At 37.6% G+C, this 72089-nt stretch overlaps 3 protein-coding genes across 5 annotated transcripts in view; all 3 read right to left on the reverse strand.

Moving 5' to 3' along the window:
- Positions 1–25315: 25315 nt before the first annotated feature.
- On the reverse strand, positions 25316–50619 carry LOC149011605 (uncharacterized). Of its 3 annotated transcripts, XM_089162194.1 has the most exons (5): positions 47229–50619; positions 46830–47066; positions 43156–43243; positions 26902–27054; positions 25316–25999 (listed from the first exon to the last, which is right to left on the reverse strand). In XM_089162194.1, exon 1 carries the CDS (start codon positions 50207–50209, stop codon positions 47231–47233), a length of 2979 nt encoding a protein of 992 aa, XP_089018320.1. In that variant the 5' UTR covers positions 50210–50619; the 3' UTR covers positions 25316–25999; positions 26902–27054; positions 43156–43243; positions 46830–47066; positions 47229–47230. The 3 variants fall into 3 exon arrangements, with proteins under 3 accessions (XP_089018320.1, XP_089018321.1, XP_089018322.1); XM_089162195.1 differs by lacking the exon at positions 43156–43243; XM_089162196.1 differs by lacking the exon at positions 26902–27054.
- Positions 25445–25989, reverse strand: LOC149011606 (protein FLX-like 3). The gene is made up of 2 exons (XM_089162703.1): positions 25839–25989; positions 25445–25668 (listed from the first exon to the last, which is right to left on the reverse strand). Exons 1-2 carry the CDS (start codon positions 25987–25989, stop codon positions 25445–25447), a joined length of 375 nt encoding a protein of 124 aa, XP_089018829.1.
- Positions 50620–62379: 11760 nt separating the features above from the next.
- Positions 62380–72089, reverse strand: part of LOC149011607 (uncharacterized) — a 17624-nt gene continuing 7914 nt past the window's right edge. The window contains exons 5-7 of the mRNA XM_089161850.1: positions 65697–65799; positions 64350–64456; positions 62380–62896 (exon numbers count right to left, since the gene is read on the reverse strand). Of these exons, the coding sequence (XP_089017976.1) occupies positions 62893–62896; positions 64350–64456; positions 65697–65799 (214 nt within the window). The 3' untranslated portion in view covers positions 62380–62892. The remainder of the gene's footprint in view (positions 62897–64349; positions 64457–65696; positions 65800–72089) is intronic.

Genomic DNA, 72089 nt, shown 5'->3' on the forward strand with positions numbered 1-72089 from the left:
CGGTTGCTAGTGGCAATTGATTTGACCAAGCGACCGCCTAGTCCTGATTGCGAGGTTTTGCCCTATTTTACCCCCAGACTTCTATAAATAGCAACCCTCGTCTATTTTACAAATATTATATTCGGGATTACTGTTTTTGGTGGTTAGGCAGCTGTGGAGACGTGCTGGAAGGTAATACTAAAGTGTTGTTAGTGTTCTAGAAGCTTCTACTTTATTTTATAGCTGATCTAGTTGAGGTAAGTGATTCCCTGTTCACTCATACTCTATCTTTAACTATGATTAAAGTATATTAGTTTTCCTCTTTGGTTGTTCATGATCTTTCTATTACAATACCTACCTTTTTAATGATCCTGATGAGATCAGGTCCGAAAACGAAACCCTGCTTTCGTGAAAGGGACTGATCTAATCAAGGGAAGGATTCTGGGTAACCAATTTGATGTCAATTGTTAGGTTTCGTATTACCCTTGGTTGTGGGAGTGTTAGATTTGAAATTCGAACTATGATCATTTAAAAATCGGATTGAAAACGGATGATTAGAAGCCTGAGTTTCGGATTGAAACTCTCTGTTTTTTGGGCGGTCACTAGTGGCGGTTGCTCAACCTAAGTGACCGGCTAGTTTCAAGTGAGCTTGTAACTTTTGGATTCTTTCCGATTTGATTCATTCGACTTACATATTAATGTAACCCTGTTTATAGGTGTCCTCTGTTTCCAATAAAAGTCTTATAATTGTTTATGATTTGCAATCCAGAGGAATTCTACTTATTTATAGGTAAGGACATACAACCTCATCTTTATGAAATGACTCAAACATGCTAATCCAGTGTCTTTCAATACTGTTCTTTCACTTTATATACTGCTGTAACCATGAATAGCTTGTTGATCTTAGTGTATGCTTGTTGTTTGTACTGTCTTTGCATATACTTTATCAATTATGAATGTGGTATGATGATGATTGATGTATTGTGGTTCTGATGGAAAGGGTATTCCATTGGGATATCTTAGCTTGAGATATCAAAGGGCTGTGGTATGGGACACATGCTCGTTGATGTCTCCAGCACTGCCATAACTATTTGATGACATGCCTAGGTAGAGTCTAGAGTTGCATGGCTAGGTACCCCACATATTATTACCCTTTCAGTAGGGGAATTGAAGCCGGATGACCCGTGACGATGGTGATGTGACTCTATTTCATCCTTTAGCGGTAACCAGTCCGTGCAAAGACTCAGTGGTCTACTGTTGGTCATACAATGGTAGGGTTGCATATGTTAGGGTTGGGCTCATGGACATCCAAGGAGCGGACCGGGTGTCATGAGGAGTCATGAGAGCATTCCACCCCAACAATATGTGGATGACCATAGGGTTATGGAATGGAGTCCAATAGCGATATCCAGTCCGTGAGGGTTCTCATTCCTAGGTAGCAAAGGATACTAAACCAAGTTAGTTGGTGCCATAGGGGATGTATCTGGACTTCATGTAGTATGTTACCATTATGACTTACATTGGATTAGAAATCCCGACATGCGCCAGTACTCATGCCAATGGTCGTGGTGAGAGAGTGTTGACTTAACCCTAGCCATGGTTTGAGAGCCAGATGTGGACTTTCCATTTTACCCAGGATCCCTACAGAGGTAACCAATCATTGCCGAATCAGAGTGACTAGACCTACCCAAAGGAGGGCTGGTGTATATCTTAAAGCATGTCAACTGTTAGAGACTTGCATAGTTAGATCTTAGCGGTATTCATAGTCTGCACTCATACATATCATAAATGCATTTTTGATGGTTTGACATATGGATGAGAATTACTGTTGTTCTTACTGGGTTCGTCAGAACTCATTCCTTTATTTGTCTATGTTATAATAGCCTATACAAATGGAGGATATACGCCGGAAGATGGATTGGTTTCCCTTGAAGGAACCTTCTCGTATGAAGAAGATGTGGCACCGATAATGGGAAATGGAGATAGCCTATGTGGGAGCTCCTGCTAGTGCATGGAATGCGCTTATAGCACCCATTGATGGGCGGAGGAAACAGGTTGCCAGGCAGTTTGCCTATCGTATGGAGAAGAACTGGAGGACCCCTTTTCTTGAAATACATGAGAAACATTATCTAGCTTTAGAGAAAGAAACTGGGAAGAAAATCATTTAATTATTTTTATTGCTTCCACTGAACTCATATTCTTTTTGATCATTTATTCTTTCCTTGATTATTTTATTGGAGTATTTGAACTCCTGTAATCCTTTTATTTAATTATTGAACTTATTCTTGCTCATGATTGTCTTTACTAGCATTTATTATTATTGATGGACAAATACCGTGGATCCTGTGACGAATCACTCCCACGGGTTGTAGGGCGGGTAACCGAGACCGGTGGGTGGGGTGTGACAATCTGCCTTCTCCGATCATCAATGAGTGCTATAAGCGCACTCCAAACATCCACAAGAGGCTTCGTGGACCACATCTCCGTCTCCCATTGATAGTGCCACATCCTCTTCATATGTGAAGTCCAACCCATGTGGTACTTCTTAAGTTTTTTACGACGTGTAACCATCTGTGCAGTTTAATATAACATATAAAGAAAGGAATGAGTTCTGACAAACTCAGTAAAGATAACAGATTTCTCATGCATATGTCAACACAATCAGCAATGCATATATGAAATGAATGATCTGCAATAGTATGAATGCTACTAAGATCTAACTATGCAAGTCTCTAAATAGTTGACATGCTTTAAGATATAATACCAGCCCTCCTTTGGGTAGGTCTAGTCACTCTGATCCCTTACGGACTGGTTACCTCTAATGGGATCTCGGGCAAAGGGGTCTAGTCCTCATCAGGCATCCATGGCTGGGGATTAAGTCAACACTCTCTTACCACAACCATTGGCATGAGTACTGACGCCTGTCGGGATTTCTAATCCAATGTAAGGTCATATTGGTAACATACTATATGAAGTCCAAATATTTTCCCTATGGCACCAACCAACTCAGGTTCCGTATCCTTCGCAACCTAGGAATGAGAACCCTCACGGATTGGCTTTTGTTGTTGGACTCCATTCCCTAACCCTATGTTCATCCACATATTATTGGGACGGAAAGCTCTCATGACTCCTCACGACACCCGAGCCGCTCCTTGGATGTCCATGAGCCCAACCCTAACATATGCAACCCTACCATTGCATGATCAACAGTGGACTACTAAGTCTCCGTACGGACTGGTTACCGTTGTAGGATGAAACAGAGTCACGTCGTCACGGGTCATTCGGCTTAAATTCCCCTACCAAAAGGGTAATAGCATGTAGGGTACCTAGCCATGCAATTCTAGACTCCCTAGGTATGTCATCCAGCAGTCATGATAGTGCTTGAGGCATTAGTGAGCATGTGTCCCATACCACAGTCCTCTGGATATCTCAAGCAAAGATACCCAATTGGATACCCTTTCTATCACAACTACACAACATCATTCACCATCATACCATAATCAGTTGTTCAATATCATAAAGTGATAAAGTATTTAAAAACATCACAAACAGCAAGTATACAACAATATTATAATGAATTATACAACTACAAAAAGGTATATGATCAATACATATTGTAAGAGTAAACTGATTCATCATATAGCATGTTATTGCATATAAACAAGATAGTGTGTCCTTACCTATAAATATGCAAAAATTATTGAAATGCAAGTAAACTTCACCCACTGTAGTTTCAGAGAATCACAGGGATCACAAAAATATAAGGCTACAAAAATATACAAGAGATGTGAGTCAAATCAGAGCAACGAACAACTTCACATATCTACTGTGACCCAGCCAGTCGCTTGGGCCGATCGATTGGATCAAGTGATTGCCTTAAGCGATCGCCCCTGTTACAGACAATCTTCCAGATCCGAAATTAAGACTTTTGATCATCCAATTTTGATCCGGTTTTTGGATGATCTTAATCTGAAATTTAAACACGCATTAAGATGGACACCAGCCTCCTTTGGGAAGGTCTCATCACTATGATCCCTCACAGACTGGCTACCTCTTTTGGGATCCCGGGTAAGGGGTCAAGGCATCCCTCTCAGACTATCACCATGGCTGGGGTTTAGGTCACTATTCTCTCACCACACCATTTGTATGAGTACTGGCGCGTGTCAAAGTTATACCTAGCCCAGTGCAAGTCATCTACTGAGTCACATCAACAAAGGGTATCATTTGATTGTGTCCCATACCACCTCCACTTATGTCCCAAGACAGAAACATCCAAATGGCATTCCCCAATTCACAATCACAACCTAAGCATTCACATTACAATATAATTCCAATCACATCATCATATCACAATTTATTCTCATTCCTAACATTCACATTTCTAACAAATATGCATAACATCATTACTAATTATATTCTAAAATTATAAAGGCATAGTAATCATGTATAGGTCATATAAAAAAAATGCATTCAAGTCCTATTACAAATAAGAACGTAACTAAGGTTACATGTAAGTAATGTCCTCACCTTGTTGTCGATATGAAACCTTTGAAGAGTAGATCTAAAGATGAGTTCAAACTAGTCAACAATTCCTAACAATATGATGATTCAATCTTGGAAACAAACCCTAATGGTTTGGAGATGAAAAGAGGGAAAAAAATCTAGGCATTCAACTGTCATAGCACCTAGCTTGGTCACATGGGGATGCCAAGGCAGGCAACCAAGGCTGCTGTGTACGGATAGTAAATCCCAAAATCGATAGAAAATTCATCGTCTGGGCTCCAAACCACTCCGAAATTAACTAAAATATTCTGAAATTATGGTAGGACATTATTTAGCATGGTTTAAGTATCAATCATGGCAAAATGAATAAAAACCTAACAAGTCATATATTAGGTTTCTTCTGAAATTTGCAGATTCACGAATAGACTAGAGTGAATGGAGGGTAAAGAGAATGTGAATAATGTATGAAATCATCATAGAATATAATCTAACATGACTTGAAGATCAGACTATTCAAAGAGGATAAAAATCCAATAGATTCATGGAAGGTCTTTACCGAAATTATACCGTGAAGTTCACGAAAGAGCTAGAGTGAATGGAGATTCACTCAAGAACTAAGAGAATAGAAGAATAGGTACTTACAACAAGTATATACCTTGAAGAAGGTCTACACAGTAGGTAGAAACAATGGAAAAAGAATAACTAGAAAGAATAGAATGAATGCTCATCTTTCAAAAGAAGAATCAATGGATGGAAAGCTTGATAGATGCTCCCAAAACTTCCTTCACCTTGGAGAGGGTTCTCTAGAGTGTCTCTAACGGCTTTAGAACATAATGACACATTTTAGAATGAAAAACAATTAAATAGGGCTTCAAAAACCTAATCCCAACAAAATACCAATTTTGCCCCGAAACAGGCTTGGTCGCCGGGGGCAACCAAGGCAGGTTGCCGACCTCTAGCTTTTGGTTAAAAAGGGAATTTGGTACTCTGTAAGCCCTAGCTTCTTCTTGGGTCCTTTTCCAAGTTATAGAAGGGTCTTACCTGGTTTTTCGAGACCTTCCACTTGTGTCATTGTTGTACTCTTAATCCATCTACCAAGTCCGTCAATGTTCGAGTTAGTCTTTCTTCTATAATTCGACAAAGTTCACAACTTAGCATCATCTCCATCTACTTCCATTTGTTCAAAGTCAAATCCAATGGTTTCAATTTGGATAGCCCACAATTGCCTTCTTCCCACACTCCGGGTTTTCGGACCTACAACATGGATTTTCAGGTTAGTGTTTTTAGGAATTTCAGATTCTCCTCCCCTTACAAGAAATTTCATCCTCGAAATTGGAAGCGTACCTAGGTTTACAAAGAGGTAGCAATACTTCAATCTTATCTCATCTTGTTTCTCCCAAGAAGCTTCCTCGAGGGTATGATTCTTCCATCGGATCTTCACCAAGGTTATAGTCCGTTCTGCAACTGTTTGTCCTTCTTATCCAAGATCTCAACTGGCTCTTCATTATAGGAAAGATCAGCTCCTAGACCCTCTGGTTCTCCCTAGAGGAGATGTAATGCCCCGCATATTTTTCTAGTATTATTTTATTATTGTCAACATTCATTGTGATCGAGTCGACATCGTTTGTGTCCCACACGGTACTTAACACGGATTCGCTTTCCTTCTCGTTCCTCTGCCTTTCCCCCGCCCTCCCCTTTCCTTTTTTTTTTTGTTTTTTTTTTTTTTTTTTCTCTCTTTTCCCTCTCTTTCCTTCCCCCCCTTTTTTCTCTCTCTTTGTCTTTTCCTGTTTTCTCTCTTTTTTCTCCTCTCTCTTTTTTTTCCTGCCTTCTTCCCTCTCTTTTTTTTCTCTTTTTTTTTTCTTCTTTCTTTTTTTTTTGTTTTCTCTTCCCCCTCTTTTTTCTTCTTCCTTCTTCTGTCTTCCTTTTTTTTGTTTTCCTCTTCCTTCTTCTTTTCTTTTCCGGTTTTTCTTCTCTCTCTTTTGCCCGGTGGCTCTTTCCTTCCCCCCTTTTTTCTCTCTCTTTGTCTTTTCCTTTTTCTCTCTTTTTTCTCCTCTGGTCTTTTTTTTCCTCCTTCTTCCCTCTCTTGTTTTTTCTCTTTGTTTTTTTCTTCTTTCTTTTTTTTTTGTTTTCCTTCTTCCCGCCTCTGTTTTTCTTCTTCCTTCTTCTTGCTTCCTTTTTTTTTTTTCTTCTTCCTTCTTCTTCTTCTTTTCCTTTTTCTTCTTTTCTCTTTGCCTCTTCTCCTTTTCCCTTTTTCGTTCTTTTCTCTTTGCCTCTTCTCCTTTTCCCTTTTTCTTCTTTTCTCTTTTGCCTCTTCTCTTTTCCTTTTTCTGGCTTTTTCTTTTGCCTCTTCTTTTCTTTTCTCTTTCTTTTTTTTTTGTTTTCTTCTTCCGCCTTTTTTCTCCTCTGTTTTTTGTTTTTCCTATCTTCCGGCCTGTTGTTTCTCCTCTGGTTTTTGGTTTCTCCTCTCTTGTCCCTCTTTTTTTTGCCCTCTTGGTTTCTCCTCTGTTTTTGCTTTTCCCCTCTTTGTCCCTTTTTTGTGTCTTCTTTTTCTTTATTTTTCTCTTTGCCTCTCTCCCTTTCCTCTCTTCCTTCCCTTCTTCCCTTTTCCTCTTCTTTCTCTTCCTCTTCTTCCTTTTCCTTTTTCTTCTTTTCCTTTCCTCTCTTCTCCCCTTCTCTCCTCTTCCTCTTTCTTCTCCCCTTTCCTTCTCCCCTTTCTCTTTGATTCCTTTCCCCTCTTCCTTTCTCTTCCCTTGTGCCCCTCTCCTTTTCTTCTCCCTTCTTGGTTGTTCCTTCTCTTTTTGGCCTCTTTTTCCTTCCCATCCTTTTGCCTCTTTCTCTTTCTCTCGTATTGTTTATGTATCCCTCATTCTTCTCCTCCTCTCTCTCTTTATCTTTTGGTTTCTTCATCTTCCCTTGCTTTTGACTTATGGGCTTTTTTCTTCTTCTTTTGTCTTTTCTCTTATTCTGCCCTTTTCTGGTGTTCTTCTCTCTTGTTGTTTTTTTTTCTTGTTTGTGTTCAGGATTCTTTTCGTCTTACCCCTCCCTCCTCTTTTCGCTTAGGATTGCCTCCTAGGAGCTTTCTCTTGTTCTCGGCTCGGTCTCCCCTGGCTCTTTTCTTTCCTCGTGTTCCCTTTTCTCTTTTCCCTTCTTTTCTTTTTGCCTTTTAGAACATACAGTCTTAACTCTGATCATCTCTTGGTTCTTTCTTTTGGAATATTCTTTATAGAGACCCTCTCAGCGGTCATCTTCTCCCCTCATCTTTCTTACTCTCCATCCCTTCCTTCCCTTCTTTTTTTTTTTTTTCTTTTTTATCCTCGTGTCCTGCCTATCTTTTTCCCTGTGTTCTTCTCCCTTGGGTTCTGCCAACTTCTTTTTGTTTTTTGTTGTTTCTCATCTTTTCTCTTTCATTATTTTATTGTTCTTTTTTCTTCTTGGTTTTGGTTTTCTTGTCTCTCCTTTCCTTTTGCTTCTCGTTGGGGAGAGGAGCTCGTTTCTTCTTCTGTTTCTATCCTTTCAGTCTTTTATCTCTTTCTTCTCCTTTTCTCCCTCCTCTTGCTCTTCTTGTCCTTTTCATATCCTTAGTATCTTGAGCCATCTCACACTTTGATTTCTCACTTTTCCCCTCCTTCCTATTTCTCTTGTAGATGTCCGAATCTATTTTTGCTTTGTGTCCACCCTTTCCTTCCCGCCCCCATCTCTCCCCCGTCTCTTGGTATCCCCCTCCCTTCTTGTTTGTGGTTATTTCCTTCATATTCACACTTCCCTTTTTCCCTCTCTTCCCTCCCTCTTCTCTCTCCCATCTCCTTTCCCCTTCTCTTTTTTCCTTTCCTTTTCTCTTCTGGACCTCTGCCTCCTCTCCCTCCCTTTGTTACTTATCCTCATCCTTTTTCCTCTCCCTCCTCCACTTATCCCTCTTTCTCTCTTATCCCTGCCCCCTCTGCCTTTCCTCTTTTTTTTTTTTTTTTTTTTTCTTTTTCCCTGGCCCTTTTTGGCTTTGGTTCCGAGCCTCGTTTTCTTTCCTGTCCCCCCCTTTCCTGGTTTGTTTTTTCTTCCTTTTTTCTATTTTTGTCTTTCCCTCTGGGTGTGTCTTTCCCTTCCTTCTGAGGAAGGGTGCTTACCGAGGGGGCCCCCCTCCCCTCCCCCCCCCCCCCCTCCCCTTGTTTTTCTTTTGTCTCCTGCCGCTTTTTCTGTGCTTTTCCTTTGCCTTTTTGGTTGGTTTTTTCTTCTCTTTTCTTTTTTTTCTTTCTGTTTTCCTTCTTTTCCTCTCTTTTTTTTTTTTTCCCTTCTCTCTGCTTTTTTTTTCCTTTCCTTTGTTTTCTCCCTCTCTTGTCCCTGCTCCCGTATTATCTATCTTGCTCCCTTCGGCCTTGTGCCTGAGCCCCGTGGTGAGGCTGCCCTTCTCCCCCTCGTCCCCCCGGTCCCCTTGCCGCCCTTCTGGTGGCGCCCCTGTGAAGAGATATGTCATCCTCCTTTGCCTGGCACGACTATTGTCGTCTATGCAGTAAAGGAAGAAGGGGCGGTGGTTTTTGTTTTTTTTTTTTGTGTTTGTCTTTTGCCCTCTTCTGTTGCTTTTTGCTTATGGCCGCTCTTTGTTGTTGCGTCCTTCGTCGGTTGCCTCCTCTCCTTTGTTGGTGTTCTCTTCTTTCTTCTTGTGTTTGTTCGCTGTTTTTTCTTTGGCTCGTTGTTTGATCTAGACCCTGGTCTGTTATCCCTTTGCTGTCATATTTGTTTAGGTCCTCCTTGTTTGTTTGTTCTGTGTTTGTCGGTTTTAGTAGTTCTTTTTTGTGCTCCGTCCCTGTTTGTCCATTGGGCCCCCCGCCGTGCCGGTCTGCGAGATGTTCAAGATTTTCCACAAATTGATGTAGCATCGATACGTGGAACATGTCATGCACACCGACTAAGGATGGAGGTAAGGCTAATCGGTATGCAACCAGTCAAACCTTCTAAATGATCTTGTATGGACCAATGTACCGAGGGCTAAGTTTTCCTTTGATGTTGAATCTTATTACAGCTTTCATAGGTGATACTCTTAGAAAAGCTCTTTCCCCTTCTTGGAATTCTTAATCAGTCCTATTATCTGCATATACTTTTGTCTTGATTGCGTTGACTTGATTCTTTCCCTAATCATATCAACCATCGCACTTATAGCTTCTATCATCTCTGGACCTAGAATTCTTCTTTCAACAGTCTCGGTCCAATACAACGGGTTCTACAAGTGTGTCCATAGAATGCTTTGAAATGAGCCATGCCTATTGTTGATTTATAATTGTCGTTGTAGACAAATTCTACCAAAGCTAGGTGCTCATCCTAATTACCTCCCATATCCACTATACAAGATTTGAGCAAATCTTCTAAGATCTGAATTGTCCACTCAAACTGTGAAATCCAGCCCAAACCTAGCCAGGACACCCTATTTGTTTTGGGTGAAGAAGGGTTTGTTTAATGTTTGACCTAGAGTTTGACCTTAAGTATTGTGTTGTTATCCTTGGAAAGTCCTAGGAAGTCAAGTCAGACCTCTCCTTTAATGTAGATCCTAAGACCCAAAATGAAGGAAGAAGTCTTTGTGGGTCATCTCAGTAGAAGACATGGTGTTTTGACCCAAAACCCATGGATATTGATGATGGTGCTTCCTTAAAGAAACCTTACTTGATTTGGAGTTGGACTATTCATTTGTGAAGAAGAACTTGGTTGATGGGCCTAAAGCCTAGTTGGGCCTGATTTAAAGACATCCCTCCATGCTAGGTAAGTAGTTTGATGTGTTGAAAGAAGCCCATCCAAAAATATTGAAGTTAGGCCCATTAAATCCCTATTTTTGAGCAAGCTGTCCAGGCAGGGGCAATTTGGTAAAATTCTATTTTTAAGAGTTTTTAAAAGCTTTATTTCTTGGAATTTCGTGGTGAACAATCCCACTAGGTTTCTAAGTCTCTAGAGAACGTGGGAAGGAACTTAGAACTTCCTCTTTGGCAACCAATCAACCAACAGGGGCAATTTGGTCAGTTTGGTGAAATCCTAGTAATTCTTGGACTTCTTATGCTATTTAAGGGGGGGGGGACTCCATGTTTTTCACTCACAAACAGTTCTAAGCCCTTGGAGAACGTGGGAAGAACCCTAGAACCTCTCCTCCAAAGCCAAGGAAGATCCTCAAGCATCCATTCGAGTTTCTGCATCAGTTCTTCTAAAAGGTTAGTAATCGATTTGTTTCTTTTTTGATTTGTTCTTTCTCCTATACTTTTGATCTTCTGACTATGAGAAAGGTATTACACTACTGTAATGGCCTCTTCTCTAATTCTATTAGCCCTAGAGTGAATCCCCCAATTCACTATATGTTCTTGAAGCCATATGGCGATGATTCTTGAAATTGACTTTACCCATTATCTTGATCACTCCCTCATTATTATTCTATTGATTTTGGTGTAAGGTCTCACATCAGTGCTACAACCTTTCCTTTCTATCCCCATGATTGTTAGGTTGATTCCCTCTTTCCCCCATCCTTGGCGAGCAAAAGTAAGGGTTATTCTATGAGAGCTGATTTTAGGTAACTCTCATGAGAGGTAACCAAATTAGGAAACCCTAATCATTTATTAATTGGTAGACCCTTTCCAAAGCCATTCTTGATTTTGAAATACTAATGAGATGTTTCCCTTATCTATCTTGGGTGATTTGTGAGAGTCTAAATTGAGTACTCTCATGAGAGGTAACCAAATAGGGAAAACCTAATCCTCCTCTAAGTTATTGGATCCTCCCCAAGACTTTCTTTATTATGATTTCTTTATTTTTATTCCCAAGGGTGAATCTTTATTCTCCCTAGTCTTTTTGTGGGATACACAAATTTTTGTTGGTAAAACCCTAAATGTAAGATTAGAATTTCTTTTCTTTGACTTTAATTGAGAACCTTGTTTTCTCTCATTGTTAGACATTTCCAATACCTTTCTTGAATTTGACTCTACCTAAGATCTTGATGACACTTTCCATGATTTTCCTACCTATCTTTATGATTGTGGGGAAGGTCTCATACCATTACCATGACCTTCCCTTGTGTCCTTATGATTGAGGGATTATCCTTAATGCTCTTTGGGCAATTATAAAGCAAAAGTAAGGGTTATTCTGGGAAGGTTGATTTTGATTAACCTTCATGAGAGGGTAACCAATTGAGAACCCTAGTATTTCTGTTAGGTTCATGGATCCTCCACAAATGCCTTTCTTATTATTGAATGGCTAAGCAAATTATTCCCTTTCACCCTGTGAACCTACCTTGGGTTATCTTGAGACTCAATCTAGGTTAACCCTCATGGAAGGTAACCAATTTAGGAAACCCTAACTTTCTTTATTAATTATTGGGTCATCCCCAAAGGTTTTCTGGACATGGTTAGTACTCTTTTATTCCCTAGGGTGAATCTTTATTCACCCTAGCCTTTTTCCATGAGAGCCATGGTTATCTATATAATGAAACCCTAATCCTAAGACTTAATCAAGAACCTATATTTTTACCTTGATTTGATACTTTGACCTTATTGGATAGTCCTAATATGTTCTAGGATGCTCCCTTTTGAATTTCGGACCAATCAGACTTCAAACGAAAAAGTTATGACCAACTTAGTATATTTTGTCCGTACTGAATCTGCTTGGTTGATCTTCTTGGTCGATAAGAGGATCCCATCAACCAAGGCATCGACCAAAGGGCTGCTAACAGCAGAAATTGCCCTGATTTGTCTCCGTTTGACTCCTAATCTTCTAGGGCTTATTCCTAATGATTGTTATATGCTTGTTTAAGGTTTAATTGCTAGTCTTGGACCTTTTCCTCATTATTCTTCAGAATTTCTTTGACGTTTGTTTAAGGTAAGGATGATCAATCTCTAATAACCTAACATGCATGCCTATTTGTATTTGTTTTAGAATTACATGATCATATCACTATTGTAATTAGTTTCTTATATTCATATGGCTGTTGTAGTTCTTCAACTACAATAGCACTTGTTCTTCTTATTCGATTGTTATATCAATTATGAATGATTATATGTTGTATTAACAGTTGTGCTTGTGAATGACTGATTGAGAATGTGATTGCCTAGGTTGTGATTGGGGAATGAGGAATGCCCTTTTGGCGTTTCTACCTTTGGACACCAGGGAGGTGGTATGGGATATTTTCCTATGGTGCCCCTTGGCGCTTTCCCTGATTACTGGTTGACATACCTAGGGCATGTCTAGAAATGTTTGGCTAGGATGTCCCTATTATATCAAACCCGATCGAAAGGGAATTGAGACCGAGCAACCTGTGGTAGTAATGGGGATTTGTGTGGCACTTCAAATACCGGGCTACATCTGTTAAGGACATAAATCACATTGCAGATACTCATGAGAGGCCATTCATTGATACAGTTGCAAAAGTGGAACGTGGGCCCTGGAACACAAGACCGGTGAAATGACCTGTGAGAGCGAACGGAAGTACCTGTTAGCTTGATGTAGCTGGCCAATAGGGTTGATGAGTCCATAGTCCGAGATGGTGGATTCCATAAAGATACGCTGACTCTAGGGAGAAGGATACCGGAAAGGATCCCGAATGGGAGGAATGGAAGTATCTAGATCTAAGTTGATATAACTAAGTAGAAGACTTGCATTTGGCTAAGCTTAACCCTGACACGCGCCAATACTCATACCAATGGCGGAGTGAGAGAGTGTTGACTTAAACCCCAACCATGGAATGTCCGGATGGATGCCTTAACCCAATTACCGCAGAGAACCCAAAAGACATGCATCAGAGCCGTGAGGGAAGAGTGACTGAGACCTACCCAGAGGAGTATGGTGCTATGACTTAAAGCGTGTCTACTAATAGAGACTAGCATACATAGAGTTAGAAGCATATCTGCATTGTCTGTTTCATATCATTTTGCATACTGTATGATTTGCTTTCATCTATTATTATGTTATTATGGATTAAACTGCCTTGCTAAGTTCTTTTGAACTCACTCCTTTTTTCAACATCTTTTGTTAGACTTTTCTGCAGGTAATACTTCTATTGTTGACTATGATGGTCAGTACTCTGAAGACCAAGTTGTTGACTCATACTATATTGTATATAGTGACTACGTCGATGAAGACTATCAGTACGAGACTGATGCTTATCAGGAGTAGTTCGGCTTTAGCACTTGAGTGCTAGCGATGGGATATCATTCCATCCTCTTTCTGACGTTTATTAGATTTGTTGAGACCTTAGTTGTTCATTCCCCCTTTCATCTTGGGAACCGATTGTAATCTTCATTTGCTTTTGATCTACCTTCCACTTGTTTGTGGAGTGATTTTCCGCCTCATTCTACATTTGATTGGTATCATTTTCCACACTCTGATTGTATTCTTGAACCTTATCTGGATATTTTGATTAACAAAGTTAAACATTCAATTTATTCTTGCTTTTGATTATATTATTGTGCTAAGTGGATATGATCGTTCCTAAACTTGATCTTCGGGACTGTGGATCACTCCTCCGGGTATTCTAGATAGGGTACCGGCTGGGTGGATGTGACACAGACTGTCCGTCCATTTGTGGATGATGAGTTGTAATTATGTTTAGTTGAGTTCTCAAAGCTTTCTGCAGACTATTCCAGAATCTAGAGGTAAATTTTGGATCTCTATCCGATAAAATACTTACCGGAACTTCTTGTAGATGCACTACATTGTCCACATACAATCTTATAAGCTTATCCATAGTATATGTAATCTTCATAGGAATGAAATGGGCTGATTTGGTCAATCTATCAATGATCACCCACATAGGTCACCCTTTACTGGTACAAGGTAAGCTAGTGACAAAGTCCATAGTGATGTCTTTTCACTTCCAACTAGGAACAAGAAGGGGCTCCAGAAGTCCTAACGACGGTTGTCAAACAGCTTTAACTCACTAGCAAGTGTCACACTTGGCCACAAAGTCTTCTACATTATTCTTCAGTCCAATCCATCAATAGTGTTCCCTCAGATCTCTATACATCTTGGTACTTCCAGGATGTACAGTGAATATTGACTGATGTGCTTCTTTTTCAAAATTTCCTTCTTAATTTCTTCTATTGATGGCACACACAGTCTTCCTCTATAAGTCAAAGCACCATAGGTAGACATAAAGAAAATAGGTTCTTCCTGTGGACTAGAAGAGATCTTCTCAATCTTTTCTTTCAACTCCGGGTCCAAATATTGTAAAGCAATTATTCTATCTCTCAAGGTAGACCTTGTTGTCATACTTACAAGTATTACTTCCGATCCTTTTGGAACAATTTTAAGTCCAAACTTCAAGATAGAATACAAAAGCATTTACTTAAAGCATTCAAATCCACTTCTTCTCCCTTACTTTTTCTATTGATAGCATCTGCAACTACATTGGCTTTTCCAGAGTGATACTGAATATCACAGTCATAGTTTTTAACCAATTCCAACTACCTATGTTGTCACATGTTCATCTCCTTTTGGGTGAAGAAGTATTTCAAACTCTTATGATCCGTATAGATGGCGATTTGTTCTCCGAACAAATAGTGACACCAAATCTTCAAAGCAAAGACTACTGCCGCTACCACTAGATCGTGAGTAGGGTAGTTTCGCTCCTAATCTTTCACTTGCCTTAAGGCATACATCATTATCTTTCCATGTTGCATCAAAACACAACCTAAGCCAATCTTTGAAGCGTTGATATAAACTGTCAATCTACCAAACTCATTTAGTATAGTCAATACTAGGGCATGTGTTAGTCTATCCTTCAATTCTTGGAAGTTCTTCTCACAAGCATCAATCTAGATGAACTTCTCTCCTTTTCTAATAAGCTTAGTCAATGGAGCAACTAATTTAGAAAAGTTCTCAATAAATCTTCTATAGTAGCCTGTCATTCCTAGAAAACTTCTGATCTCAGTCACAGTGCTAGGTTTGTCCCAATCTGCAATTGTTTTGACCTTATTAGGATCAACTCAGATTCCTTCTGCTGAGACTACATGGTTAAGGAAAACTACCTTAGATAACCAGAAACCACACTTGCTAAACTTGGCAAAATGCTTCTTTTTCCTCAATCTTTGCAAAGTGAAATGAAGAAGTTCAACATGTTCTTCTTCATTCTTCTAGTAAATCAAGATATCATCTTGAATATAATCACAAACTTATCCAGTACATCATGAAATACTCAGTTCATCAAATCCATAAATACCGCAAGAGCATTTGTCAAACCGAAAGGCATTACCTTGAACTCGTAATGTCCGTACCACTCCTAAATGTTGTCTTGCAGATATCACTTGGCTTCACCCTAAGTTGATGATATCCAGATCTCAAATATATTTTTGAGAATATTGTTGTTCCCTTCAACTCATCAAAGAGATTATCTATTATGGGCAGCGAGTATTTATTCTTGATGGTCAACTTATTTAGCTCTTGGTAATCGATGTATAGATGCATGCTACCATCTTTCTTCTTTTACAAACAAAACTGAAGCTCCCCAAGGAGATATGTTTGGTTGAATAAATCCCTTTTCTAAAAGCTCGTTCAATTGGTCCTCTAGTTCTTTCAATTCAGTGGGTGTCATTCTATACGGTGACTTTGACACAGGATCGGCTCTTGGAATCAATTCTAATGTGAATTCTAGTTATCTTTTTGGAGCCAAACCCGATAAATCTTCTGAAAAGACATCCATGAAGTCTCTTACAACCTTGACTTCCTCAATTTTCTTCTCTTTCTTGGTTTCATTTTCTAGATGAAGCATTAAGTGATGCAATTTTCACCAATATTCACTTACATAACTGCAGTCAGGGTCTTCCTACTAAGTCTTCCTTGATCACCTTGAAACTCAAAAGCTGAATTTCCTTCAAGCTAAAACTTTACTCTTCTCAAAGAGCAGATGATAATTGCTTTGTGTGCAATTAGCCAATTCATTCCCAAAATTACATCAAAGCCTTTCATATCTAAGATCACTAAGTCAGTTTCCAAGTTTCTTCCACATATGGTAACAGGACAAACATCTATCACTTGATATAGTTGAACTACTAATCTAGTTGGTGTACTAACCATTAGACACCTAGGCAATTTCTTTGATATTGCAGTTCTTGTTCTTACGAATGTAGATGATATGAAAGAATGACCCATATCAGAAGCTGATGTGGGCCATCATTCTGAGCATCGTGATGACGTTCACTAACGTGGCAGTATTTTCGATAGGCGTGGCGCCCATCACATGGGTGTATAGCTCTGAAATATTTCCACCCAGGTTGAGAGCACAAGGCAGCAGCGTCGCGGTGGCGGTGAACCGTGTCACAAGTGGGATAATAAGCATGACTTTCTTGTCTCTCTCGAAAACCATCACCATTGGTGGAGCTTTCTTCTTATTTGCAGGGATAGCCTTGGTTGCATGGGTTTTCTTCTTCACATTCATGCTAGAGACTAGAGGGAAGAGATTGGAAGACATGGATGCTTTGTTCCGTGAATTCGATTGGACAGAGTCGTTCCACATGAGAACCAGAGAAAACACCTAAGGGGGGAAAATCCATGATGTAGTTAAAAGGGACAAATCAATGTATGCTATCTTTTTTTCTTTTGCTAAAATGTGTATGCTACCTAGCAGAGGGCTTTTCTTCTCTTTTCTTTTTCTTTTCTTCTTTTCTTTTCTTTTCTTTCTCTTTTTTTTTTTTTTTTTTTTTTTTTTTTTGGGTTTTTGTTTTTCTATTTTTGTGATATAAATAAGTAAGTTTGTGGTCTTTATTAATTTCATATATGCCTTTCGTAGCTCATCTTGACGTGCACCATTTAAGACACCAAGAATCTCATAATATTTGGTGTTGTCACTCTTCTTTAGAGCACGGCCAACTATGGTCCACTCCTTCTTTGGATGTGGATTAAATATATGTTGAACCATGGCATAAATTTCAACCGAAATAGTCGAAATTACTCCATTTTCGGAAAAAATGAGACGAAATTTTAAATATTTCGTCGAAGTCATATGTATCGACCAATAGAAAACAAAATTTCAATTGAAACATTACGAAATTTCAGTATCGACCAAAACATTACATTGCCTTTTATAAAACCTACTCATTTCGAGGGGAACTTGCAAAATTCCACAAGTTTTGCTAGTTTCGACAGTTCCGCCCCTCCCTATTTCAACCTTTTCCAACTTGTTCTCTCATTTCAACTGATTTTAACAACTCCTTTGCATTCCAACTCTACTCTTGCTCCTCCATTGTCAAGGCGAGTTAACAAAGTTCTCCATATTTTATTTTTGTTTTGTTTATGCCTCAAATCAACTTAGATTGCTTTCAAATTAAAGTGTGTTTAGTCTAGAGTGTTGATTTATGATTATGTGAAATTTAAATTAATCTTTGGAAATTGCTACTATTTTTTTCAACACTCTCCATAGCAGTATCATCAACATAATATTATCATAGAGAGTGTTGGTTCTATCGACTTATGGACCTTATGGTGTCCCTCCTGACTATCAAACTATAAGTCAACCACCAATGGAACCTTGTGGTTATAAAGCTTATGGTGTCCCTCCCACTCTCAACCAAGGTTCAAAATTTTGCCCTATGTTGTTGTGTTGGTGCACCAACCATCGACACAGCAACATAGGGCAAAATTTCGAACGACTTTTTGAGAAGATGGGAAGGCATGCACCAGAGAGATGATGGATTGGGTTTGAGCCTTTGAGGGCTAGTGAAGGAGAGGCAGAGAGTGGAAGCAGCCTCGGACTCAAGGTTGGGACTCGAGAACAACCTGGTGAGTGAGATGGTGGAAATGATGCGAATTGGGTACCTTGTATAGCCAAGTTGCCTAAGAAGAGACCGACAATGCAACAAATTGTTGGTCTTCACAAGGACATACATTCGCCAGCAACTTATAGCGATTGTCTTATCCCTTTCAGTCTAATTCTCTGCCAAAACTCCCATTCCTCAGCCAAAGTTCCCAAACCCTAATTTTTTTGTACTCTAATGGTAATGGAAGAACGTGTAAGATTTGCAGGGTTAACAATGAAGGGAGAAGAAACTTGCCCTCAACGGATTTTCTATGTTAATCCACATAAAAACTTCCAAGGTAGACGAAGAGACAAAAAAAAACCCATTCCCATCCCAGGATCTATGATGGCTTGATGTCTACTTCAGCGTCAAAGACACCATCAAGAAGGTTGTTGCTTGAGTTGTCGACGATAGCCCTTGCGTAACCTATACATTCGGAGAAAAATCGACCATTGGCGATATATCGCCGATTTCTTGGCAATATATCGTTGACTTATTGCAAATGTCATGTCGCTGGGGGGAGTCATGTCACCCCCTAGCGACAAGGCGATATATCGCCATGTGTCAGCGATATATCGCCAATACATTGTACAATGCTCTCAGCTATTGGAGTTAGCCAATGGGACCTTATTATGAGCATGGACATGGAGCTCATGTTGTCCTTGCCGACAACTAGGGTGCTTTGTCTGTTGAGCAAATCTTCCACACTACATCTATACCACAGCCCACCACCAGCTCTTCCATCAGCATTGAATCAATTGATTATCTAGAGATTCCGAACTTCCCACCATCAAGACATCCTAGGCATGTCGATGAGGCCACATATACAGTTGCAATTGTAGACTACGTCAACAATTATATGGACCATACATCATGGGACATGTATTGTGCTTGGAATGGGGTGCAGAGGGAAGAGGGAGCCATGTATTTAGCAGACTTGTACTTGGTAATATTCTCAATTCTTCTCATATGGTAGTATATATTTGAATAATAACTTTTCAATGGTTTTTTTGATAAACTAGTACTTCTATTGTATTTATTATGCTTGAAATAAGTGGGAGTCCAAATCATTTTGAGGACATATAAGGCTCGAAACTTCAACAAATAACTCATAAGTTTCGACCGAAATTTCAGTCGAAACTTGAGAATTTCAGCCTTTTCTTGGGTTGAGATTCAAGTTTCGATTGAAATTTGTTCCTTATGTTGAACAACTTAGCTTGATTTACACTTCGATGGAAACAATTTTTTTTAATGTTATTAACCTTGTTATTCTAAATAGAAGAAAAAAAAAATTACTTTTTGATTTAAGACTACTTTTTTTATTTTACTTTTGTTGCTTTTGGAGTCTTGTGGCGCAACTTATAGATATACCTGTTTGTAAGTGAACATGTTTGATGCATTGTTTGAGTTTGCACCTTCATGTTTTCATTTATATCAAATCATGGTTGTGTATTTTATGTTTTATAAGTTTGCATGTTCTTTAGTGCATTGATTTCAAACTTAGGGTTGAGTAGGAACCCACATCAACACTTGTTTTTCATAAATCCAAGGCCACTACTATATTTAGTAGGCCTAAATTAGGGTAAATACCAATTTCTAGCCCAAACTGAGCCCTGAAACCAACCGAGATGAACCACCAAGTTGGCTTGAGTTGAGCTAGGAACAAATGCACCATTACAGCTGAGGTCTTGCGAGATCTCAATTTTTTGGGCCACTGAGATGCCTATCAACATCAAGATCTCAAACCATGATTGGACCACTCACTAGGCCTAGAATGGGCTTCCCACAACTCCCACTACCCTCTTTGAAGCTCCCACACCCCAATAACACACTCACCAAGACATCTCTCTCAATCGAAAGCAAGCATGCCTTAGACTAAGCATGATGCCAGATCAAACACCTGTTTGGTATTGTTTTCTTTACAACAAACATAGGGTGGGTTCTATAAGGCATGGGTTTTTGACGCCATAGTCTAAGCTATAATGGGCCTTTCGAAAGGCACATGAATATAGGCTTAACTGGTCAGTTTACCCCATATTAGAGTTTGAACTAGTTCAATATTGGTTCATATTAAGTTGGAGTTGTTGGGTCAATTTTAAAAAAACAAAATTTCCTAGATGGACTAATCTTGAAAAAGATTTATCTAATAAGATGTTTTCAAAAAAGTTTTACTCAAATGGATTATGTTTTTGAAAAAAATTATCAAATCTCAAGTTTTGTCATAATTTTTTATGCGTACCCTCAAGGTAAAGTTTATAAAAAATTAATTAGTATTTGCTAACTTTTAAAAAAAAAATCCCGAATTCAATTCAAAAGAGTTAGACAATGTCATAGTTTGAGATTTTTTGGTAACTTACTCCTAAGAGGTGGTTACTAGCAGTCAAAATTAATTTTTTTAATTTAAATTATTATTTCGAAAAGGAAAAAAAAAAAGTAAAGAGGAGTTGGTAAGAAATTATTATAGACGAATTTTTAAAAGTACAATATTTTAAAAAAAAATTTGAATGCTAGTACTAATTCTTAAGAATAAATTACTAAAAATCTCAAACGTGAGATTTTCTAACTATTTTTTAGGGATTGAATTAAGGGGGGAGTTCTTTAAAAATGTAAAAGAAAGAGCAACAAAACTTATATATATACTTCACTTTGAGGCTAATTTGGGTAGTTCATATTAGAATATTGATTGTGAAGAAAAACTTATCACAAAATTTGGGATCTGATAATTCTTTTCAAAAATTAATCCATCTTGAAATTTCCCATTTTAAAATAGGGTAGAGGAATCTTTTAGACTGTAATTGGGCCCTATTCACACTCCCACGCAAGTAGCTGAAGTTGTGTTATGTTTTAAATATAATTAGTATTCCTTCTAAGTTAAGGACTTTGCAGTTGACTGGTCCCACCCCTAATGAATAATTGTACCCCTAATCCTGAGGGGATGGAATAAGACAAGAGGTAATGATTTTGCTGTTCCAGAACTAGGCAGTTACTGCTACCTTCCCCTGCTTGAGAGCTTTGTTAACTCGGTGAGCTGATCAAAAAAAAAAGAGGGAAGAAAAAAAAAGTCAATCCCTAATCACTGGCCCACATTGCAGCCCCATTAATCCTTAGAAGAATAGAAATAAGACAATTTAGGGTATCAAAGGTTTTTGGATAGAGCTGGTTCAGGATCTGTTAGGGCGCATTTGATAACGTTCTTCAAAAATATTTTTGGCATTCTTTTGTTCTTTAGGAACGGAAGAACGGGTTAAAGACGTTTGATAAAACGGTTCGTTCTTCTCTTCCTTAAGAACAAACCGGTCAAAAAAATGTTCTAAAGAATGCTTTTTGCAGAACATCAAAAAGATGTTTTTACCAAAGAACATTAACGAGTAATAAAATTGGTTCAAATTGAAGCTTTAAAATGAGATTACAAACACCAACTTTATTTTTCAACCCAAAAAAGAAAAAGAAAAAAACACCAACTTATTCTATTATTAGTGTTCTGAAAATATTTTCAGAACGGATTTATCAAACGCCATTTTCAAGCAAAGAACGGTCTTTTAGTATAGAAACATTAAAAAACGATTTTGCATAAGAACTGGTTTTTCAGAAAAATATTTTCAGAACGGATTTATCAAACGCCATTTTCAAGCAAAGAACGGTCTTTTAGCACAGAAACATTAAAAAACGGTTTTGCATAAGAACTGGTTTCTCAGAACAGAAATGTTACCAACGCATACTTACGGTCAAAACAGAACTAAAATTCAGGTCCGAATATCTAGATTAGAACCCTTGTATCTGGATATTTCAAATACCTGAATGCTAGAATGTTTCCGCATTTGATTAGGGTTCGTTAGGGTTTTTTTAGAGCGCTCAGTTAGCTTGTAAAGGGGTCTAGTTTGGTGTTAGAGACTTATTAGGGTCAGAGTTCTACGGGTCTAGGATGGAGGCTTAGCAGTTGTGGAGCAAGGGTTTTGAAAATATAAGGTTAGTGTTTATAGTTTCAGAATTAGGGTTTTATGATTAGGGTTTGGGGATCAAGGACCAAGGTTTTGTAGATTTCAAGTTAGATCTAGGGCTAGGGTTTCACAGTTAGTTAGGTTTCAGGAATCTAGGGCAGCAAGATATTAGGGTTTTGGAATAGTGAAACGCGCTGCCAGGGGCGGACCTGCATTGGGGCCAGGGGGGGCCATGCCCCCCCCCCCCGGATTTTTTAGAATTTGTTATAAATTCCTTAATTTTTTGGTTTTTATGCTAATTCCTTTATTTTTCTTCAGCTTTTTCTCTTTCTACATGTGAAATGTCACTATTTGCCCCCCCCCCCAATATTGATAACCATTTTTAAAGGTAATATAAAAACTAGTTCCTCAATCCCTATTTATTCTCCTCTTTCTTCTCTCTCATGTTTTCTTTTTATTTATTCTCTTATCTTTTTATAAACGTGGGTTAAGGAAAATTTTTGAAAAAAAATCTTATTAGATATTCAAAATTTCATTCCTAATTAAAAATCAACTCCTCAATCCGTATTTATTCTCTCCTCTCATATTCTCTTTCTATTTATTCTCTTCCCTTTCTATAAGTATGGGTTAAGGAAAAATTGGAAAAAAATCTTCTCCACAATTAGGTATTCTTTCTCTTTCTCAATTTATTTATCGTTTCTATTTTTTTATTTTTTTTTTTTTTATTTGATTTTATACTATTTGTTTCTTTATTTCTTTTACAATTTTTGTTATTTGATTTTATAATGTGAATAAAATGTCTATAGTTAGTAAGGTAAAACTACCATTGGTTTGCATCTACTAACAAAGAAAATTTTGGTTTGCGTATGACTTTCTAGGGTTGAATTCATGTTTTTTTTTTGGGCTTTAATTTATCTATATTTGTCAAAAAAAAATTATTATCAATAATGGGCCCTACAAAATAAGCATTAGTGCTTCCCGACGGGAAGGTTATCTGGATTTTTATTCTTCGGCCCCCCCCACTTTTGAATCCTGGGTCCGCCCCTGCGCGCTGCAATTGGGATTGAGTAACAATGGAGGTAGAGGGATAATGAAACTGCAATATGGTAGAAATCGGCTGAAGGGATTAAGAGACATGGATTCTAGGGTGTATAAAGAAGTGGTAAAATGGGGTAGGGATGTTCAACCAAAAATTAAAAGAGTGGGATGGGGAATGGAATATTACTTACCTATAACACAAGTTTGAAAATGGATTGAGATGATGATGGATGAGGTGGAGGCAGGCTACAAGCACCCCGAAGGAGAACCCTTCAAATAGAAAACCCTAGGTTGCTCACTCGATCACATGGAGGTCCCTCACCACGGATGAGAAGCTCTAGTAACACCATGTTTTTAAGTAGGAACACTCTTTTTATTGATCTGTAATATGAAATCTGAATTCATATTAATCTGAAATCTAAATCTGTTACACACATAGGCCTTGTATTTATAGCCTGGAATTGACTTTCCTAGTTGTACTCAAAATAGGATCTAACAACAACAATAACAACAACAACAATAAGCCTTGTCCCAACTAAATGGAGTCGCCTACATGGATTCTTGCCTTCCAATCAGTTCTGTTTGAGGCCATGCTAGATACAATGCCTAAGCTATACATATCCTTTCTCACCACTTCTCCTAAGGTTACCTTAGGTCTACCCCTAGCTCTTTTAATTCTTTCAATATGGATTGTATCACTTCTCCATACAGGGGCATTTATAGGTCTTCATTGAACATGACCGTGCCACCTTAAACGACTTTCTCGAAGCTTATCACTTATGGGAGCAACTCCTAGACCAACTCTAATATGATCATTTCTTATCTTATCCATCCTAGTTTTGCCATTCATCCATCTTAGCTTCTTCATTTTTGCGACACTGAGTTTATCTATATGATTTTTTTTAACAGCCCAACACTCTGCACCGTACATCATCTAACTTGAATATAAATAGGACTCTTATTACTAACCTAATAACAATTGTTTACTCATGTGCATCAGGCCCTTGATAAGCATTATTTAATGCTGATAAGCTCTATTTAATTAAGGCACATTACTTCGGATAGACTTGACCTAATTTAATTTAAACAAAATAAAAACCTATTTTCGTACTCGACCTGAATGTGAACTTCTGGGCCCATAATATAAGTCCACGTCTACATAAACTTGCTAAATAGAGGCCCAACTTCTATACCTTCTATACCTGTCAATCCTAAGTAGGGAAATTGGCCAATTTGGTGCTGGACAAGCATCAATATCTCAAGATCTACCCATCTCAACCAGAGACCCAACACACCAAATTTAACAACCACTATCCCAATAACCAAATCAAATCCAACCCAGGGAATTAGAGGTCAATTAATTTAGAATCCACTGGGCAATCACTTCTAGAAGTACTCCATACACCCTAACTGAATACTAATCTAGTGGTCACCCCCTGCCCCCCACGAAAAAAAAAAAGACAAAGGAAACTGGTTCAGGTATTCCCCCATGGAGAAAAATTGTTAACCAAAATCAAACATAGATCAATATCAAGGACGAAATTAGCATCAGAGAGGATTAGACTAATATTAGCCAGGAATAGCTTCAAAGAACCAAATTAGGGTCTGATTTAAAGGATGTGTGCCATGCTCAACAGCAAGGAGTTTAGGGCCATAAAGAAGATTGCCATCAGAAAAATGGTGAGCCAAAGGTTACCAAATCCGTTTCATTAAATTATTAAAGTTAAAAAGGAAAACTGGAGAGATATTCTTTTGCAGAACATAACATTGTCAAACAGGAATTCAATTTCCGTCAGTAGAACACAGATCAAGATCAAGGAATAAAATCAGAACCAGAAAAAAGATTAGACTGGTACTGGTCACGGATATTATATTTAGAGTAACAATATCTTCCAAACGACAGTGCAGGATAGGCAACCACAAGAAGCTAACAAATATTAAGCATATGGCAAGTAAGAACATACCTGCAGCCCATGGTCTACCATCAACAATGGCAAGGTGTGCATGTAGCTTTTCAATCTCACGTGCCATGGATACTAAGTTCTTCTCCATCGACTGTCTATGTTCCATGAACTCAATGTTTGCCTTCTTTTCAACTCCCCAGCACCCCCACCAAAAAAAAGAAGGAAAATCCTTATATCAAAATTTAAATTTCAAATCACATCTATCCTTGTGAGGTAACAACAAAAACTATCCATAACAATAGCAGGCTCTGAAAGAAAAGAAAATTATCAATGGCAGCTATGAAATTTGATAGGACCTAGCACGCATAAGTTCCTGGTGCAGCATATCAAGCTCTTGCCTCAAACTGGGAATCTGCCAATTATCAGCTTGTAACCTCACCAAGTCTTTTGTGAGGTTCTGATCTTGAACATCCAGATCCTTTTTTGAGGCATCCAGTTTCTGAACTTCCATATGCAGTTGCACAACCTCATTTTTCAAAGGCTCAACTGCTCGTAGATCAGCTACCAGTTTCAATCCCCTATCAATAAGCTCGCTAGACTAAGCTTCTCCCTCCACATGAATATCTGCAATGGTGATATTCATTAGATGCAGTTCTTCCTTTGCAAGACCTGGCTCCTGCTGCAGGGTGATATGATCCTCAGCTAGTCTTCGTTGTCAGCCAAAAACCTACAAATTTCAATATGCTGAATTTCATGTTCTTCCTCTAGCAGAGCAGGATGAGGTGGTGGAGGCAATGGGCCCCAATTAAATGGGCATTCAGGTGGGTATTCACGCCATCCATCATTCAAAGGATGTCGAGGCATACGATTTCTTCCAGCCATATGTTTTATCCTACAACAGGAAGTGCAGAATCATGGTCTATAATAAGAATATAAAACTCAATGAGAATAAACTCGAGGCCTGAAAATGACATTCTATAGGAGGATGTGAAGAAACCAACATGGATGATAAAAAACCAGGAGTCCTTGGTCCTTAGAATAACAAACGAGACCATAAAATTTATCCTTCAGTAGACATCTGGAAGAGGTTGAAAGCTTACATCATGCCAACTATGTTTCTTTGAATTTAAAAGGAAAAGTTTTAAAAGAAACTATTAATGATTCTCTGAGTGTCGTCGACAACTTTTATGCCCAAGTCTGAATATTGCTTGCAAAAAAAAAATAAGAAAATAAGAATTAGAGTTTCCCCCTGTTCAGTCTTCAGGAATCAGGGCTCAATTAACCCATTGATCCAATTGCTAAAACAACATTCTGAAAACTCCTTAAACCTGCAGCTGAAAGTTATAGTTACCATATGCTGTGCCTAATTACTATATTTTTTTTTTAATTACTGATTTTGTAGGAGAATGCGAGTCACTTAATCTGAATCGAGTATGGCCTCCATTGGAGAGATTGGCATCGAGTAGCCTATCACCCCGGCTGAGGTGGGATACCAATATAGTTGTATAAATGAGCAACAGGGAATCACCCTGAGGAAGAATACTAACTCAACAAACAGGATCAATAGCCATAGCTCGCCGGAGATGGTTTTTGATCCTATCATCCATTATACCAACCTGGGTGTCGCAGTGGCTGAATGGATTGTCTGCTATATTTTCATTTGAGAAACCAGCTGTTTCTAGGATTCATATTAATGGCAAAAACTGTCCAAGGAACAGTTGGGAAAGGTACCCAGTGCAACAGCTTGTTTCTTGATGTTAGCAGCTATATATTAACATGGTTCAAGAACTCTACCTCGAGGTGCAGTTGCAATCCAAAAAAGTTGAGCTCTCCGCAAGTTGGTACCCTTTCTTGGCCAGCTCAAATGGTCATCTCAGGGGGTTTTGATGGAGCATGGAGCTGAAGCTTGGCATATAGCCTATTTTAGGCCTTTTGAACACAATGGCACTGTCAGATTTATGGAAAAGTAAGTCAACATTAGAGTTTGATCTCAGACCATCGGTTGCAACCACTACAATGAACTAGAAGTCTAAAATACCCTAGTCTACAAAATTTATTTAGTCATGAAAAGTAGTCAAATAATCATACTTTATGTAAAAAACTCCAAGTTCCAACAATAAAATGCAGAAAGTCAAGTTGCAGTGACATATCTAGTCTTAATTGAGTTTTGCATCTTTCTATGTATCAAGTTGTTACAAACTCTGGTTGAACAAAGATCCCAAATTGAGATCTCAAGTTGAATGAGATTTCTTGTGAGTTTGGGTGGTTTTTAGTTCTCCATTGATCCCGTGTAGCCTTTTCAAAATAGTTATTGGCAAATCTCATGAGTTCTCAATCTATGATTGGACTAGTAGCTTGGGATGGTTATTCAGAGTTTTTCCTCTTCTCCTTTTGTCAAGCAAGTCAACTAATAATTCCAACCGAATGAGCAATTGTCATCAGTACAAACATAGTTACTAACTTACTATATCCCAAGGTTGTCATAATGTGGCACCACCTGGTTTCTCTGAGGAATGCGTTGGTGTCGCCTAAAGTTTTGCCTTGACAAATATGTTATATGGTGTCTTTTTTGCTGGCTACAATTTTCTTCATTACTAATATGGTTTTCTATTTCAGCTTGTCAATTCCTGACTCTCAGAACTTCTCTGGTTTTGGTTCTATTTTCCATTTCTGTTTCTATTTCCATCAAAGTTGTTAAGGCATCGCCCAAGAGTCCAAGCACCATCAGAGTATCAAGGCAATCCCTTGCTTTACTGAATGTTGATATAGCCTTAGTATGGCTAGTGGCCAATGCAACAGGATCTCAAGCAAGACCCATTGGATTTGGGCAGACATGCAGAAAGGTAGCCAAAACTAAACAGGGCGCCTAGTATTTCAACCCAGAAGGAATCTAGGGTTTTGACTTGAACAAAAGAGATGAAATGGTGTTGCAGGAGGAGCACTAGAAACTAGGGAACATACAAGGGCTCGCTACAAGTCTTGTCAGGTTAGACAATTACTAATGAAAAATCACAAATAAAGAGGAAATTGCAGTAAGTAATAATTTGATAAGCTTGCTGATAAGACCCTACTAATACCTTTGAAAATTAATACGAAAATACAAGAATTACAAGATAGAACTGGTTTGAATGGTGCCAGTCACCCCCACCCCTCACGGTGTCCCTCAACCTCCGGCTACCCAAGAATCACTCCCTATAATATTCCCTTACGGCAAAAGCTACTCTAACCTATTACCCTCCCCAATACTCATACTATATAGTTCCCTAAATTAACCACCTGACAAATATGTCCCCAAATCTCTCTCATTCAGTAGTAAATATTCTGCAATATTCTATCTATCCCTGAATCTCTCTTATTCAGTAGTAAATATTCTGCAAATCATTCGCAATATTCTACCTGTCTTTAAATCCCTCTTATTTAGTAGTAAATATTCTGCAATATTCTGCCAATCATTCTCTATTCAACAACCACCTTCTCAGGACCAGATCTGATTGCTTTCTTTATTCAGCAACCTCTTTCTCAGGACCATATCTGATTGTCTTCCCTAGATGTTGTTCGCCAAATCCAGCTTTCTTCTTGTGCTTGCGAGATACACACGAGATATAAAGGGCCTATCAATACTCCCCTCCAACAGTCTCAACTTGTCCTTAAGGTGAAAATCAGGAAATAATTTATTCAGCAATTGCACCCACGTCGCACTAGAATTTTGCCAGAATTCAAGCTGTTTCATCTCCGACGGTGATGACAAGTCCCCTTCCATCGCTACCACTATCAGCCATGGTGGTTTCGCCGGAGTTCTTGCATCCCAATCTACCTTACTTTCTATCCGGAAAAGCCTTTGTGGCCCCCTCCTATGTTTCTTCTCTTCTCTCTCTTTAGTGGAAAACTCAAATAAAACTTCCATGCCATTGTTTCAATTATTGGCGCAAGCCTGAATAGGTTTGAAATTAATCACGGCTTCATCTACAATTTTCGCCTTCGTCGATCCACTTCCTCTTCCCTGTATTGCATAGCATGGTTGTCTTCACTAAAGCTGATCGCTATTTCAGGATTGTGCGAACTCAAAATTCGTTTTGATTCTCTGCTATAACCAAAATCTATTTTAATGGCTTCTTGGATACTCACCCAAGTAAATTCCAACCAAGATTTATCATACACCCAATCTAGCACATCTCCTTCCAAATGTTGGAGAACCACACTTAACCTTCTCTCCTCCTCAATTTGGTGGTCCCAACAGAATAACAACACTTCAAGAAGCCATTCTTGCACATTGCCTTTGCCGGAAAACATAGACAATCTAGTGTCCATCTATTCCCGCAGATCGTCACTGCTCTGATACCAATTTGATAAGACCCTACTAATACCTTTGAAAATTAATACAAAAATACAAGAATTACAAGATAGAACTAGTTTGAATGGTGCCAGTCACCCCCACACCTCACGGTGTCCCTCAGCCTCCGGCTACCCAAGAATCACTCCCTATAATATTCCCTTACGGAAAAAGCTACTCTAACCTATTACCCTCCCCAATACTTATACTATATAGTTCCCTAAATTAACCACTTGACAATCTGTCCCCAAATCTCTCTCATTCAGTAGTAAATATTCAGCAATGTTTTGTCTGTCCCCGAATCTCTCTTATTCAGTAGTAAATATTCTGCAAATCATTCGCAATATTCTGCCTGTCCCCAAATCCCTCTTATTCAGTAATAAATATTCTACAATATTTTGCCAATCATTCTCTATTCAACAACCTCCTTCTCAGGACCATATCTAATTGTCTTCCCTAGATGTTGTTCACCAAATCCAGCTTTCTTCTTGTGCTTGCAAGATACACACGAGATATGAGGGGCCTATCACATGCAAATTAAACAAAATAACAAAGAAAATAGCAATATCAACCCTAAACTAGCAAGCAAGACTAAACAAGACTCAATAGGGAAACATGGGGATGGGGATCATGGCAACAGAACACCTAGTTGAGTGCAAGTTAGACAAGAATTCTTAGAAAACACCTGCTGCCCTATTTACAAAGATCCTAAAACTAACAATAAAATTCAGCAATTCATCAAAAGTGTATAGATCCTATCAAGAAAAATATAAGAGAAGAAAACAAAAATATGGGAAAGGAATGGAAGAAAAGGAACAGTAATAACAGAAGGGAAGTCAAAGGAACAAAGAGAGAAGCATAAAGGAACCCCAGGAGAACCCAAAATTAATAGAACTACTGATGGGGAAGAAAAGGGAATTTTTGGTAACAAAGGAAAACTAGAAATACTTTGTGGATGGCAAAAGAAAAAAAAATTTACTAGATAGTAATTTCCACATGAATAAAACATCACTACAAATATGAATGGAAAGGGAAGGGAAGAGAAGGTTTTCATGACAAAAGGGACCAATTTAAAGTGAAACCACTGGAAGAGGTGCTGCTGAACAAAGAAAGATGACACGGCAGCAAGGTGCTGCTGGACAGAATAAGCAGGAGGCGAACCTATGTACGCAGAAACTAAAATAGTGGGGGTAGAAAGCACTCACTGAGGGGAGTTCATGCCAGAAAAAGAAAACAAGAGTCAGAGACCAGCAATAGAAATAAAATTCTGCTTTTTCTTTATTTCATTCAATGATTCAATGGGATGTGCGTACGACATTCTTATAAGAGAAAAAAAAATTAACTCAAACACCATTTTTAAAATCCCAAAAAGACCTAGATGACTCATTATTAATGTTCTAACGCTTAGGATCAAAAAAGCTGGAAATCTAAAAAGTACAATTAAAGTGAAAATAACCCGGCCCCAATTGTTACCCATGGATGGACTCAAAACCCAATTAGACTGAAATAAACCAAATTAACAGAAAACAACCACAAGGGGCCAAACTAAACCGAAATTAAAAAAATAAAACTGCCTATGGGCGATGCTCCTCAAACCAATGGACTTTAGCAACCCAACAGCGTCCAAAGTTGTCGTCAACCCGAATAGGTGCTGCCATGTGCCAATGTCTACACTGGCATCACTGATAGACTCAAAATTGTTGCATAAGGCTGATGTCCTCACAGACGGTTAATAAATTAATGGTGAGGTTGGTTGGTTAGGTTGTCAGCTGGGTTGAAGATCTTCAGAAAGCTGCAGGGAAGAGATGATCAGGGCTTTCAAAGGGGATCTATGTGGTTCAATTTAAGTTAGTATGTGACTAGCACATGAGTAACTAGTAGAAAGTAATTAGTTGTCCTGGTGGCTTTGCTTGTGTTGCCTATCTTTTACACCTGAGACAACTAGACACCATGACAACTATAGTACCTCCTGCTGCTGCTGCAGAGTTCATGTCCATCATGACACTTGGTCTGGTGAGTCACAACTGGATTGATGCATGGTGAGTCACAACCAAGGAAGCTCCTAGGTTGGTAACATCTCTAGTTGCTAACCTGAGCTGGCAAGTAACATCCATCCTCTACCCTTTTCATCCTCTTTCCTTTTCCCTTATCATTACTATTTTTTGTTTTTCTGAAACTCCTATTAATAGGAATCCATCTACAGCCCAGATCCATCAATGGGATCATGGTTGTCAAAGCGTCCGACTAGGCACCATGGCCCATTTTTGGGTCAAGGCGACCTGATGTCGCCTTTTTGCCTTGGTTTTTGTTGCCCTCAATCACCTCACCTTGTCACCTCGACAACCATGATTAGAATTCATTAAAATTCAATCCACAGCACCCCATATCATCACCTAAATTTAACCTACCTTGCTGCCCCCATCTACCATGATAAACCTAAGTTTCAAGTTCAAACAAGTTGCTGTTTTGAAAACATGCAAAGAATATACACAAGGTCTTTTCATGGAGAACCTGCCCAGCCAAATCCAACCATCGGATCATCACCCTATTGGACCAAATTGTCCCCAAGCCCTACTAACAAAACCATTTGAATTGGGTTCCACACCCACCAGCCAATTGCCTCAATTACCTTTACCCTTCAGTCCTATTTCTATTGGGCCTAATTCCCTAATTGAGTTTGGTTCTAATTGAGATCTTAGAAGAAGTGGCACCTAGTTGATCCTATACAATTCAGGGCAACATCATAATTGTCAACAATTTGGAACAAAGGTGGGGAGGATGTATGGTGTAATGTGTGCTGAATTTGAGTCATTGAGTGAACGTTGATGGCAGGTTGGGGAGATCTAGGGTTTCTTTATTTTGGAGAGCAAAAAGGGATCCAAACATGGATGAGGAAATAAATAGAAATTAAAAGTGATTACATGAAAGGGACATGCTACGCTGCCACATAGCTGAATGACGGAGCCTTGTGAAGCTTTGATGGAATGGTAATAGAGTTTAAAGGCTAACAGTTTAGCAACAACAAGAATCTTGGCTTGGCCTCACCTAAAACCTAAGGTTTCTCAACTCTTGAAGCTTCTCTGCCCAAAAATGAAACAAACCAGTAGTTGCAGCAGCAAGCACATGAAAATGCAGGCAAAGCTTGAGAAAAAATATCAAAGAATCTGAACCGTATCCTCCTCCATTGCTGTTCCTTTTTTCTTTTCCCTTGGCAAAGCTTGAGAAAAACTATCAAATAATCTGAACCGTATCCTCCTCCATTGCTGTTCTTTTTTTCTTAACTTCTTTTTTTTTTTTTTTTTTTTTGGGGGGGGGGGGGGGGGGTGGTTCTTTTAATAATAAAACTAATGAAGTCCCAGTAAAACTAAGACTTACTAATGTAGTACTGTATTTTATTGATCAAAACAATAGCCAAATAAGACATTTCACAGGGAATCAAGTTCAAATTTGATAGACTTAAGATGAAACAAAATTCAGACGTGAAAAAGGGCTGAAACTAGAGTGGTATTACAAGGATAATAGCATAACAATACGGGCTAAATAAATCTTCAAAACAAGGGCAGAACCATGATGAAGAAATTGAAGGGACAATATGAGGGAATTGAGAATAACAATGTAACACCCGGATTTCACACCACAAGGTGGAGCGATTGGATCAAACACCAACCTACCTTGATCAAACACAAGGATTCTCCATAACGAAGGAATGCTAACAAAGCAATTTGATTTCCATTGATAAGTTGTGTCTTCACATCTTACATAAGTCTCTTTATATAGCATTCTAAAGAGACATAAACATTAATGGTAACATCCAACCACTAGCTAACACCACCTACCTATTAATAACTCAACTACTACCTAACTCTTGACAAAGGAAAACTCTTTTGACAATGAGTTCTTTTATTTTCAAACGATAACCCCTTTTATTGACATTTCAAAAACTACACTTGGGCTTAGGTCTAGACTATGAAGTTCAACATATGTGGGCTAACTTTAGCCCACTAAAACAGTCCTAGCCTATGAAAGCCATGGGCTGATTCAGGTGATAACTTTAGGCCTTTGATGGGCCTAACCCAATGGGCTTCTTCTTTCTTAAATATATCTTCAATTTTGCACCACTTACAAGTTGAAATTGACTTGGGCTTAGTGTTAGGAACTAAGTCTTATAAGTCATAACTTGACCTTTACAAGGCCTTGAGCACCCAAAGCATGGGCTGCTATATTGAGTTAAAAACTGACTTGAATAAAAGACCTAAAAGCACTAGACCATCCTTATGGTAGGGCAGAATTACTAAAGTGCCCCTGGTGCAAGCATAATATACATTGCTTGAAACAAAAACTACATATGGATGTAATCCATTTATTAATGTGCTGCTGGGCAGCAACCCTAGCAGCTTCCCATGGTATTAGTCATCCACTAGGCGTGGGCTTGGATGTTGCATAGTTGCATCATCATACCACAAGATTCTATTGCGAATTCTCTACTAGATTCTGATCCTGCGTGATATATCAAATATAATTGGAGCAAGTGGCTGAAATGTATTATTTGTTCAATTTAAATTTACCCATAGGTTTTACTGGCCGAGTTGTTTTGAAAAATTGGTGATGCAGATCTGGGATTCAAAACCCAAATCAGGTCGCTCATAGGCCACCTAAATAATAGACTACGATCAATTGAAAGGAATGGTAGTTTCTTAATTTATAGGAATCTATCTAAATAACAAAAAAGTAGAACAAACAGGAAAAGGCATCGCATGGACAAGGTGAGGAAGGCAAACACGGAAGCGAATATACAAAATATGCGTGAAACAGAGATATAAGAAATGGAATAATGGGAAATTATATATTAATTATGCAGGTAAATAATAGAAACACGGGAAAAGGGGAATGACTCAATCATTTCAACATTTGAAGTTAACCAAGAATGGACAAAAAGAGAGGCAAAAGCATTGGGGGGGGGGGGTGCTGAAACTCGGTTCACTTTCCCCACCTGTGTAAAAGATCAACGAAGAGAAGTACAAAAAACGTACTCGTGAATTGTGATATGCGAATAGTGTCTATGTGGGACCCACGTGAGGATTACGTGAAGTTACACTAAAGTAATACCACAAAAACATAAACACAATGATTTACGTGATTCCACTTTGCCTACATCCATGGGCATAACGAGACTTCTTCATTATGACAATGGAAACATACAACATATACAGTGCTCGGATTTATAACCAAACCCAACCCTGTATCCAAAATTGGATACCCCTGTACACCTTCTCTCAACCCTGGAAGAGATTACAAACCAACCGACTACTTCAACAATAATTATTATGCTAAGTTTTGTTCTCTTACTTCTTGTTGTTTCCCACACCACCCCCCCCCCCCCAAAAAAAAAAAACCATTTATAAATGGGGGGCCCGAGGGGGGGAGGAAAGGATCTCTCACATTTCTTTCCTTCCTTCTCTCCTTTTTCTTTTTATTTTGTTGTCTTACTTGAGCAGCCCATGTGAAAAAAATGCATGGGAGTCTCGTTGTCAAACATTGACACTACCAACAACCCACCTTCCTCAATGAGAAGGACCTACAAACTCTTGTTCTGACTCATAAGAAGGAACTGGTCATGCCGGCCATGCTTCTGTATCCGTACGCATGTTATTTACCATGACGATTACCAAAACTTCTACACGCTGTAAAATTGTTCACCGTATTTTACCAATCCTACAACCCGGTAGGTAGCTTACCTTCATTCTTCACTATGTGCATTGGAAGTACGTGTATAATTCTAGGTATATCATCGTCATGCATGTACCATCTATATACACCACTTGTGTTGCAATTCCATATCTACCGCCTAGTGTAACTATTTCGGTAGCGCTAGTCCCTCGAATGACTGTCTCTCAATCATAACATGAATTCTCCTTCGCACTGATAATTTTGTTCCATCATGCGATCACTCCACTTACATGGTTTCAACATCCATTGGTTTTTAGATACTTTTATGTACTGATGTGGTTGTAGGTAGATATTCCACCATCTACATTCCATCATCTGTTTGTATTGAAAAAATTGGCCCCAACCGCTTTAGTCACCGTATTGCCACCTAGGCACCACTTTATCGCCCTATCGCCTAGGCGGTGCCCCAACCACATTGATTGCCTTCTTGCCTTTGACCATAGAAGAAATTTTGGACGAAATTTGAAATGCCTACATTTTTGGAAAACGAAACAAAAAACCAAAAATTTAGGTAAAGTTGTATGTTTTGACCAAAACGATATGATAGACCTCTCATAACTAAGGTGTATAAGTGTAAAAATAAGGAGAAGAGAACACTATCACTTCCGGTGGCTGAAGAGGACAAAAGAAAAGGAGGGACAGCTGGCAACATTCTATTGGATAACAATCATTACTCTGCTCCCAGCACTGCTGCAGAAGAGACAGACCACGTGGCAGAGGATGAGTGGGAAGGCATGGAATAGTTTGTTAGAACAATTAGGGTATGTAAGGAGAGGGACAGGAGAGAAGAGGGGGGAGAAAAGAGAAGGAACAAGCGAGGCTTGTGGGAGAGGGAAGACCTCTCGGAGGAGCTCAGTTGTGTGGGAGCTATTCTGGTTAGCTGCTGAGTCTTTTACTTTGTTGTTTTTATCAGATTAAGTAATAGAGAGTAGAATCAACTTGTGTTCTTAGTATTGTCAATTCAGATATTACTAAATGAATGCAGCTACTGTTCTTGGTTGTTCTAGTTAAAACGTTCTGTTACTGTTATCTTTGAATTGTATTCAGCAACTAGTAGAGTGTCTTCTTCAGTTCTGGATATGGATTAATGAAGTTTACACCGAGGCTCTATCACGATACATCTTTAGTTATAAAATCATGTGTTTCGAGCGGAACTTGCGAAATTACGCAGGTTCCGCCAGTTTCGAGCTTTTCCACCCCTCGAGTTTGGACCTTTTTTCTAATTTCTCTTGCATTCTACCCCCATTTCACCTCATTTTAGCAACTTCTTTGCATTCCTCCTCAACTCTTGCTCCTCCATTGTTGGGTTTTCAAGAATCAAACAAGGCTAGTTAACAAAGTTCTCCAACTTTATTTTGTTTTGTTTATGGCTCAAATCAACTTAGATTGCTTTCAAATTAAAGTATGTCTAGTATTGAGTGTTGATCTATGAATTTTGTGTCAAAAATAATTTTTGGTTCTTCCTAGTATTTTTTTTATTTTTCTGTTACTAAAAATTATTTTGTAAATTATATATATTGCTAAAACTGTATATGTATACTTGTATAGTAGACGTATAAGCTTCAAAGTACTGTATGTGAGACGCCATATTGTTGTGATGCTGTTGAATATTTTGCAATGAATTATCTATTTTTATTATTTGAGATTTGAGATATAAAATTATTTAAATATTAAAAAATATTAATTAATTCTGTTTTAAAATTTTAAAATAGGAGAGTATTAGTGGAAGCATGTATACAATTTTTGGAGCATGTTGTGGAGCTTTTCAAGATAATTCATGTGTATTTTATATATTTTTTAAATTATTTAGATATTAAAAATATTTATTTATTTTTGTTTTATATTTAAAAATAGGAAAATATTATTAGAAGCATGTATGTAATTTTTTGAGCATACAAGATACTTAGTGTGTATTTCTTGTTTCAGGCACTCTTTCAAAGATGTCAGACATAACTTGGCAAAACTGGAGGCCATTGAGAGTTGATAGAAAGAAAAGCAAGTGCAATTATTGCGAGAAACAAATAGGAGGACGGGTCTAAAATGGTGGGAGATCTCACGAGATCTTGCTTTTTCAAATAAGCAAGACAAGATGGAGATCGAGAGCAAAGAGTTGGGATATCTCACTCAAGATCTCGCCATATCTAGCCATATCTGCCCGGATCTCGCCATATCTCACTGGAACTTTCAATTTTTGCCCTTTTTTTTGCTGATTTTGGCTGGATTTTCACTTGCAACTACTCTTAGCACATCTGCAATATTGAAGGAATATCAATCATTATTTGCTTATCTTATGAACTTATGATTTAATGACTTATATAAAACTTCTAATTACATGTTGTATAACCTTACATTCCCTAATCCTACAACATTTCGGTTTCATATTGTGGGTAGACTTAGAAATCATACTTAGGATTGTTTTCCAACAAATCCAAGGCCACCAATGTGTTCAAAAGGCCTTAAATAGTCTAAATACCAAGTTTCAGCCCAATTAGAACTCCAAAACCCATCGAGATGGGCCACCGAATTGACGCCAAAAAATCATATATCTAGACCGAGATCTCGCCAAGATGGTCGAGATTTCAATTTTTCAAGGTGGCTAGATCTCGCTCGAGAGTGAGATCTTCTACCATGCCTTTAGATTGAAGGTGCATCTAACTAGGGGAAACAGGGATGTAGTACGATGCCAAAAGGTACCCTCAGAGGTCGAGAAGTATTGGCCTTATACTTGGTTGGGGGAAAGCAAAAGAGGAAAGAGAAGAGAAAACAGACGGAGAAGTTCGAGGATGCATGCCTAGATGACCTTCCAGAGATAGGAGAGCAGGATTTTGATTTATAGGAGCCAGGAGAGTATGGATGTGACCCTGACCCAAAGTTCGAACAGATGAGGAGGGTGATGATGATGAGTAGGGAGCAAGCAAGGGTTGATGACATGAGTAGGCAACAGAGGGCTATGAGTTGTAAGTCCTCTAGAGAGCCAGCAAGTATGGGAGGCACACGCAGCTCCCAAGTTCTTATAAGGAGGAGTCAAAGTGTGAGGGAGGAAATTCCTATCCCACGGGCGCCAACAAGGGGTCCAGCTTCATCAACAAATTCTACATATCCGGATCTTGAGATTCTTCATAATGATCTGGCCCTATTTAGGAGGCCTGAGCACAAACAAAGAAAGTTAAAGCACTTATGGGGGAGAATGAAGGAGAAAGTGGGGATGGCTTTCTCCAAATGGGTTATATACCATGGTATTCCAACACATACAACCCAAGGGCCCTACTATAGGGATATGAATAAGGAGATAAGCAAGGCTAGGAGTGGTGTACAAGGGCCCACTCCATATAAAATATATAATGTCTATTTGCCTAAGCATAAAGAGGACTTAAATGAGTATATTAATGGATTAAAGCCCATGTGAGCTTATTATGGAGTGATTGTGATGGCTAATGATTGGACTGGTCCCACAAAATAGTCCATCATCAATTTCATATTGAATTGTGATGGGAGGACAATGTTCCTCAAGACAGTAGATACATCCAATGAGAAGAATGATGCAAAATACATTCATAAATTATTAAAGCAAGTGGTGAAGGAGGTTGGAGTGGAGAATGTGATCCAAATTGTGACTCATAATGGCACCAACTACAAGAAAGCTGGGTTGAAAATACAGAGGAACCCCAAGTATCAAAACATGCTTCTACTTCTAGCACTACTTTTCATTTTTAATACGTATATTACATATTTACATTACATGTACACTTTATGACTTTGTATTGATGCCTTGCTCCATGTGCTACTCATTGCATTGACTTAATGCTAAAGGACATGGGAAAGGTTACACTTGTGAAGAAGACCGCGGATCAAGCCTGACAAGTTAGCACCTTCATTTATAACCACACATATGCATTAAAGATGATGAGGGACAAAGTGTCAAGGTGACTTAATAAGGCAAGGCATAACTAGATTTGCTACCAATTGGATAGTACTACAGAGCTTTGAGAGTAAGAAGACTGGTCTTAGAAGCATGTTTTCATCAGAGCAATGGTTTAACTGGGAGGGTTCTTCATCCGTAGGAGGAAGGAGAACACAATTGACCATACTCGATGACAATTTCTAGAATACCGTGAGGACAGTGGTGAAGATGTTGAAGCTTGTGATGCATGTGTTGAGAATGGTAGATCAGCAGAGAAGACCTACTCTACCACATATATGGGCTGCAGTAGATAAGATGAAGCAACAAGTTGCTTAGGTCTACCCACAAGGCAATAAGAAAATCCTCGACATCATCCAAGTTAGATGGGAGTCTATGTTGCAACATCTACTACATAAGGCTAGTGTGTTGTTCAATCTAGGAATCAATTTAATTTTCATTATGTTATCACACTATTAAGTATTGACTATTCTCTCTTATTTTTGTTTTTTCTTACACAGCATACTATTTAAATCCCAAGTACCATTACAAAGACAATCTTGGGATGAGGCAACATTTGATGGATGCCGTCCAAACTGTAGTAGAGAAGTTGGAACCAGATCCATCTAAACAGGCAATCATCCATATGAAGGTGAGATAGTGATTCGATATTAACAATTCATAGTTTTATAATAAGTTATTAAGTTAATTTAATTATTAATCTAGTGTATTGTCTTTTTTTTTTTAATATATTAGATAAAGGCATTTAAGGATGCCACTGGGAGCTTCAGTCGTTCCATGGCCGTGTCGGGACAGGAATCTGCCACTGGGGGTAAGTCAATTCATTATATATTTAATTAATTATATTCTATCTTTGTCTTAATTATTTAAGTATTGAAATAACTTGGGAGTCTATGTTTGTTACAGCTGAATGGTGGTTGCAATTTGGATGTGACTCACCCCACTTGAGTAAGATTGCAAGTAAAGTGCTCTCCTATATATGTTATGCCACTAGTTGTGAGCAAAATTGGAGCACCTTCAGCCTCATCCACTCAAAGAGGCGCAACCAATTGGGTGTGAAGCGTCTAGAGGACCTTGTCTACTTACACTATAATACGAGACTAAGGAAGGATCACATTAGACACGGGTTGTAAAGAGAGAGTAACAATATCGAGTTGGCTGGCATATTTGGGATGGATGATGATGATAACCCAGTAATTAACTGGATCAAAGACAGTGGATAGCCCTTGCTGGATGAGGAGGGGGGTTATTCCAGTAAACAAATTGCAAAGGAGATGGGGGTTGATGCTGCAAACTTCATGGCCTAGGAGGGGAGTGCACATACAGTGCCATCCCATCCATTCATTCCACTCCCTAGTGCATCTACTCAGAGTGAGGATTTGATTGTCTAGTACGACATCGAGGATGATGCGACTCAGGCACCCCCTGACGACGATGATGAGGATGATGACGATAAACGAAGATGATGATGATGGAGGGGTTGAGGAGGGTGTTGGACCTCATGATCAGGATTTAGATGATCCTAAGGACAGATCACTAGCACCAGCAGTACATGAGAATCAGGGAAGGGGAGGATGACCATCGAGATTCACAGGCAAAAGTCAGTTCACCCAGGTGACACGGGATTCAGACCATACTGGAGCTGCATCTCGAGGCAAAAACGTTTCCTCGACATATTCGAGAAAGGGGAAGGGGAGACAGCATGGAGGATAGAATTGAACATAATTTCTAAGTTTGGAGGAAATCCAAGTCATGGTCTTAAGACTTTTTCCTCTTCAATTTCCAACATTGTTCTTTCAAGCTCCAACAGCAATTAAACAACCACAGCAGCCTACTACCAATTCCAAGTACAGCCCCTACCCTCCCCATTCCAGCCCCCTTTCTCCCTCTCCCTTAACACACGCAAGTCTCCCACACCATTTCCCTCTACCACAGACTTCCCAAGCCCCATTCTAAACCCTGTGGCACCCTTATGAGTTAGGACCTCTTCCCTTTTAACCCTAGTTCATCCCCCACCCTCCCTTATCCCAAACCCTAGATACCTTCCCCCTTCCCCTTTCTTCTTCTTTTCTAGCCTGCGGCAGCATAGGAAAACCATTAAGCCTAAAATCCAGAATTTTACCTACCCCCAGAACACCTATATCTCTCCAACCCCAACTCCAATCACCTTACCCTTTTAGGATTAGTTTCCCCCCCCCCCCTTTCCCCCTCTTCTCCCACACTGTCCCAATCCCCCCCCCCCAAAAAAAAAAACCCTTTAGGACTCTTCAAACCAATCCTAAACCAACTAGGACTGACCTAAACACTCTACACCAAACCTGAAATTATAAATCCCCAACAACAGTCCTCTTTCAACCCCATTCGAACCCTAGAATTGCATTTTTAGACCCACAACATTTCTGTCCAGTTCTGGAACTTCAATACAGCAGTAGCCAAACCTTGGTAACCCCTCTCTGAAGCCCTAAAACCCCTAAGACTTGAACTTATACTTACTATCATGTCTGAAACTCAAAATTTACAGCAAGGATACAAGCTTCAAACCCCATTCCCTTTTGGGTCTAAACCTGGCGAACCCTTCTAGGGTACTGTTTTGTTACCTAAAACCATAATTCCTCCAAGATATCTCCTTTAAGACTACTGGTTCCCCAAGAGAGGATCCTCGAGTGAATCTAAATCTAGGGCAATATCATCACAAGGTAAACCGTTTTGGTTTACATCACCTTAACTCATACATTACTGTTCGGATAACTCTGTTTATACAATACACATGTTCCACATTCAAATTACAATCCAAAGGTACAACTCAAGACCCAACGGTTACAATGTCCACCTAATGCTAAATTGTCTATATGTGCAAAGCAGCTCAAACTAGATGGAAGAAATATCTGGCAGCAGCTTCTCTGATAAAAAAATCCAGCGAAATGTTGCCGGATTGGAGCTGGCAGCAAGCAACTAGGCAAAACTGTTGAAACTCAAGCAAGGTCTGTCAAGTTATCTTGACTCGAGCTAAACCTGCCCCCTTTTTAATACATTAGTTTGGTGAAGGTCCCAGTCAAACTCAGATTTAAGTTCAAGAGCTTGACTTAACCAAGATCTCAACCAAAGTTACGTACTTAGGTAGTTTTTAATTCGCCCCTGGTTTCATCATGCTATCTCAAAAGAGCAAGATATCTTGAGATCTTGTGAGTTCTCGTTCTATGCCACTGTCACTATGAGTAGAGTTGTAATTGCTCAATTGAGCTCATAATTGTTGAATAAGATCTTTATTTCACCTTTTGTTTTGGAAGGAGAGAGATGTTGTCCTCTCCAACCCCTTCCATCAATTTATTCATTCAGTTCAAGGATGCCATATTCAAACTCTTGAAGTTCTCTCTATTTTCTGGATTTTCTTCATAAAGAAAGAACTTCATAATTTGTTCAACCTTTTCTTCTTGACAATCTTCAGTAAACAGTAAGCCGAATCATCCCCAACCCCAATTCTTCTTCTTCTAATCATCAACACTATAAATCCTAGCTTTTTCCATATCTCCAAATGGTCAATACCCAAATCCTGCCTAGACCTAACCAAAACCAGTCATTAGAAAGTTTTTGTGTTTGGACAGAATTTCAGTATCCACCTTAGCAGAACTCAATACAAAGCCCTGGCCCAAATTCCTACTTAAAATCCTAGTCTCCCCATGATTCCATGTCTAGAAACCCGGAAACTAAACCCTACTCTGCTGCTTTTGCAACAAAATCCCATGATTAACGCATCAAGAAACCTTTAGTGCTAGGTTCCCCTCTGCTCACTTGACATAACCCCATCATCAAATGCTAACCTACCAAACCCTAACCTTAGTTTTCACTTAAACCCATCTTGACCACACCCAACATTCCAGTTGACCTGTATCCTGGATAATGGATTCTCGTTGGATCCTTTTGAATCCAGAAATACATTACCATTAACAATCCCTAACACGTTTGACTGAAAAACAAACAATAGGAACACCAAAAAAACAAAAAACAAACAGAACAGCAGCCTCTTATGCTAAGTTTATGTAAATGAAAGGAAAATATGGAGAGAAAGAATTACCATCATGGCTGTAAAATTTGAAGTAACAAGCTCAATTGGATTGCTCTTTGCAGCAACTCTGAAAGGGAACTTCTCAACCCAGATCCCACTGGGGGAAAAAAACGGGACAGAAGATCCATGAGATGTTATCCTTTAACTAATTTGTCATTCAACTTATTTAAGTGCTTCAAGAAACGAAATATAAATGCTTCATATGTGATGGTGACAACCCCCTCTTTCACTTATGATAAATTTTCAGTGATTCTGTACCGTACCAAAATCTTCAGCAGATATTAAGTGGCCCTTTATAGATGAAATCAATGAAGAAGCACTAATTATTCAAGTTTTCCATCAGGCTTGGAAAGATGTAGGATCTAGTTCCCTCAATACAATTGCATGCCCATCATTAACTAAACGCAGATTACCTTAAAAAAAGCCAATCCACCACAAAAAAAAAATTATCAATTCTTTTCCTAAAGTAGGAAAACGAAAATGCTAAGTTTATCCGTTCACCCCACCTAGAAAGGCTTATCTGGTAGGCTACTATACCTGCCACATGGCGTGCCAGATGGGATCCAAGTTCTGAAGACGGGTAGATTCCAGGGTCCTCCACTCAAGTCAAATTCAGCCTTGTTAGAAAACAAGCATTAAATAATCAAAACAACAGCTGAACTAGAACAAAGAAAAGAGAGAAGAAGAAGAAGAGAAGAGAGATGAAGAACTAGTAGAAGAGGCCTGTGATTCTTGCTTTAAGAGTCTAGAATCATAGAGCCCTTTTATTTATAGCTTCTAATGAATTTAATACAACTTGAGGGACAAGTAATTGTCCTCTAGAAAAAAAGAAACAAAAAATTACAGCTTTTGTAATTTCCTAGCTCCTAAAATAGAAAGTTATGAAAATAGAAACTACCACCCAAATAGAAACTATGCTTTTTTAGAAACTACCAAAACTTATGTAGAAAGACTCCTACATTAGAAATAGAAACTATGCAGTTTTTTACTGTTCACGTGAATAGTAACAGTTTTTACTGTTCACATGAACAGTATTTACTGTTCACGTGAACAGTAACTGTTCATGTGAACAGTAAAATAGTCCAGACTTGCATATACTTCAACACTCCCCCTCAAGCTGAAGTGTACACAAAGAAAACTTCAGCTTGCACAATATGAATAAACTTGAAAGGTAGCACAAATCTTGAATCATATAGCAATGGCAGACGTCGATAAACACTGAGAAAACTTCACTCAGGAGATAATCAACACCAACTTTAAAAAAAAAAAAAATTTAATTCTTCATGTTGAAAGAACCATCCAATAATGAAAACAAATCGATGATGTTGAAGACGAACAAAGTCCAAAGTATAGCAAGATCAAAGACACTATCCACATAATGCCGGTAGTAAGGAGAAATATCCACACTAAATCTTCAAAATTGTAATTCCAAAGTCCATATAAATGCTTTGCAAGAAGCCAAGTAGTAGGTAGGCAAAAAGCACTATTCATATAATGCCGGTAGTAGGGAGAAATATCCACGCTAAATGTTCAAAAATGCAACTCCAATGACCATATAAATGCTTCACAAGAAGGCAAGTAATAGGTAAAGTATGGGTAGGTAAAAGGCAATATTAAATACTGTGGACCAAGTAGGTAGGTAAAAAACAGTATAAGTTACTATGGACCAAGTAGGTAAGGTAGTATAGGTTACTACGGACCAACTAGGTAGGTAAAAGACAGTATGAGTTACTATGGACCAAGTAAGTAAGATAAAAGACAATATGGGATATTGTGGACCAAGTAGGTAAAGTAAAAGACAGTGTAGGTTACTGTGGACCAAGTAGGTAAGGTAGTATGGGTTACTACGGACCAAGTAGTTAGGTAAAGGACAATACAGGTAAAGATAGGTAATGATATTGTTGTAGAATGCCATAAGTTGAGGATAAAGATCTTCACAAATAATATCCATCAGCACATCTTGAGTAGATATAAAATAAGATACCATTCTCCCCCTCACGTGTAGCATTACACGTGGACAATTAATGATGACCAGTGACAAACATCTTAAAGTATGAGCACAAAAGAAACCCAAAAAGGAAAAGTAGCAGCCACAAAGCAGTGTATTATTCACCAATAAAGCTGATCAAGCAGTAGTAAATCATCTCACAGGACAAAGTCTTGTTCACCAGGGGAAGAGAACAAATTCTGGACCACCACTAACCTTTAGGCAGGAACAAATTAGATCAGGAAAAAAAAATATTGAACCAGCTTGGAATCTCAAAATTGCAGTAGTCGCTACAGCAATCCTCTCAGAAGAAGTGCAATAACAGTAGTTGCAAAAGCAAATAATATCAGATCTCGGACCATAGCAACAAACTTCTGCTAGATTTGAAACTCTAACAGATCTTGATATGAAGGAAAAGTAGTCCGGTCTTTGTAGAAGTTTTAGATAAAAAGAAGGCTAAACTTGTTTTTGAAATAAACAACGGAAGCAGTAGTAAAGCAAGACGATAGCAGCAGAATTTTTCAGAACAGAGAAATTCATTGAAACAGGGTACTAGTATACGACTTGCAGCAGAACTTATAGCACAAACAATGGAAAACAATACTTAGGTCTTGCAATCCGAATTATGGGCATATCTTCGCAAGAATCAAGAGGAATCCCATGACATCAGTATAGTGCAGATCGAACTTCAAATTTGCACAAAAAAAAAAAAGGTAGTAGCAGCCTCAGTTGAATCAAATAGGTAGATATATCCTCAGAAAGCTTGGGGCCTTTTTTTAGTATTAATACATAGATACTTGGTGCTTCAAAAGTTAAAAAAGGACAGCCATGCACAATTACTGCAGCAAAGGTTGGGGCTACCCTAGATAAGAAAAAGGGAAAAAAATTGGGCATCCAAGAGAGAGAAAACAGTCCCTAGGTTGATTAAACTTGCTCTGATACCATGTTATAAAACAAGCATTAAATAATCAAAACAACAACTGAACTAGAACAAAGAAAAGAGAGAAGAAGAAGAAGAGAAGAGAGATGAAGAACCAGTAGAAGAGGCCTGTGATTCTTGCTTTAAGAGTCTAGAATCATAGAGCCCTTTTATTTATAACTTCTAATGAATCTAATACAACTTGAGAGACAAGTAATTGTCCTCTAGAAAAAAGGAAACAAAAAATTACAGCTTTAGTAATTTCCTAGCTCCTAAAATAGAAAGTTATGAAAATAGAAACTATGCTTTTTTAGAAACTACCAAAACTTATGCAGAAAGACTAATAAATTAGAAATAGAAACTATGCAGTTTTTTACTGCTCACGTGAATAGTAACAGTTTTTACTGTTCACGTGAATAGTAACAATTTCTATTCACGTGAACAGTAATATGAACAGTAAAATAGTCCAGACTTGCATATACTTCAACAAGCCTGATAAGAAACTGGAAAAATAAAGCTCGAAAATCCAAGTACCACCAAGAGCATGCACAACAGAAAACATGGACTACAAAGAGAACGCATGCCAATATATGGAGGTTTATATCATTGAATTTGCCTCTAAAATTCAACATGCAATTTCCAAATCATTCTGCCAAATCATATAGCAAGATAAACAACCCAAATGAAGATTACACTCAACACTAGAGGTAACTTTCTGAAATGAAGGCAGTTTTTTCTTTATATTTTGGGAGAAAAAGAAGTGGAATAATTACTCACTTTAAACCTGATCCTGTAGAGCCAGAGAAACAGGAAACTGGAAGTCTGATGAAAATATGGCAGCTTTGAACCACTTTTGTAGTATGTGCACCTCTTTCCCTTTAATTGATTCTCACTACTCAAAGAGTGAGGGATAAGGTCATAACCATCCTTTCTAAGAATTTGAAAGTAATGTGCTCACTTGGATGGTGCTCAGTGCGGTAACTTTTAAGGAAACTTTTCGATCCCAGCATCTACCTGAAGGAAACAAAATAATAAAATTAAATTAAATTTATTTAAATAAAAATTAAAAAAAATAAAAAATAAAAAACCCTCCAGACATTCTCCTTGCAAACAATAATCAGTCACAGAATCATATTATCTTTATGGAAAAATATATACTTCAAAATGGAAACTCACTTTCACTCCATAGATCTTTCTGATGATTGCTTTACAGTACCAAATTCTTCACCAGACATCATAGTGGAAATTAATGAAGAAACACTTGTAACATCTCCATAATGCTTTGGAAAAAATGTAAGAAGTAACCCCTTTAGTTCTTGATACTTTTTAACCTTTGACAAAAATTCCCCAATAATAGAAACAGTACAGGTATCAGGTGGAACATCTCTTTGTGCCATCTTCTGAAGAAATTCCATTGCGTTTTGGATCTCATTGACTCGACAAAACCCATGGACCATGGTATTAAATGTAACTGTATTTGGTAGGAACCCTTTTCCTTCCATTTCTGCAAAAAATCTTGTGGCTTCTTGCAGCAGCTCCTTCCTGCAAAGGCCCTTGATCATCGTGTTGTAGGTTACAATATCTGGCTCCATTTCATTGAATAAAGTTTGTGCATCTTCAACTTTACCAGCTTCCCAAAGTCCATCCAGTAATGTATTCCATATATGAGTGGTGGGCTTGAGGCCTTTGTGCTCCATTTCCTGAATGAATCTCAAAGCCTCATCTATTCTCTTCGTTTTGCACTGTCCAGCAATCAACACATGGTAGGTGATAACATCCGGCACAAGACCATTACCCAGCATAAAGTGAAATAGTTTTAAGGCATCATCCACTTGGCCTGCTGAAGAATACCCATCTATTAACGTATTGTATGACATAATATCAGGCTTCTCACCCATATGGGTCATACGGACAAACAATGCATGTGCTTCTCCAACCTTCCCCTGTTTGCAAAGAGCACCCATCAATACGTTGAATGTTGTGACATTCGGGTAAATTCTTCGACCCATCATTTCTGAAAAACAGCTAGAGGCTTCATTCCACTGGCATGCAATGCAATGGGCATGAATTAGATGGTTATAAGTGAGGACATCAGGCGAAATTCCTCTATCAACCATGTCATTGAAAAATTCCCTGGCTTCCTCATACAAACCTGAACTGCAAAGTCCATGAATCATTGAGTTGTAAGCAATTACATTTGGGGGAATTCCTTGAGTCAGCATCTCATTCAAGAGATTACGAGCAGCCTCAACCCTACCAGACTGGCATAATCCACCAAGAAGGGTACTGTAGGTAATAACCGTAGCCTTCAGTCCTTTTTGGGGCAATTCCCTGAAAATCCTTACAGCCTTGTCTATTCTTCTATTCTTGCAATACCCATTTATCAATGTGGTGTAGCTGATAAGATCATGAGAAAGCCCTCTTGCCAGCATGGAATCAAAGAGTATTATTGCATCATGTATTTCACCAGCCGAAAAATATGCATCTATCAGTATATGGTAGGTAACTCTATCAGGTTCATTGCCCCTTTGGATCATCATTTCTAACAGCCTGCGTGCTTCTTTGATCTTCCTTTCATCACAGAGGCCAGTCATTAGGATGTTAAATGTCAGAACATCAGGAAGGATATTTTGATCCAGCATTTCACCAAAAACTCTACTCGCTTCTTGCAACTGCCCCAGATTGCAGAAACCATGTATGAGAGAACTATAAGTGACAACATTTGGAAAAATTCCTCTTTTAACCATTTCATTAAGAAGCTCTTTAGCTTCTTTCATAAAGCCCAAATTACAATGACCATGAACTAATGAATTATAAGTGACGACATCTGGAGAAATTCCTTTATCTACCATCTCATCAAATAGAGCCTGTGCTGCCTCAAGTCTACCAAATTCAAACAATCCATGCATTAAAGTGGTGTAATGGATAGTTGTGGGCTCCAACCCCTTATGACACATTTTCTCAAACAACCTCACTGCATCATCTATCCTCCCACTACAGCAAAACCCATTTATTAACGTATTATAGCTGACAACATCCAATGCAAAATCCTTAATCACCAAGGAATCAAAGAGCTTGACAGCAACATCTACCTTGCCTACAGAGCAATACCCACACATCAAGGTGTTATAGGATTCCTTATTGGGGTTTTCCCCTTTGCGAATCATAACAAACAACAGTCCATGCGCTTCTCGGGCCATCCCTTCCTTGCAGAGAGCATGCATCAATATATTATATGTTATCACATTAGGGAAAATACCTTGACATATCATTCGGTACAAAAATCTCGTGGCCTCCTTATGATGGCCAGATAAGCATAACCCATGAATGAGAGAACTGTAGGTAGTGACATCAGGTGATAATCTCTTATGTGTCATTTCTTGTAAAAGCCCCAGTGCGACATTCACTGATCCATCTTTTGATAGACGGTCAATAACCATGTTGTAGGCTATCACATTTGGTTTGCAACCAAGCTTTTCCATTTTCCTAAGTAAGCCAAGAGCCATAGCTGTCTTTCCGGATCGACAAAACCCATTAATGACATACCCATATGTAATTACATCGGGTGAGCAACCCAATTCCCTCATTGTCTCAAGTAATCTACTTGCATCAAATATCCTGTTAGCATTACAAAGACCCTTAATCAAAGACGTAAAAATTACAGTGTCGGGATCATAACCACATTTCAGCCTACATCCAAAAACAGCAAAACCCATGTCAACAAAATTCATGTAGCAATAGCAGTGAAGCAGAACCGTTAGGGTGTATTTATCCGGTAAGATTCGAATGGAAACCATCTTCCTATACAGAGAAACCACAGAAGAGTACCGCTTACTCCTGTAAATTGCTCTTAAAACAAGATTAAAGGTATAAACTGACGGAGTTGGCCGTAACTCAATCATTTGATTAAACAAATCCAATGCATCTTCATAACCAACATAACTTGACTGAAACAAATCAGCCACATAAGCTTCAAATCCATTGACCTGATCACGACGATCAGATACAGAATTATTTACGATTTGAGAATCTATATCCACTCCAGCTAAATCCTCATAAAAAGAATGAAGAGAGCGTAAGGAGAGCCTACTAGTTCTTGCAAGACCGCTGAAGCAACACAATGAAGTAAGAGAAGAAAATGAAGCTCTCAACACCATTTCATCTGCAACACAAAGGATCCTTTTGATTGCTACTATCTTCTCTTGAATTCTGAAAACAGAAAAACGGGTTTCAATGCAATTATAACTACAACCGCAGCGAAGCTCTATCTGCTTCTCCGTGCGGCATTAGAGTTGAAATCGAATTCATGTCGCCGGCTCTGGGTTTTCCGTCGACTATCTGCCTCATTGAACCCTCCATCCGCTCATTAGGATTGAAATCACCCGTTCGAATGCCATCAAAACCGGAGAATCTGAACCCAATCAGATGAGCTCTTCCAATTGCGGAAACGACAAAACTCTGCCTCTAGTGCTAGAAATGAGTTTCAGAATCCGGCACGATTGAGAAGCCGTAAGTTGCAGTGACGGGTTGAAAGACGTGAGGGTGGGCGGTTGAAATCTCAACCCGAATGGGGAGATTAAGGGCGCGTTTGCGAATTTCCTTAAAAATACGTTTTTGGGGTTCTTTGTTATTTGTGCACAGAAAAACGAATTTTAGAATTTTTGTTAAAATGATTTGTTCTTATTTTAGGGTAATTTTCATCTGGACCCCTTGAGGTTTGGTCTAGGTCACTTTTAATCCAGTTTAAGTTTTCTTTTGCATATGGCTCCCTATGGTTTCATGAAACGATTAAATAAGGGCAAGTTTAACAGAAACTGTTAATTCAATAATTTTTGTGACGAAAATGCCCTTTTTTCCAATTTATTTGTTTTAGTTTTTTTTCTTCTTTTTAATAAGTTTCTTTTTTTTATTCAAATAAAAAATGTAAAAAATTCATTATTGATTGTGAAAGGAGTCTCTCCGTCTTCTCCATTGTCGCCAAGAACTCAGCCTTGTTGCAGCTGACTTCAAAAGCTTTGAAGACGAAGCAGAAGAAGAGCTCTTTGAAAAGAGATCTCAAAAATGTTAAAACCCAAAACCTGAAAATGACGGCAAGAACGAGTGATGGTGGATAAGATTTCCCACGCCGATGCCAGAGTCGGAAAACTCGAGCTTATTCCACCGAACGCAAAGATCAACCACAAGCATATCTGCAATTAATCACAACCATAATTTCTAGATCTAATGTTCATCGAATACCCATAAATTAAAATGGAAATCTAAGCAAACTCACTTGACTGCTTCAAGATTTGAATTAAAAGAACCAAAAATAGCAGTTGTTGGGCTTACCCGATGAAACCCGGCAAGAAGAATCTACAGAGGATGGAGAAGGTGAGTGGAGGGCGCCTATTTCTGCAAATTCATTCATTAAAAGAGAAAAAGGAAATAGATCCATTGTTAGTTACCGTTTTCTGCTGGTAAAAACAGAAAGAGGAGAAAGAGCGAGAGGAATTGGTGAAGGGGGAGAGAGAGAGAGCGACCTGTGGAGGAAAGAAGCAAGAAGGAAGAAGGATGAGAGTGCCAAGTGCGTTATAATAGACAATGAAGACGACCTGGCTCATCCCCTTTGACATGGCTGCTTTGCTGAGAGTGGTTATGCCTACTTCGGCACATTCTACCATCACCATCACTGCAAATGGCAACACATCCCACACACCAGGCTTCATTTCTCCTCTTCTCTCTCTCACCCACAAACGCAGAAGATGAAAATGAGATACCGGAGACTGTTAGATGTAAAATGAGAGATTAAAAAACCCTTATTTATGAAATATTGAAAATTTATTTTCAAAGGGCTCTTCTTCTGCTTCATCTCCGAAGCTTTCAAAGTCATCTGCAACAAGAGCAGCAGCTGAGTTCTTGGCCGACGATGGAGAAGACGGAGAGAGTCCTTTCACTATCAATAATGAAATTTTTATATTTTTTCTTTGAATAAAAGAGAAACTTATTAAAAAGAAAAAAAAATAACTAAAACAAACAAATTGTAAAAAGGGCATTTTCGTCACAAAAAGTATTAAGTTAACAGTTTCTGTTAAACTTGTCCTTATTTAATCATCTTATGAAATCACAGGGGAGCCATATGCAAAAGAAAACTTAAACTGGACTAAAAGTGACCTGGACCAAACCTCAGGGGGTCCAGATGAAAATTACCCCTTATTTTATTTAAGAATTGACGAATCAGAAAAGTGGTATGAAAAACGTCTTTTGCGTATCAATAAGATAGTTTTACCAACAAACAAAACGAAAGTGATAAAATTGGTCCTCATTGAAATCTTAGGACAAGTTTAACAAATATCAACTTATTCTAATAGTATTTTGGAAATCTTTTTTGAACGAATTTACCAAACGTCCATTTCCAAGCAAAGAACAATCTTTTAAAAACATTAAAAAAGGGTTTTGTGTAAAAATTGGCTCTCATAACAGAAAATCGAAATGTTACCAAACACATACTAAACAATGAAAGAAATACCTAAACATTTTCTACCATTCAATTTTAAAGTGCCATGTGCCAGATCCTTTGCACATTAGACGATTTTTTTCCCAAGAAAATTGGGCAATAAGGATTAGATGTGTCTTAAGATTTTGACACGTGTATTATGTAGTGTATATATATGACTTCTATACTGTTTACAAATTAATGAGAATCACATTCTCACATGGTATTTGCCTTTTCTAGATCAAAATCATCTCTCGCACGAAACGTTATTAGTTTTTCCTTTTCTTGGTGTTTTTCGTTTCTACATCTTGCTTTCTGGTTTTGATCCAATTTCTGTGTTTTCATCGTTGATTTTGGTTGTGATGGCTACTGAAGTCTCTCTTCTGACTGCTTTTCCTTATTTAAATAATTGAATTTGGCGAATTTCGTCACAATCAAACTCACTTGTGAAAATTACCTTCTGTGGCATACTCATATTCAATCTTTAATAGAAAGTCAGGATCTGATTGGATTTGTTAATGGCGAGATTGTTGTGTTGGATCGTTTGATCAGATATTCTGAAGGTGTTGAATCAATGAATCATATGTATCTTGCTTGGTGGAAGACCTATCGCTTGGTTAAGGCGTGGATAACTAGAATGTTATTAGATGGAGTTCTTGGTTTAGCTGTTAGAGTCAAGACTTTTGCGGACCTCTGGAAGGTGTTAACAAACTCGTTTTCTCACATTTCTGAAGCAAGGGAATTTGAGCTTCTCTCACGACTTCACTTTCTCAAGAAAAAAGATAGCCTCTCTTGATTACCTGCTTCGTTTCAAAAATCTTTGTGATTAGTTGGCTTTAACAGGAAAACCTATTGATGATCAGGGGAAAAGTATTTTCTTCTTCTCACAACTCTTATAAAATCAATGATGTTATAAATAATATTGATTATGGATGTACATCACCCCCAAAGAGATCATACCAAAAGATGTTTCAAATGAAAATTTTAACAACCTCAGCATACAATCTTGGGGATTCATGTTCTCATATTAATTGAAGATTACGGCAATACATCATTCCGTATTAAGATCATTCTATTGTGTATAAGAATCATATATTGTATTTCCTTATAAACTCTGATAAAATGTTACTTTTACTATAAATATGTAATTCAACAACTTAATAGGAGAGTTCAATTCACCTTGTCCTAATTTTATTCATTTTCTTTAATATATATTCTCAATTTTATTATACATTATCAATACAACTTCGCTTAAAATAATTGCATTTTGAGAAGAAATATGATAGATTATATACTATTATGCTTTTTATTTCAAGGTGAAAATGATGATCGACCTCCCCACGCTTGTTTTTTATAAACAATGGAGTTTGTCTTGTCTATCTTGTAATATAAATGCATCGTGAAGAAGGTATGCGATTTATTAAATCTAATAATCAAATTAATGATAAGATATTAGGTTACTTTGACAATTGTGGTTTGTCATTAACCAATCTCATCATGATGATTTTATTTATTTTATATAATGGGTACTAGTTTTGCATCGTAAATATTGTTGGATGCACATGAAGTTACAATATTTAAAACTGTAAATAAGTACAGGTTTGCAGTATTTGAAATTAATTTTCAATCGAAATTATGTTGAGAAATATAATTTATTGATGGTTTACTGGAAAGAAAAACTTTATTCAACTTTTCATGCTTCAAGTATGCTATCACAATAACAATATCATGAAAAAAAATTTAAAATATACTCTGAATTGATCTTATGCTTCCTTATGGCTGAACAAAATAATAAATTATTAACAAAAAAATCATTAAGTTCGTCTTATTGGTTCTGTTGTATTCCTTAAATTGAACGCAACAATTCATGATAAATATGAAAAAAGATAATTATAATTATGGCCATGACGATGGACTTAAATGAACAAAAGACGGAATAATTATCATCATTGTCACTGTAGGGTTGGTAGAGTGATAAAATCCATACTTCTCAGTGGAGAGGTCATGGGTTTGACCCTTGCGGACGACAAGCATCCCCCCTGAGGATGTAATCAAGGTGCGCGCAAGCTAGCCCGGATGAACCTCAGATTCTAAAAAAAATAAAAATTATCATCATTATAATGAAAATAAATAAGAGGATAATAAGAATTTTCAATATAACTCTTCAAGGAGTAAAATCATATTTCTTATCAATGTGGTATAAAATGTCATTGAACACATATCTGTCGTACTCCACAATATTTTGTTAAGTTTTATCATGCTTCAATTAAATGAATAAAAATAATGTAGAAATGAATTCGACTTTCTAAAATAATAATACTAAAACAAATTTTGCCTATAAAGAGAATGATTTTGATGACCTCACAAATATTATACATCCAGATACTGCAAATTCATTTGAAGATAATAATAATTAAATATTTGATTATGTTACTGGAGTCCAAATAAAAATAAAATTGATATGATATTAGTTTGTTTATCTTAAATGTAATTATTTTTTCCTTCAAAATTCATTCTTTTTTAATGTTGACTTTTTACATATCTTTTTATGTATTTTGTTTTATTCTAATGAAAAATATGGATATTCTTTAATGTGTTAAAACGCATATTATACTAAGAAATAAAAAATAATTTTTTATTTGATGATAGGGAAACTAATATTTATACAATAATTGACAATACAAAATTGATTGAAAGCTCCAGAAAAGTTAATCTATTATTACCTAAGAGACTAAATTGACTATAAATAATACATTATTTTGTATTAGGTTTGAAGAAACTTATTAAGTTTCGAAAATATTTTCCAAAATGATTATCATATTGATACTACAAATGATGGTGAAAGTTAATATCTATGTATTACTACAAAAATGTTAGATATTTTCCTCCCAGTTTATACTACACGAATGAATATTCGTATGGTTGAAACACATACTTTAATAAATCAAAAAAATATTAATTATGATAGCTTTATTATTTGGCATGACTGGTTGGACTATCTTAGATCAAATATGATGCAAAAAATTATTGAAAATTTATTTATCATCTATTGAAGAACCAGAAGATTATTTAATTCAGTAAATTTTCTTGTGTTGTTTGTTCTCAAGGAAAATTTATTATTAGATGTTCACCAGCTAAAGTTGAGATTGAACATTTTGCATTTTTGAAACATATAAAAGATTAATATATGAGTTCATTCACCCATCATGTGGACTATTCAGATAACATATGATTTTAGTGAATGCATTTATAAAATGGTCACATATATGTTCATTATGAGCGCACAATTTGGTATTTTCCGGATTGTTTGCTCAAATAATTAGATTAAAAACATAATTTCTAGCTTATATATAAGATAAAAACAATTTATCTTGATAATGCTGGTGAATTTACATCTTAAGCTTTATGATTCATCTATAACAATTGAAATCATGGTTGAATAGCCTGTTATTCATGTTTATACCCAAAATGGTTTGAAAATTTATTTATTAAATGTATCCAATTAATAACTAAATCATTACTTATGAGAACAAAGTTCCTGTGTTGGCATAGGGATATGTTATTTTATATGCAACATCATTTGTGCACATCAATCCAACAAGTTAACATAAATTCTCCCTATTACAATTGGCTTATAGTTAGAAGCTAAATATTTCTCATCTTAAGATTTTTGGATATGCGGTTTATATTCTAATTGTTCCACCATAATGCACAAAGATGAATCCCCAAAGAAAGTTGGGAATATATGTTGGTAGGAATGTTAATTTGCACCCCGAACAGTTAAAACCGAACTGCACCAACCCGTTATAACCCGAATTGAACATTAATGGGCTGTGTTTGGACTGAAGGTGGTAGAACCCGCATCAGCTTGGACCCAAACCGCAACCCATTATAACTCTTTTTACAACCCGTTTTATGGTTTTACATTAATATTGTTTGAATCATCATATTAACACTAGGTAGTTGGTATAGACTATCATAAAAATTAAGCATGAATTCAAAGATCAAATAATCATTCTACTACTTGTAAGAGACAATTAGAATGATTAAGTATGAATGCTCAATTGAATGTACCAAGTTTGTTTAAATTAAGTAAATATTTATCCAATCCGGCGGTATAACGTTTGCATATCAAATTAAATACCAACCCAAAAAAGAGACGAATTTCATAGAAGGGGGAAAAAATCAACATTCTCGCAAAACAATAACCCAGGGGAAAAAAAATCAACATTCTCACAAAACAATAACCTAATTTCAAGACAATCAATCAAAGCACAAGTTGGTATTTAAAAGGATTTTTGATTTGAAGACTTGTTTCAAGAGAACTATCTAGTGGAGCCTGAGAAATGAGCTTGTAGTTTCTATGTTACTACTTACTTTCTGGGTTATTGATTCTATAAGGTGGGTGGGATTTCAACAACGTGGAATGACTTTTCATTTTTTAATGAAAATTGACCAATAACAATTTTGTTTTCCATAGTATTTTGGCTCTTATTGCAAGATGCTCAGTTATTTCCTTTTGTTCATTTTCTTGTATATCATAAATTCTTAGTCCAAACCGTTAGTCAACCTGAGGATAGACTGTTAGCACAAACCGTTAATTAGCCCAAACCCTAAATGCATCAAACCTAAACCGACTTGAAATTATTATTTTACTGACGGGCCGTGTTTTTGAATTTGAAACCGCACCATTGACATCCCTAAATGTTGGATGTGAATCTCCTTATATAATTCATTATTTTGTCAATGACTAAAAATTAATTTAAATAAATACTTGTTGATTATCATTTTAATGAATTATTTTTTCTAATATGAAGGGGAGAGAATAAATAGTTGAAAAAATATATTAATTGGAATACATCATCATTATCTCATTTAGATCCTCGCACTGAACAATGTAAACCTGAAATTCAAAAGATAATGCATTTACAAAGTATTATGAATCAACTATTAGATGTTTTTACTAATTTGTCAAGAGTTGCTGAATCTAATATTCCAACTGAAAATAATCCAATTAGGATTGATGTCCTAGCACGGCAATCTATCAATGCAAATGAAGTTAAATCACGTTTAAAACGTAGAAGATCAATCAGTTCCAAGGATAAAATCATTGAAAAGAAAAATGGAGCAAATGATCAAGATGATCATAATATGAAAACAATTGATCATAAAAATCCTAAAGACAACTTTCCATAAAACCTTAGAAAAGATTCAAGTACTTGAAAATAATGAAGATCTCTCGATTAGTTATGTCATTACAGGAAAGACATGGCACCGAAAATGTAAAGTTGTCAATAATATTTTTGCAAATAATGTTATTATTGAAATAATGAAACAAGACAAAGATCTTGAACCTATATTTATTGATGAATGTAAATGAATAAATGATTGGCCAAAAATGAAAAGAGACAATTCAAACATAGATGAATTCACTTGAAATTGTATAGTTTTTGGACTTGTAATCCAAATATCTGAAGGTATAAAGCTAGTGGTAGTACAAATGAGTTTTTGTACAAAAATTAAAAGAAAAAAAAGACTGAAATTGGGATATATAAAGCATGAATTTTAACACAAATTTTTTAGCAAAGGCCTTACATTGATTATATGGAAACATGTTCTCTTGTAATGGATGCAATCACCTTCAGATATTTTATTAGTTTGGCAGTACATGAAAAACTTGACATGCGTCTAATAAATATTATTATAGCTTATTTTTATAGTTTACTTGAATGTAAAATTTATGAAAATCTCTGAAGAATTCAAAATGTTTGAAGCACATAAAATTCTTGAAAATTTGTTCAATAAAGCTTCAAGAATTATTATATGGATTAAAACAATCAAGGCATATATGGTTTAGCTGCTTTAATGAATATTTACTAAATGAAGAGTATAAAAATGATCGAATTTATTATTGTGCATTTATTAAAGGATATGGATCTAACTTTGTTATAATAAGTATATATGTTAATATCATCAAGATTCCTGAGAGCTTAAAAAAACAATAGATTATTTGAAGAAAGTTAAAATTAAAGATGTTGAAAAAACAAAGTTTTGTCTAAGCTTGCAAATTGATTAGTTGATGAATAGAATATTCATTCATCAATTAACTTCTATAGAAAAAGTTTTAAAGCGATTTTATATGAATAAAACACATCTATTGAGTACCCCGATGGTTGTGGGATCGCTCGACATAAATAAAGATTCATTTCGACCCCATGAAAACAATGAAGAACTTCTTCATCCTGAAGTACCATATCTCGTTGCCATTAGGGCATTAATATATCTTACTAATGATACAACTGGATATAACATTTTTTATAATTCTATTAACAAGATTTAGTTCTTCTCCAACATGAAAAACTAAAATGATATTAAACATGTATTTCGATACCTTCAATATACTATTGACATATGGTTATTTTATTCAAATGAATGTAAAATCAACTTACTTGTTATGCAGATGTAGGGTATTTATCAAATCCACATAAAGCTAGATCTCAAACAGGCAATTTATTCACAAGTAGAAGTACAGCTATTTTATGGCATTTAACAAAACAAACTATAACTATTACTTCTTCAAATCATGTAGAGATAATGGTAATTCATAAAGCAAGTCAAAAACTTATTTGATTAAGATCAATGACCTAACACATTCAAGAAACATGTGGTCTTTCAGAAAAAAAGGTTTCAACAATATTATATGAAGATAATGTTGCATGCATTGTTCAATTGAAGGGATGATACATCAAAGGAAATATAACAAAACAAATTTTACTGAAATTCTTTTTCACTCATGATCTTTAACAAAATGGTGAAATTGATGTTCATTGAATTCGTTCAAGTGATAATTTGATAGATTTTTTTACTGAGGCATATTTACTTTAAATTTTGAGAAGCTAGTATATCAGATTGGGATGTGCGTACTCAAATATATTAATGATATTATCATCACGGGGTGTAAAATACGTGTTGTATCTTTTTCCTTCACCAAGATTTTGTCCCACTAGGTTTTCTTGGTAAGGTTTTTAATGAGGCAACTAATAAGACGTATTATTTAGATATGTTAACTCTTTTTCTTTCACTAAGTTTTTTTCTCACAGGATTCTAAATAAGATTTTAACGAGATACATTATCTATTGATGGACATTCAAGGGGAGTTTTATGAACAATATTTATTATGAATGTTCATCCCCCCTTTCAAAGAGATCATATCAAAAGATGTTCCCAAATGAAGATCTCGGTCACCTAAGAGTACAATCTTGGAGGTTCACTTTTTCATATTAACTGAAGATTACAGCAATGCATGCTTCCATATCAAGATCAATTTATTTTGGGTAAGAAACATACATTGTATTTCCTTGTAGACTCTGATATTTTCATATCAAAGAGTATGTTACTTTTACTATAAATATATAATACACATAACTTAATGGCATAATCAATTCATATTGTGTTGAAACCGGTTGAAGAATTTGCACAAACACTTGAACGCTTGTTCTCACAATACTTCTTGAGAGCTGAAACGTATTAAAGATACCTTCTTTAAGGTATTTAGACACCTCGATTTGTGCTCGGGTTCCACGGTGTCTTCACCCCAAGATCGGCGCCCACCTTTGGTTGCCCCGAGGTTCTTGGTGTTCGGGCTTGTTCTTGCTTCGATACAACGGGAGGGGGGGGGGGTATCGGTCTTAGAATGCTCGTTTTATATGGCCTCAAGCTTGGGTGGGGTGGTCCCTCTCTTTGTGGGGTACCTTGCTCACTCCCTTCGGGTACTTATTCGCTGCCTCCCTATGGGTGCCTCTCTGGCATTTCCCGTTTTCCCTGTGGGCTTTCCGGATGGGCCCATGCGAATGGGCTTCAAGATCGGCCTCGCCCCGTCCCCGTCCCGTCATATGTTTATTATATTAATATTTCTATATTCATGGCGGGTCCTCCGGGGTTCGCTCGGTTCGTGTCCACATTATATTACATGGTCCTTAGTATATATACATTATCGGCTCCTCTCACCCGTGTGGGTTAAACAACCATAGGATGATGGATAGCACGTTAAAACATATAAAAATACTAAATAATATTATATAAGTTTTAAACATTTTACAATATCTTGCCCTAATTTTATTCATTGTCTTTAATATATCTCTCCATTTTATAATAAATAAATAAATAAATAAAAGCAATCCAACTTTAGTGTTAATGTTATCCAGTTCCACTTTGAGTGGTAGAAAAGTCCAGAAAACTATCTTTGCATCATTTCAAATGTTTATTACGGTATACTGGACATGTAGTAATGAGATGGTTAGGGATGAAAACCATACAATTACTATTATACTATTGTATTTATTTTTTAATATTTTTATGTAACCCCAATAACACATTACAAGAATTAATCAATTGGATACGCGTAGTTGCCCCTAAAAAGATGGTGTATATTAAAAATTTAAAATGCGAGAAGACAAGAAACCATTACCACATTGTTTGCATGCAAACATTTTCCTTTAACAAGTACATTTCAGAGATGGTTCTGAGTCTGAATCATCTACTTGCAAATTGTGCTATCCCCACACTTTCCAATCACATATTTAGAAAGGAGAGTCACCTCTAGTCTACCTTAAATATATGATAGAAGAATATAAAGAGGGTACAATCCCCTAACTTCACGGATAGAAAATCCTAATCAGAGGGTTCTATGCTAAAAGTGCACAGGTATCCAATGTATTTCTTTTCTTAGACAAAGATTATTTTTTCTTAGAGCTTTCAAGAGTATTCCAACTTATAGATACTTTTATTATTATTATTTAATTATGTATGCTTCTCATATATTTATCTTCTACGGGGTCCCTCTGTGATAGACATTTTTTTTTTTGGCCATATACGTATAAATTTAAGAAGAAAAATCAGTCACCAAACCCTATCCGGCTGTTGAAATTGTCAAACCTCTCCACTCACTTCCGTTGTAATTGTAATTAGTTGGGAAACAACTTCTGACGTGTAAAAATAATAACAATAGACCAGGTAAGTCGAACCATGGTCGGTTGGTTCGTCCCAATTAGGACCGCAGTGAGCTCACCCAGAAGTTACTTGAGCATGAAGAAACCTAACAATTATGGAAAACCCAACCAACCGCTATGGTAAGAGATATGATCCCATCAAAATAGGATAGACGATCATGTCGAGAAATGAATGTGGAATAACACAAATTAGGGAAATAAAACCCTAAGATCATACAGTCACGAACAAGACTCAAGAAATTAATCCGACAGTCAAGGAAGGGAGGTAAATCCTATATAAACTAAAGCCTTATGCCCAGTAGAGGTAATTGAGTCGTTCTTCTTCCATTCTATCTATCCATTAATCTCTACGACTCACCAGAGCTCTGTGGTGTTCCAACTACTGACTTAGCCTTTGGAGGTGGCCTCCCGACCCCAAGGTCAGACCACGTCTAACTTTGTTTTGCAAGTCATTCCACTGGGATCACAAGGCTGAGCAGATTTTTAGATGCATCAACTTCTATAATTATAACTTAATAAGGACTAATGATGTGTAAGGCTCTTTTTGGTATCAATTATCATTCTCAATTTTAAATTGTTTGATATTTATTATCAGTTTTATTTTTATTTAAAATAATAGAAAAACCTCTAAAATCCACAATAAACTTTTTGTCTATCATGGATTACGCTAAACTTATTTTTCATTTCATAATTTATTTTCGACAAAATTCACCAAACAATTTTTCATTCTTAACCAATAATGAATTGTTGTTCATATTTCTTTCAAATAAGCATAATAGAGAATGATAATTGAGATACCAAAAAGAGCCTTGCTTATAACTCCTCATTTCATTTACTATTACTATTACTAACGCTACCCAATGCTATATCAACAGATTGAACCCTCTCTCATGCTTCATTAGTTCCTGAAGAAGAAGAAGCACATCAACTGACCTTGAACAACCCTACTTGACCTATTAGTTGAACCACCACTGACCACTAGATTTAATTAAAACTGTTCCAACAAGTCAATATCCATTACACGTATCCCAGGTTCTGGACTTCTCCATTGTGTTGTGATGGAACCCAATCCGACTACTCCCTCTCTTTACCCCGAGAAATTAAAGTCCTTGATTGCAAAATTACTGTTGATTATAGATACAGATTATTACCATTAGCATTCTAAGTTATCATGAACTATTATGAAACACAATCTCACTCACTTTGTTCTACTTAATTGGATTCACATTGCATGTTTGCATTTGCCTTTGTTCCTTGGCCTGTGTATGATACAAAAGGGCTGGAGAACAATGCCTTGAACAGATGGCTCATTTACCACACCAAACCTGAAACTGAATCACATCTTCACACAGTTCGCTCCTTACCTGTTGGGGTGAGAACAGGGAAGGAACAATCATTCACAATACAACAAACAGATTATATAATACTACATAGCACAAAGGAGGGGCTCCCTCCTTATGTAGCTGTACTCAAAATTAAAAACACACAAGGGCTATGGCCCATCCCACCTCCCAAAATAGGAAAAAGAAAAAGAAAAGGAAAAAGAGGCCAGCCCAAAATGACCAATCCAACTGTTGTGCTGACTCTTGTCCATTTCCATCCATTTTCTCACCGATGTGCAACAGATGTCCAAGTAAAAATCCAACGAACAGGATTAGCCTCAAGTAGAAAACAATTTTAACCCTTGAAGAAAAGCCAGTGAGGAAGAGATAGAGGGAGGTGAAAAGCCATAAAGAGGAGAGAGATTGTTAAGGGTTAAAATTGTTTCACACCAGGAGAGAGAATATTCATACTTATTCTCATAGTTGCTTCTTTGGCCTATGAACAAGCTAGTGTGCAGCCTTACTAATAATTCCCTTGCTTAGTTCTTTGCTTGCTCTAGAGTACGAGCCTCATACAGAGCCGCGCCCCTTTAATATGATGAGAAGCCTCAAGTAGAAAACAATTTCAACCCTTGAAGAAAAGCCAGTGAGGAAGAGATAGAGGGCAGTGAAAAGCCGTAAAGAGGAGAGAGATTGTTAGGGGTTAAAATTGTTTTCTGTTTGAGGCTAATCCTGCACCTTGGATTTTTACTTGGAAATGTGTTGCACATCAGTGAGGAAATGGATGGAAATGGAGCGTCACAAATGGACTAGATGAAAATCCAGACTGGATAAAAATCCCTGTGTAGTCCCCTGGTGCAGCTCCACACTCTTAAGCACCACAATGACCATTTAACAAAATCCACAATGAACATTAAATACAACCAAGGACTCAAGCAACCACTATAATATTTTAGGAGCTTAGGCCAAGATTTTTTTTTTTTTGGGTGGTTAAAAACACCAAGATACACTGTACTCGAACATAGGTCTAAAGTACTATTTCAGGCGAAGACCATACCAATAATTTTACTCACCAGATTGGAGTTAAAATAAAAACCCCACTTACTGGTTTTGGGAAGGCAGTCCATACGCTAGACTCTCTAAGCATTGTCGAAAATTGGGAGCCTTAGTTCTTAATATAAGGATCAACTAGGGTAGGGCACCAAAATAATAAGAAGTGAGGCAGTTGAGGATTCATATGAAAGAGGCCAACAACAACAACAACACACAAAAAAAAAAAAAAAAAAAAAAAGAAGAGAGATTCTCATGGTTATAAAAAGCAAATAAGAAAAACTTGACTTCCTTACACACCCCCCACAACCCCTCACCAAGGGAAAAACTACATTCCAAGAATTGGTCACAATTGGTGATGAGATGCATAGAAGTGGCACAGTGACGTGAAAGGAACTTGTTTCAGAAATACATCAGCACACATAAGGAAGCAAATTCCACTTACTTTTTTGTTTTTTCCAGGATCACTTGGGTAGAAACACCAGCTGAGAACCCCAACTTCAGCATGAGTTCCTCTAAGCGTTTCACATTAGTCAGGTAGAGAAATCCAATCTACAAAAGAATACATCTTGTTATCACTGTACCAGCCAGGTAACTACATATAGCAGTTATCATTCATGAGTTCTTTCAGGGTTTTTATTTATTTATTTTTTATTATTATCAATTAAAACAGGAAGGTCATACAACCAGAACAGAGAAGCACTACCGAGAGAGAGCTGCCATGGGTCTCTCGTTTACAAAACAAATTTCTGGCAATTGTTCTCTAATATCTAACTCTAAATAGCCATTAAACTGGTTGAATTCTATTAAAAGATCTATCTGGTGGACTGGCCAAGGACACTTAGGAATAGGAAATAAGAAACTTAGTTCCTCCATGCTGGTCCAGACTGAGGAAGTCAAAACATTCAGGTTTTTTAACACCTGAAAACCTTGTTTCCACACAAAAGCACCACATCTAACAAGCTGTAAGAGTTCAAAGTCCCCTCCCCTTGTGCCACACAAACACCATTCCTTGCTACACAGAAAGCCCAACCTTGTCTTTGCTCCCTTTTGTTCTCCACATCAGGTAAAAATATCAATTTCACACAAACAAGCAGATACCAGGTCAAGTCATACTCTCATTAGAGGTTCAAGAAACAGCATATCAAGATTAAGTTATATCTGTCTCCTTGATATCCTCTCGTATATGGGCATGTAAAATTGATGTAAGACAGAAATCAAGATTTCTGCAGATATCAATGGAGCAGATATGATACATCAAGAGTGATTTGATGCAAACTGGATTAGAGCTGTTGAAAGCCAAATAAATAGAACAGATTAGTAGTTGATTTCTTTGATTGTGAAGAAAGATATAAAACCTAAGAGGATTGAGAACAGATCTGGAATTTGGGCAATCCTGTTCGTTGGCTATAGTAGCCCTGGTTCATATTTCTAGTTTTATTTGGCTTTGACTATTGCTACCACAACACCATTGCCCCAACTCCAAATCAGATTGAAACAAAAAAGGCTAGTTGCTCACTTATATGTAGTTGAAAAATTAAACACATAGTAATTTAGACAAATGATACAAGATTAACGATATCCAATTCACCAGACTAGCTATAGACAATGGCTAGTAGCATCTGAGCTTTTATTCAATATGGATCAGTTACAACCAAATAGATGGATAGTGGCCCCCACAATAACATGGCAATCACCATTCATTATAATGTAACGCTTGAATTGTTCTCATTTCTCACATAGAAAGATATATCATGGCCATTTTCGATATTCAGTTGTCATAGGGAATTACCAGTGTTTCCAAAGATGAAGCTCTATTATACACTGCTAAACCAGCACGCTTGGTTGTCCGTGTTTTAGCTGAAGCTATATTTTTTCCCCACCGCAAAACATCCCTACATTTAGCATTTGAAGTATATTAGGGGATAAAACCTGTGCCATAAGAGAAAATAATTGCAAGTAAAATTCAACAGTCATCATGTGATAGCATAAATGGATATCCCACAATTCCTACTCTTTTTCTTTTTCTCCTCCCCCCCCCCCCTCTCTCTCTCTTTTTCTTTTTGTGTTTTGGGGCTCAATCTTAGAATGTTTGGATGCAGGAATAGCTGAGTGTTGAGGGTTGTACCCTTTGGCCAAGTTCAAACGTTATTGTACTATTAGCTATATCACGATTTCTTTTTAATCAACAAACTGTTACATACAACCCATTCCCAAAAAATATCATAAATACCGTTTCACAAGTTTTTATTTTCTCAGCAAACATAAATTGTTTACTTGAGTTACATCATGTCAGTTATCTATCTATTACAAAATTAAAACCAAACCAAAAGACCCACAAAAAAGAAAAAAAAAAACAATGTAAGGGCTTTATTTATGCATCTTCTTCCTCCTACCTAAATACACAATACGTTAGGGAGGGAGCCGGGAAAACTGCGTCCTTTGGGACGTCTTTTCTAATGAAGGGCCCATAAAAAATTAAGGCAATGCCTACGATTCACCTAGGGAACTACCTGGGAGAACCCTAACTGGGACATGGATTCTATATGAACAATGGATGTGTCCAAGCTTATCATAGAGCACCATAGTGCATTTTCATTCCTAAACCACCCTGCTTTGCTAGTGGCTCACAACAATTGATGGAGTCCCTATGATAAGACCCTGATATCCTAGGGGGTCTACACTGCAGCATATAGAAGGGACACAAGGGATCAAATAGAGCTGGATATGTGGAGAATAAGTGAGCTTAAGGACACAGGGACAGATGGCTGGGTTTCACTGGGCTGCAGCCACATTTATGTTGGGATTTTTGTGACAGGAAAAAGGTACGTAGTTAGGATCTATTTTGGGGATATATTAGGGGAAATTAGGGAAGAGAGAAGGGGGAGGAGAATTTGGCAAAGGAGTCAGCGAGCATAGCTCGTTGGTGAGGGGAAGACCCTTGGTTGGTGCAAGTAGTTAGGAATTCAGGTTTGGGGAAGCATTTGGCATTTTATTGTTCATCAATTTCAGTATTGACGTGTTAATCCATTGGCAGTCTTCTTCAAATCTTTTTTACGTTTCCATTTCCAGTGTGCATGTGTAAGGTTGAGATAGTGAGAGTGTATACTGTGATGCATGAATTTGAATCCAGAGAAGGAAACCACAGAGAGCCACCAAGGGCTGAGCTAGTTGCAGGGGGATTCATATATTGAATTTAGGCATCAGGTTGGGGGTTCTTATCACCCTATTATCCAAATATACTATATCTTCTTATTTATAACTTTATTATTTCCTTTTGTAGGACTGAATATTCTCTATAAATTCCATTGCTATTAGCAGTCTGACTTCCTCAACCTAGGAGTCCTAGTCTGCATGGAATCTCCCTCTCTAGCTTGCATTTGGCAATGCTTGAGATTTTCATGTCAAATTCAAACCAGGTACGATGCTTGGGAAATCCCAATTTACATTACTTTTGGCCAAATCACTCAGATATCTTTGTGGAGCAAGGCTTTGGCAAGTACCGAAATGCATCTGAAACAATGATTTGCCATATTTGTAAAGTTTCAAAGTTGAAGGCTCTTACAAGACTAGTGGTCTCAGTATGAGGGCTGGTGTTAACTACTGCTACCACAAATACCAAGAAGGGTATTTTGAGGCTTTCGTAGTTTACTTTGTTGCGCTTCCTACAGTATAAATATTAATTGATATACACAGCAACATTCTAATGGCTGGAGTCCCCAAGAGTTGCAGCTATATTCTTTTCTTTCTTTTTCTTCTTATTCTTTACATGGTGCCAGAGCAGACAGGGTTCTTAGGTTGTAAACATTATTTCCAAGATCCTGTTCAGTTCTCTATTCTTGATAAAGGACTTCCAGTTTCTCAGGGATATCTGATTTGCAGTTCTTTCAAGGTTCACTGTCACAGGGGGTGCAGTACCCTTTGCCGTGCTCTTTATACTTCTAGAGACTAGTTCATGAGTACACAAAAGAACTAGGTCTTTGCATTAACGATTGAGAATTCAACATCAACTCAGGGATCAAAGTGTTTCAGATAAGAAATTTTATTATTGGCTCTTTCTGGGTTATCCTCACATCAATTTTTTGGTTATTGGGAATTTGCTTCGTTAATTGATTTGTTGTTGGTTTATTGTTGGAGATTGATTTTTTTTTTTTTTTTGTTTGAAGAATAGATTGTCTTAGTGGACTTTGCTTGTATTTATTGGATTGAGATCTTTTTCTGGAGGTTTAAAGTTTCCAGGTGAATTAATTTGGATCAGATGGCGAATAGTGACTGAAAGACTATAGTGGCTGAAAAGAACAGCAAGATCTCCATATTAAATGTGGTGTGTCTTCATGTTTATGGTTGTTGATGTCCTGCGATTACGAGTCGCAGGGGTGCTTTGGTCAATATTTCCTAGCCTATGTTTAGGGCCTTTTTAATAAGATATGTTATGTAATCCTGCCATTGCAGAACTGGTCTTTTTTCATTGAAAACAATATATATTGGTATCCCGCAATTAGGAGCCCCAGAACCTAATCGGAGGATTTTCTACACCTTGCGATAGCTATTTCTTCCTCTCCTGTTTCTTCATTCTCTTTGATTCCTTGGCTGGATACAGAGGCCCTGGATTGCAACATGGTATCGAGCCTCTGTAACTAAGCTTGAGGATTTCACCAAACAAGTCTCTTCTCTGACATGTTTACTCGCAGTTTAGGTGTCATAGTGATGTGAACACGACTTGGACCTGGCCGAAACCCTAAGTGGGCCCCACAAGATGGCTCTAAGAAGCCTCCCTAGGCTGGCTGAACTTAAGGGGGTATTTTACGCATTTTTTTCCGTAATTAGTTGCTGGAATTTAATTCCAGTTTAATTCTAGAGTCCAAGTTCGTTAAAGAGTCTTGTTTTGAGTTAGTTGTTGAGTCCTTAGTTCCTTAAAACTCTAGCACATGTGACAAAGTAGAGTTTTAATTAAATAAGAATTTAGCAGGTGCTTATTAAGAGATTTAACTTTTATTTCAGCATGTGTCCATTAGAGACCCTCAGATGTTTTGATTTTATTTCAATTGTTGAGATCATGTGGTGGCATCCTAATCTATAAAGGAATCCCACTTAGTGTTTAGTTCCTTTTAGTAAGCTATAATTTAAGGCCTATTATTTCTTCGTATGTTTTAAGTCTGATTATGTGAATAAGAAAATTGAGTTTGGAGGATTGTGGTTCCAATTTAAGGGGGTCATGGCGGACCTAGAGAAGAACTTTCTTCTTGAATGATCAGCAACCTTGTCTAGCATTCTTGTTCAACAACTCTAGCAACTTCTTCCCATTCCAAAAGCCATTGACAGTCAGCAGCATACATAAACAAGTAATTACAGCATCCAAGAGCCCCTCCCCTACCCTGTGATCCCAGCCAAGAACCCTCCCCTTCCTTCCCTCTTTCTTGCGCAAGCTTCCCCAACCCCTCCCACAACACAACAGCAGTCAAGAAACCCTCCCCCACCCCTGCGCAAGACCCTAAAACCCTTCCCCATTGCTGTCGCACCTGGATAGCAACACCCCGGCCCCCTATGACACCGTAGGTCCCTTCCCCCTACCCCTGCAATAACCCTAGGCAGAACCCCCACCCTCCCCTGTACCCTACGGCACCTCTCCCCCTTCTCTTTCTTCCTTCAGTCCTCCCTCTACGCCTCTTATCTCTTGCAGCAGAAACAAAAAAGCAGAAAATAGAAAAAAGAAAGAAGAAAAGAAAAGAAAAGAAAGGAAGAAGAAAAGAAATGAAAGGAAGAAGAAAAGAAAAGAAGGAAAGAAAGATTCAAGAAGGCCCAAGAGAAAAGCCTAAACCCTTCCAAACCCCCCACAGCAGGTTTCATTTACCCTTCCCAGCTTCCCTAGTACTATTTTGGATATCCTACTACCAAGTAAAGGACCCCATCTTGGGTTTTGATAAAACTGTTAGGTACCTGAATGAGGCTACTTAACAAGGTGGAATAACTCAAGAAGAAAAAAGGGACTTTGAATAAAAGTTGAATAAGAAACAATACATTCTACCAGCAGTAGGTGATTCCTACAGCTACCCAAGAGCAATGGCTCTCACATAAACTTTTCTCTCTATCTCAAAACATTCTCTTCTACTCTTCCTTCCCCCTATTTATAGCAATTACGTTCCTACAATATTAATTAACAGAATCATCCCAATTCGAATAGGACTCTTCAAAAGTAACCTGAATTCGAATAGGACTCTTCAAAAGTAACCTAAATGTAATATGACTCTTCGAATCTTCCAATCGTTTCCTTCCCTAGAATTTAGGGATTTACTTTCCCTGTCGAGTGTAGACTTGTGATACTAGGGACCTATCAATACTCCCCTCCAACAGTTTCACCTTGTCCTCAAGGTGAAAATCTGAAAATCTCTTCTGCTGGGGTTTAATGGAGTGGGCTTGACCCAAGGGGGTTTCTTTGGGGGTCTAGCGGCCCAGTCTTTGTGTTGGGTTTGTTTGGGCCTTAAGTTTAAGACAAAACATAACTGATTGAGGCCCAAATAACACAATCTTTGGCTTATAGGGATTGGACCAAACCCATGAACAGGTTTGAGGTGAACCGAACCAACCCCAAAAACCCTAATACTCCATCGTCTTCTTCTTCCTTTCCTGCGACGATTTGCTGTAACCCTAGCTGCTGCCTGAGGTTTTCTGCCGGCAGCGACTGAGCTCTTCTTCTTCGATTCAATGGCAAGAGTCCTCGTAGCCACGACGTTAATCCGGTAGGCATCGACACCCGAAACTCTCATTCGCATCGACTTGGATTTTTCAACGTGTACTTTCAAATCGACTTCGGCTACGTTTGTCTCAACCACCATATTGTGGTTGTCCAAAGCTGAGATGGATTTCTTATCGCTCTCATCTCTAAACTCCATTCTTAAGGCCTCCATGAAGTTCGCCCAATCCAGTTTCGGCCAGCGTCTCCGGTAGACCCAATCTAACGCATCATCTTCCAGATGTTCAAGTGCTACTGCAAGCCAGTGTTCTTGCTGAATCTAATGTTGCCAGCAAAAGAGCTTGACTTCAATCAACCATTCCTCCGCTCGTTCTTTGCTTGGAAAAATCGACAATGTCATCTCACTTCCCTGGGATCGTGAATGATCTGATACCAATTGGTTAGGTACCTGAATGAGGCTACTTAACAAGGTGGAATAACTCAAGAAGAAAAAAGGGACTTTGAATAAAAGTTGAATAAGAAACAATACATTCTACCAGCAGTGGGTGATTCCTACGGCTACCCAAGAGCAATGGCTCTCACATAAACTTTTCTCTCTATCTCAAAACATTCTCTTCTACTCTTCCTTCCCCCTATTTATAGCAATTATGTTCCTACAATATTAATTAACAGAATCATCCCAATTCGAATAGGACTCTTCAAAAGTAACCTGAATGTAATATGACTCTTCAATCTAATCCTAAAAAGTAACCTGAATACAATAGGACTCTTCGAATCTTCCAATCGTTTCCTTCCCTAGAATTTAGGGATTTACTTTCCCTGTCGAGTGTAGACTTGTGATACTAGGGACCTATCAAAAACCCTAAATTTTCCCTTTTCCAAAAGTATCCCATCCTATTTAGATTCCCATTTCCATTGTCCATTCCCAGGATTTTTGATACATCCCATAATAGTCTTAGGATCATCCTTGGTTCCTTATAACATCCCATTAATTTGCTGGAAGATTCTAGGCAAACCCCAAAGTCTAGGAAATTCATCTTGGAAACCCTAACCCTATAATTGGGTTCGCATCTCATAGGCCCCACCTAGCCTAGTAATGGGGGCATGACAATAGTAGGACTCCTAATTCTAATAACCTTTCAAATTCTGTTTCTTTAAGGACTTATTTCCTATTTCTTGAGTTGTAAGCCCTATTAGCCATCTATTATACTCCTTCATGGGAAGAGTAAAGGAACCAGTAAGTCTATCCAATTTCAGCTTTGTCTCTTTTCTTATTGCCTTTGAGGTATTGACTCCTTTAAAATCCAGGTCCATTGGTTCCTTGGTGTTTAAAGTCCAAGAAACAGAGATCTTAGGTGTCTCAAGTTTTGGGTGGTTCACGGATTCTTAGTGTATCAAGTCTAAAATCATTAGATTGTGGATTCCATCTGCAATCACCATCTCTCATTCCTCCAAAGCATACTAGTTCCAGCAAGGTGAGTAATGATTCCCACC

The sequence above is a fragment of the Hakea prostrata genome, chromosome 7, assembly GCF_041222555.1.
Source record: "Hakea prostrata isolate BN-2017 chromosome 7, UWA_Hpros_2, whole genome shotgun sequence".
Lineage (NCBI taxonomy): Eukaryota > Viridiplantae > Streptophyta > Magnoliopsida > Proteales > Proteaceae > Hakea > Hakea prostrata.

Bases quoted from the DNA above. Each gene is read 5' to 3' on its own strand.
- LOC149011606 (XM_089162703.1), bottom strand. From the start codon at position 25,989: ATGGCTGGAAGAAATCGTATGCCTCGACATCCTTTGAATGATGGATGG. The intron at 25,669-25,838 runs GTAGGTTTTTGG...TGAAACTGGTAG, and splicing joins AATTCAGCATATTGAAATTT to CTGATCTACGAGCAGTTGAG.
- LOC149011605 (XM_089162195.1), bottom strand. From the start codon at position 50,209: ATGGTGTTGAGAGCTTCATTTTCTTCTCTTACTTCATTGTGTTGCTTC.